Genomic DNA, 72,089 nt, shown 5'->3' on the forward strand with positions numbered 1-72,089 from the left:
TCCAGTGGATTTTGAGTAATTTAGGTTCAAAAAAATATATATATCTATGGCGCGCCCCGGTACGTGCACCGGGGAGCGCACCGGGCGCGCCACGCGACTTGCGCGCAGAAAATGATTGGCTCTCGGGTGTCTGTAAACATTCGAAACAGTCTGGAGCGGCCGCCATCTTGTGTCTCGGTAGGATCGAGACACAAGAGGTGGCAAAAACAAAGGGGGGAATTGACCATAAGGGGGCAGGGTAGACCCCCCCTGACCCCATAGTTTGATGTGGGGGCCATAAAAGGGCCCTGCGGGGTCAAAAATATATATTTTTTTCGATTTTCACGGGGGGAGCGCCCGGTACGCGCACCGGGGAGCGTACTATTGGGAAAAAAGAATCAGTTTTAAAAATTGTATGTTTAATAATTGTTCTTTTTGCTGTTTTTCTTTTTTTTATTTAAGCACCAACATGTAGGTACCAATGCAGAGTCTATTATTTAATAAACACCGTTTCCTTTGTAGATATCTTGCATGTTGTTACAAAAGTTATTGTGGTATATGGAATTCATAGCGTAGTCTGTCAGGAAAGCAGAAACAACAGGGAGGCAGGACATGATAAAGAGATGTTAAATACACATTGGAGATAATATAGTGGGAGAAAGGAAGTAAATATGAGCAAACTTTCTATGTAACACAAAAAAGTTGCACAGTATACTATAAGTCTCACTTTATATTTTAAACATTTTTGATCTACTTGATGAATTACATATAAAAATGAATAATGGCTCGAGCAATTTTTGATTATTAAATATAAATTTATTCTTCTGATTCTTTTTCATAATTTAATAAAACTTCTAATAATATATTGTCTGGAATGTCCTCATTTATATTCTGTGTTTCCATTGATTCCACACACTCAAGTAATTCAAGGTCTAGAGACTCATCCATAAAGTCAATGTTATCATTTTCTGCATTTTTTCATCATGGTTGTTGTCCAAAACAATTTCAAAAGAAATGTTCTTTTCTCCTTCCATTTTGTTGCTGTAAATTGCATAAAAAATAATTATATCAGTAGAGATAGGGCACTGTTGGGTTTAAGTTCAGACATGTAGTTTGGATTTTTTTACAGTGAAGTTATCTTTGGGCAGTGTATGGTATCAGGCTGGAATTAGAAATATAAAAAAGTGTATGTGATAAAGCCTAAGTAAATTTATAATTATACAAGAGAAGCCTAACTCAATCCATAACTATAATAGAGAAGCTTATCTCAATCTATAACTATTACAGGGGGATAGTATATAACTAACAGAATATTTTTTCTCAAGTTAACTTAAAGTGTACAACATACTTCACTTTCCAAAATAACAACTTACCTTTGAGAAAGCAGTTGAAGTTGTCAGTGTAATTTCTTTTCAAATGTACTTCAGGAAGTAGTAGTCAAAATGGCTGTGTTTCCTTCTCTTTGTTTTTTTTTATTCATGGACATAACCAATCAAATGTCAGGAAATAATCGTAAAAAATGAAAGAAACTTTTTAATTGGTTGTAAATTCTAACACTTCATATGTGTTTTGGTCATGTAATTTACCTCAGGATATTTAGACAGGCCTGTAGCCTAAATGTCTCAATGGAATTCCACCAAATTTGGGCAAATGGTAGGGACTGCTATGTAGTAGGGCCTATTCTATATTTGTTGAAAGTGTCTCCAGTGATTTTTCTGTAATTAACTTTCCCACCTTTTTTTAGGGAGTGCTTACCGGTGCGCGCACCGGTACACGCACCAGCAGCGTTACGGGAGTCCTCCATTTTGTGTTTCGGTACAATCGAGACACAAGATGGAGGACAAACAACGTTGGGAATGGGTAGAAGGGGGCACTGTAGTCACTTCCTGACCCTCTAGGTTTTCTGAGGGGGGCTTAGGATGCTCATATAGGCAAAAAATAAAAAAAATTGAAAAATTTCGAGGGGGGAGCGCTCGGTACGCGCACCGGTAAGCGTACCAGGGAGCGTACTTTGGTGAAAAATAGTGAAAAAGGTTAGAAAAAGATAAACGTTTTGAATGATCAGAGGAAGGGTAGCTCTGAAAAGAGCTTTTGGGTTCTGTGGCTGATTTAGGTACCTACAAGTAGGTTCCAATGCACAGTCTTAAATTCAGGAGGAATATTCTATTCCCCTCATCTGAGAAGTGCACACCATCTCCTCTATAGATGTCTTGCATGTTGTAACGCAAGTTATTATTGTATATTGAACCCATTCCACAGTCTCTCATGTAAGCAGAAACAGATTTATTCACATGTTTCCATGCTTTCTCAAATTGTGGACAAAATTGGTTGGACCAGTTCCATTTTTGTCTTTGGCATATATTGGAATATACCAAGGCAGTTTGTGGAAAAAGTGTCATCAATTGATCAAAGGTGTCCTTTAAAAGCATTTCCTGACCAACCCCAGTCATAGTGCCCAAATCATTTCCACCACAGTGCACTATTAAAAGGTTAGGGTTTGGCAGATGCAAAAAGGTTTTCACCAATGGTATCAATTGATGACATCTCAATCCTCTCTGGCCAATCCACTTAATTTCCACATTTGATAAATCAAGGTTGTGATAATTTCTGCTTTCTGCATACCTTTGAGCCCAGTGGATGTAGCTTTGTCGAATAATCCATACAGAATACATGATGTGAGAAGGTTCTGGTGCAGTCAGATGAAGTGTGGGAATGAAATGGCAGTTGGAACTGTAGGAGTTTACAAAAAAAATTGTGGAGTTTCCCTGCTGTTGAGTCACAAGCAATGATTGGTGGATTCAGTTAGTTGAAAACAGAAAGTTAGGGTGCATGGTTGTGTTGTGTGTAAGAAGCAATTTGAATGGTTAAGAAAAAGTTACTAAAAACAATAATGCCCTGGATATGCTGGTGTATTGAGAGGTCAAACATCCTTGCTGACTTAATTTGCAACATTGTAGAATAAACTTTTGAACCTGGGAGGTCAGTTAGGAGGGAGTTGCTATGGTAACAGATAGAAAGGTCTGAGAGGGGGAAGGGTGTTGGTTTGAAAATAGTGAGGGAAGACTTTTGATTGGTTGAAATAAGGCATATGTGTGTAAAGTTAGAGATTTTCTATGCCAGTCTTGGTTTCAGTGTATTGAGTGCACACCATTTGCTCTGCTAAAGAAAAATTGGTGTGTGTGTCTGACACTGTTCTTAATCTCCCAAAGCATTTGTAGAGGTAAGTAATGATTTATTTAATTTAGATAGAGACTTGTTTGCTCTATGGAGAATATTTGGAAGCAGATAGTTAAGTTTCAGTAGTGAAATTGTATGCTTGTACATAGGTCCTGTGTTGTGTTTCTAAAATGTTATTCAAAAAACGATTTTGGGTGCAAATCAATGGTATTTACATTTGGCCCTTATTTATGATTGCCTTGTGCAGCCGGTGCATGACCTTTAACATGGGAAATAAGTGACGCTCTTGTGGCGCAAGGCCTTCATAAATAAGGCCCTGATTTATTTTGTTGTTGGTTTGTGTTTTTGCTTTTTGTTAATACTAGCTATGAACATTTGCAAAATAGAGGATTTGTATTTTGGGAAACAGTGAGGTTTCAAAAGTGATATTGAGTGGTTGTACATTGGTTCTGCGCAGTTTTTCTAAAATGTTAATCTAAAAACGATTTTGGGTGCAAATGAATGGTATTTTCATTTGGCCTTTATTTATGATTGCCTTGTGCAGCCAGTGCATCACTTTAAACATGGGAAGAAAGTGACGCTCTTGTGGCGCAAGGCCTTCACAAATAAGGCCTTGAGTTTCTTTGCTCTTGGTTTGTGTTCTGCTTTTTGATAATGCTTGATATCAACATTTGCAAGGTAGAGGATTTGTATTTTGGGAAACAGTGATGTTTCAAAAGTGAAATTCTGTGCTTGTACATAGGTTCTGCCCTGTGTTTTTTAAATGTTAATCAAAAACGATTTTGCGGGCAAATCAATGGAATTTATATTTGGCTGTTATTTAAGATTGTCTTGTGGCATCGGCATGACACTTTTAACATGGGAAGAAAGTGACGCACTGGTGGCGCAAGGCCTTCATAAAGAAGGCCCTGAGTTTCTTTGCTTTTAGTTTGTGTTCTGCTTTTTGATAATGCTTGATAACAACATTTGCAAGGTAGAGGATTTGTATTTTGGGAAATAGTGATGTTTCATAAGTGAAATTCTGTGCTTGTACATAGGTTCTGCCCTGTGTTTTTTAAATGTTAATCAAAAAACGATTTTTGGTGCAAATCAATGGAATTTATATTTGGCTCTTATTTATGATTGTCTTGTGGCGCCGGTATGTCACTTTTAACATGGGAAGAAAGTGACGCACTGGTGGCGCAAGGCCTTCATAAATAAGGCCCTGAGTTTCTTTGCTCTTGGTTTGTGTTCTGCTTTTTGATAATGCTTGATATCAACATTTGCAAGGTAGAGGATTTGCATTTTGGGAAACAGTGAGGTTTCAAAAGTGAAATTCAGTGCTTGTACATAGGTTCTGCCCTGTGTTTTTTAAATGTTATTCAAAAAACGATTTTTGGTGCAAATCAATGGAATTTATATTTGGGTCTTATTTATGATTGTTTTGTGACGTAGGTATGTCACTTTTAACATGGGAAGAAAGTGACGCAATGGTGGCGCAAGGCTTTCATAAATAAGGCCCTGAGTTTCTTTGCTCTTGGTTTGTGTTCTGCTTTTTGATAGTGCTTGCTATCAATATTTGCAAGGTAGAGGATTTGTATTTTGGGAAAGAGTGAGGTTTCAAAAGTGAAATTCAGTGCTTGTACATAGGTTCTACCCTGTGTTTTTTAAATGTTATTCAAAAAACGATTTTTGGTGCAAATCAATGGTATTTGTATTTGGGTCTTATTTATGATTGTCTTGTGGCGTAGGTATGTCACTTTTAACATGGGAAGAAAGTGACGCACTGGTGGCGCAAGGTCTTCATAAATAAGGCCCTGAGTTTCTTTGCTCTTTGTTTGTGTTCTGCTTTTTGATAATGCTTGATATCAACATTTGCAAGGTAGAGGATTTGTATTTTGGGAAACAGTGATGTTTCAAAAGTGAAATTCAGTGCATGTACATAGGTTCTGCCCTGTGTTGTTTAAATGTTAATCAAAAAACGATTTTTGGTGCAAATTAATGGTATTTATATTTGGGTCTTATTTAAGATTGTCTTGTGGCATTGGTATGACACTTTTAACATGGGAAGAAAGTGACGCACTGGTGGCGCAAGGCCTTCATAAAGAAGGCCCTGAGTTTCTTTGCTTTTAGTTTGTGTTCTGCTTTTTGATAATGCTAGATATCAATATTTGCAAGGTAGAGGATTTGTATTTTGGGAAACAGTGATGTTTCAAAAGTGAAATTCTGTGTTTGTACATAGGTTCTGCCCTGTGTTTTTTAAATGTTAATCAAAAAACGATTTTTGGTGCAAATCAATGGAATTTATATTTGGCTTTTATTTATGATTGTCTTGTGGTGCCGGTATGTCACTTTTAACATGGGAAGAAAGTGACACACTGGTGGGGCAAGGCCTTCATAACTAAGGCCCTGAGTTTCTTTGCTCTTGGTTTGAGTTCTGCTTTTTGATAATGCTTGCTATCAACCTTTGCAAGGTAGAGGATTTGTATGTATCAATTGATGACATCTCAATCCTCTCTGGCCAATCCACTTAATTTCCACATTTGATAAATCAAGGTTGTGATAATTTCTGCTTTCTGCATACCTTTGAGCCCAGTGGATGTAGCTATGTCCAATAATCCATACAGAATACATGATGTGAGAAGGTTCTGGTGCAGTCAGATGAAGTGTGGGAATGAAATGGCAGTTGGAACTGTAGGAGTTTACAAAAAAAATTGTGGAGTTTCCTTGCTGTTGAGTCACAAGCAATGATTGGTGGATTCAGTTAGTTGAAAACAGAAAGTTAGGGTGCATGGTTGTGTTGTGTGTAAGAAGCAATTTGAATGGTTGAGAAAAAGTTACTAAAAGCAATAATGCCCTGGATATGCTAGTGTATTAAGAGGTCAAACATCCTTGCTGACTTAATTTGCAACATTGTAGAATAAAGTTTTGAACCTGAGAGTTCAATTAGGAGGGAGTTGCTATGGTAACAGATAGAAAGGTCTGAGAGGGGGAAGGGTGTTGGTTTGAAAATAGTGAGGGAAGACTTTTGATTGGTTGAAATAAGGCATATGTGTGTAAAGTTAGAGATTTTCTATGCCAGTCTTGGTTTCAGTGTATTGAGTGCACACCATTTGCTCTGCTAAAGAAAAATTGGTGTGTGTGTCTGACACTGTTCTTAATCTCCCAAAGCATTTGTAGAGGTAAGTAATGATTTATTTAATTTAGATAGAGACTTGGTTGCTCTATGGAGAATATTTGGAAGCAGATAGTTAAGTTTCAGTAGTGAAATTGTATGCTTGTACATAGGTCCTGTGTTGTGTTTCTAAAATGTTATTCAAAAAACGATTTTGGGTGCAAATCAATGGTATTTACATTTGGCCCTTATTAATGATTGCCTTGTGCAGCCAGTGCATCACCTTTAACATGGGAAATAAGTGACGCTCTTGTGGCGCAAGGCCTTCATAAATAAGGCCCTGATTTATTTTGTTGTTGGTTTGTGTTTTTGCTTTTTGTTAATACTAGCTATGAACATTTACAAAATAGAGGATTTGTATTTTGGGAAACAGTGAGGTTTCAAAAGTGATATTGAGTGGTTGTACGTTGGTTCTGCACAGTTTTTCTAAAATGTTAATCTAAAAACGATTTTGGGTGCAAATGAATGGTATTTTCATTTGGCCTTTATTTATGATTGCCTTGTGCAGCCAGTGCATCACTTTAAACATGGGAAGAAAGTGACGCTCTTGTGGCGCAAGGCCTTCACAAATAAGGCCTTGAGTTTCTTTGCTCTTGGTTTGTGTTCTGCTTTTTGATAATGCTTGATATCAACATTTGCAAGGTAGAGGATTTGTATTTTGGGAAACAGTGATGTTTCAAAAGTGAAATTCTGTGCTTGTACATAGGTTCTGCCCTGTGTTTTTTAAATGTTAATCAAAAAACGATTTTGCGGGCAAATCAATGGAATTTATATTTGGCTGTTATTTAAGATTGTCTTGTGGCATCGGCATGACACTTTTAACATGGGAAGAAAGTGACGCACTGGTGGCGCAAGGCCTTCATAAAGAAGGCCCTGAGTTTCTTTGCTTTTAGTTTGTGTTCTGCTTTTTGATAATGCTTGATAACAACATTTGCAAGGTAGAGGATTTGTATTTTGGGAAATAGTGATGTTTCAAAAGTGAAATTCTGTGCTTGTACATAGGTTCTGCCCTGTGGTTTTAAAATGTTAATCAAAAAACGATTTTTGGTGCAAATCAATGGAATTTATATTTGGCTCTTATTTATGATTGTCTTGTGGCGCCGGTATGTCACTTTTAACAGGAGAAGAAAGTGACGCACTGGTGGGGCAAGATCTTCATTAATAAGGCCCTGAGTTTCTTTGCTCTTGGTTTGTGTTCTGCTTTTTGATAATGCTTGATATCAACATTTGGAAGGTAGAGGATTTGCATTTTGGGAAACAGTGAGGTTTCAAAAGTGAAATTCAGTGCTTGTACATAGGTTCTGCCCTGTGTTTTTTAAATGTTATTCAAAAAACGATTTTTGGTGCAAATCAATGGAATTTATATTTGGGTCTTATTTATGATTGTTTTGTGACGTAGGTATGTCACTTTTAACATGGGAAGAAAGTGACGCAATGGTGGCGCAAGGCTTTCATAAATAAGGCCCTGAGTTTCTTTGCTCTTGGTTTGTGTTCTGCTTTTTGATAGTGCTTGCTATCAATATTTGCAAGGTAGAGGATTTGTATTTTGGGAAAGAGTGAGGTTTCAAAAGTGAAATTCAGTGCTTGTACATAGGTTCTGCCCTGTGTTTTTTAAATGTTATTCAAAAAACGATTTTTGGTGCAAATCAATGGTATTTGTATTTGGGTCTTATTTATGATTGTCTTGTGGCGTAGGTATGTCACTTTTAACATGGGAAGAAAGTGACGCACTGGTGGCGCAAGGTCTTCATAAATAAGGCCCTGAGTTTCTTTGCTCTTTGTTTGTGTTCTGCTTTTTGATAATGCTTGATATCAACATTTGCAAGGTAGAGGATTTGTATTTTGGGAAACAGTGATGTTTCAAAAGTGAAATTCAGTGCATGTACATAGGTTCTGCCCTGTGTTTTTTAAATGTTAATCAAAAAACGATTTTTGGTGCAAATTAATGGTATTTATATTTGGGTCTTATTTAAGATTGTCTTGTGGCATTGGTATGACACTTTTAACATGGGAAGAAAGTGACGCACTGGTGGCGCAAGGCCTTCATAAAGAAGGCCCTGAGTTTCTTTGCTTTTAGTTTGTGTTCTGCTTTTTGATAATGCTTGATATCAATATTTGCAAGGTAGAGGATTTGTATTTTGGGAAACAGTGATGTTTCAAAAGTGAAATTCTGTGTTTGTACATAGGTTCTGCCCTGTGTTTTTTAAATGTTAATCAAAGAACGATTTTTGGTGCAAATCAATGGAATTTATATTTGGCTCTTATTTATGATTGTCTTGTGGCGCCGGTATGTCACTTTTAACATGGGAAGAAAGTGACACACTGGTGGGGCAAGGCCTTCATAAATAAGGCCCTGAGTTTCTTTGCTCTTGGTTTGAGTTCTGCTTTTTGATAATGCTTGCTATCAACCTTTGCAAGGTAGAGGATTTGTATGTATCAATTGATGACATCTCAATCCTCTCTGGCCAATCCACTTAATTTCCACATTTGATAAATCAAGGTTGTGATCATTTCTGCTTTCTGCATACCTTTGAGCCCAGTGGATGTAGCTATGTCCAATAATCCATACAGAATACATGATGTGAGAAGGTTCTGGTGCAGTCAGATGAAGTGTGGGAATGAAATGGCAGTTGGAACTGTAGGAGTTTACAAAAAAAATTGTGGAGTTTCCTTGCTGTTGAGTCACAAGCAATGATTGGTGGATTCAGTTAGTTGAAAACAGAAAGTTAGGGTGCATGGTTGTGTTGTGTGTAAGAAGCAATTTGAATGGTTAAGAAAAAGTTACTAAAAGCAATAATGCCCTGGATATGCTGGTGTATTGAGAGGTCAAACATCCTTGCTGACTTAATTTGCAACATTGTAGAATAAACTTTTGAACCTGAGAGTTCAGTTAGGAGGGACTTGCTATGGTAACAGATAGAAAGGTCTGAGAGGGGGAAGGGTGTTGGTTTGAAAATAGTGAGGGAAGACTTTTGATTGGTTGAAATAAGGCATATGTGTGTAAAGTTAGAGATTTTCTATGCCAGTCTTGGTTTCAGTGTATTGAGTGCACACCATTTGCTCTGCTAAAGAAAAATTGGTGTGTGTGTCTGACACTGTTCTTAATCTCCCAAAGCATGTGTAGAGGTAAGTAATGATTTATTTAATTTAGATAGAGACTTGTTTGCTCTATGGAGAATATTTGGAAGCAGATAGTTAAGTTTCAGTAGTGAAATTGTATGCTTGTACATAGGTCCTGTGTTGTGTTTCTAAAATGTTATTCAAAAAACGATTTTGGGTGCAAATCAATGGTATTTACATTTGGCCCTTATTTATGATTGCCTTGTGCAGCCGGTGCATCACCTTTAACATGGGAAATAAGTGACGCTCTTGTGGCGCAAGGCCTTCATAAATAAGGCCCTGATTTATTTTGTTGTTGGTTTGTGTTTTTGCTTTTTGTTAATACTAGCTATGAACATTTGCAAAATAGAGGATTTGTATTTTGGGAAACAGTGAGGTTTCAAAAGTGATATTGAGTGGTTGTACATTGGTTCTGCGCAGTTTTTCTAAAATGTTAATCTAAAAACGATTTTGGGTGCAAATGAATGGTATTTTCATTTGGCGTTTATTTATGATTGCCTTGTGCAGCCAGTGCATCACTTTAAACATGGGAAGAAAGTGACGCTCTTGTGGCGCAAGGCCTTCACAAATAAGGCCTTGAGTTTCTTTGCTCTTGGTTTGTGTTCTGCTTTTTGATAATGCTTGATATCAACATTTGCAAGGTAGAGGATTTGTAGTTTGGGAAACAGTGATGTTTCAAAAGTGAAATTCTGTGCTTGTACATAGGTTTCTGCCCTGAGTTTTTTAAATGTTAATCAAAAAACGATTTTGCTGCAAATCAATGGAATTTATATTTGGCTGTTATTTAAGATTGTCTTGTGGCGTCGGCATGACACTTTTAACATGGGAAGAAAGTGACGCACTGGTGGCGCAAGGCCTTCATAAAGAAGGCCCTGAGTTTCTTTGCTTTTAGTTTGTGTTCTGCTTTTTGATAATGCTTGATAACAACATTTGCAAGGTAGAGGATTTGTATTTTGGGAAATAGTGATGTTTCAAAAGTGAAATTCTGTGCTTGTACATAGGTTCTGCCCTGTGTTTTTAAAATGTTAATCAAAAAACGATTTTTGGTGCAAATCAATGGAATTTATATTTGGCTCTTATTTATGATTGTCTTGTGGCGCCGGTATGTCACTTTTAACAGGGGAAGAAAGTGACGCACTGGTGGGGCAAGACCTTCATTAATAAGGCCCTGAGTTTCTTTGCTCTTGGTTTGTGTTCTGCTTTTTGATAATGCTTGCTATCAACCTTTGCAAGGTAGAGGATTTGTATTTTGGGAAACAGTGAGGTTTCAAAAGTGAAATTCTGTGCTTGTACATAGGTTCTGCCCTGTGTTTTTTAAATGTTAATCAAAAAACGATTTTTGGTGCAAATCAATGGAATTTATATTTGGGTCTTATTTATGATTGTCTTGTGGCACCGGTATGTCACTTTTAACATGGGAAGAAAGTGATGCACTGGTGGCGCAAGGCCTTCCTAAATAAGGCCCTGAGATTCTTTGCTCTTGGTTTGTGTTCTGCTTTTTGATAATGCTTGATATCAACATTTGCAAGGTAGAGGATTTGCATTTTGGGAAACAGTGAGGTTTCAAAAGTGAAATTCAGTGCATGTACATAGGTTCTGCCCTGTGTTTTTTAAATGTTATTCAAAAAACGATTTTTGGTGCAAATCAATGGTATTTGTATTTGGGTCTTATTTATGATTGTCTTGTGACGTAGGTATGTCACTTTTAACATGTGAAGAAAGTGACGCACTGGTGGCGCAAGGTCTTCATAAATAAGGCCCTGAGTTTCTTTCCTCTTTGTTTGTGTTCTGCTTTTTGATAATGCTTGATATCAACATTTGCAAGGTAGAGGATTTGTATTTTGGGAAACAGTGATGTTTCAAAAGTGAAATTCAGTGCATGTACATAGGTTCTGCCCTGTGTTTTTTAAATGTTAATCAAAAAACGATTTTTGGTGCAAATTAATGGTATTTATATTTGGGTCTTACTTAAGATTGTCTTGTGGCGTCGGTATGTCACTTTTAACATGGGAAGAAAGTGAGGCACTGGTGGCGCAAGGCCTTCATAAAGAAGGCCCTGAGTTTCTTTGCTTTTAGTTTGTGTTCTGCTTTTTGATAATGCTTGATATCAATATTTGCAAGGTAGAGGATTTTTATTTTGGGAAACAGTGATGTTTCAAAATTGAAATTCTGTGCTTGTACATAGGTTCTGCCCTGTGTTTTTTAAATGTTAATCAAAAAACGATTTTTGGTGCAAATCAATGGAATTTATATTTGGCTGTTATTTATGATTGTCTTGTGGCGCCGGTATGTCACTTTTAACATGGGAAGAAAGTGACACACTGGTGGGGCAAGGCCTTCATAAATAAGGCCCTGAGTTTCTTTGCTCTTGGTTTGTGTTCTGCTTTTTGATAATGCTTGCTATCAACCTTTGCAAGGTAGAGGATTTGTATTTTGGGAAACAGTGAGGTTTCAAAAGTGAAATTATGTGCTTGTACATAGGTTCTGCCCTGTGTTTTTTAAATGTTAATCTAAAAACGATTTTTGGTGCAAATCAATGGAATTTATATTTGGGTCTTATTCATGATTGGCTTGTGGCGCTGGTATGTCACTTTTAACATGGGAAGAAAGTGACGCACTGCTGGCGCACGGCCTTCATAAATAAGGCCCTGAGTGTCTTTGCTCTTGGTTTGTGCTCTGCTTTTTGATGATGCTTGATATCAACATTTGCAATGTAGAGGATTTGTATTTTGGGAAACAGTGATGTTTCAAAAGTGGAATTCTGTGCTTGTACATAGGTTCTGCCCTGTGTTTTTAAAATGTTATTCAAAAAACGATTTTTGGTGCTAATCAATGGTATTTATATTTGGGTCTTATTTATGATTGTCTTGTGGCGCCGGTATGTCTCTTTTAACATGGGATGCACTGGTGGCGCAAGGCCTTCATAAATAAGGCTTTGAGATGTTGTTGTATAAACTTAAATATGTTGCAATTTATTGTTTATATTGTTTGCTTTTTGTCATTACTTTGTTGTTTGCTAATAGTGGTCTTTAAAGTGTTTTTTTTTCAGAACAACAGATTCAAATCAACTTTTTAAAAGCAAGCAAAAATGCCTTCAAGGCAAAGAAGTATCAAAAATACCATACGTAAAAGGAGAACATCAGCAACAGAATTTATGGAATCCTCTACAACAACTACTTCAAAAAACACCAGAAAAGCTCCTGGTAAGACAATTAAGTCTTTTCTTCGCAACATATGTCGTACAAAAAGAAATGATATTGGTAATGTGAATATTCAGAAGGAGACAGCAAATCTAAAAAGGAAGGAGAGGCCCACAAAAAATTTCTCGATTGGAGTAGGAGAGAAGAGAATGGATAGCAATAGAAGGGTAAATCAATTTAGGGACATTCGTAGGCGAATGTTTCGTAATAGGGTAGTTTTAAAATTGCTAAAAAATGATAAGAAAGGTAAACAGAGAACTGCTTTTTATGAGAAGATTGTTGATCAGGCTTTTGAAGTTAAGAAAAAATTATGTATTTTAATAATCAATAGAATTAGAATACTTAATAAGGCAATTGATGTTTTCAAATCGAACAGTAGATGGAAAAGAATTATTTATCGGACACATTTTTGTGAAGTATTTTCTGGCGAATGGATGCATAGTTCAAGTTCTGAGCCATTTTTCAATGAAGAGAGTTACTTTCAGGAACATGATTTGGTGCATGCAGTTGACACCAGTGGTCGAGCATATGAGGTGAAAGATGGTTGTGTGATGGAAAAAGAGAAACTTGTGTCTAGAGATGCAGAAGAGGTGTTAGCTGATGAAGTTTTAGGGAGACTACTAAGGGTCCAGTGTACACATGGAAATGCAGTAGTATTTGTAGTGTGCGACAGGATTCAATCGATTTGCTTCGAAATTTCTTATGTACATATAGTAATAAAAGTCTCAAACAAAAAATGAAGATCTTGCAAGAGTTAGATCCTTGCAGAGTGAGAGAAAGCACAGGTTTGCATGGACATTCACTGGCTTGTCTTTCTAGAAAAGTATGTCAGAGTGTTTTTCATCATTTTAGGATGTTAGCAGTGCATCATAATAAGGTGAGAAAATTAGTGAGAAAGTTGTATTATGCAAAAAGTCCAGCACTTAAGCTTAAACAGTTAAACAGTGCTCTTTTGCATGGATCTGAAGTGGAGGTGAACACTATTTGTGAAGAAATTGAGTTTTGTTATTTTGGGGACAAAGAGGACAGTGTAGAAATGGATATAGTAATGGATGGTAATGTGGAAGACAATGGACAGATTTCAAGTACAGAAAAGTTTGACGAGGAAATTACCAAGTTTAAGGTGAAATCAAGTGAAAGGCCTAATTTAACTTGTGTGTGTTGTCGACGGACTCATTATAAGATTCAGACTAGGTTAGTTGATTTATATGCAAAATGTGAATTGAAAAATAATAGTGAATGGAAGGATTTTGTAAGTTATTTGTTGGTGGAGAATTCTTTTGATTTGAGTTTTGATCAGCGTATTTGTAATTATTGTTTGAAAAAATTAAATGAAAATAGAATGCATGCTAGAGCAGTTCATAATAATCTTCAGTTGATAGATATTCCTTATGAATTGATGGATTTAAATACTTATGAATCAATTTTGATTCAATGTGTCCATCCTTTTCAAGCTATTGTTCGCATGGAGCCTAAGATAGGGAAATTACCTCCTACAGATTTACAAAGAGGATTAAAGGGAAGAGTTGTTTATTTGCCTCTAGATGTCAAGAAAAACTATGGATACAATTGGTGTAGAAAGAGTAGAAGAGGATCCTCTAGTTATTCTAGTTAATGGGGTTCCGACAAAGAGTAAGAAAATCTGGCAAGATTTAGTGGATGTTAGGAAAGTCAAAAAGGCAACGTTGTATTTGGTCAAAAACAATGAGTACTATAAAGATGTAAGTGTTGGAGCAGAGGAAACAGCTACAGAAGAAGACAGTGATTGTTCAGTTGGCCAAATTGAAAAAGTTGATGTGTTTAGAAGTGAAGAAATATATGAACATTACAATGTTCATCCTTTGCATTCCAAAGAAGTAATGGGGAATGCAATTGACTTGTTTCAAATGAAAGCAGCAAAAGGAAGTCCCATTAGTGTATGGGAAGAAATTTTGGAAGCTTGTTGTTTTCCACAGTTATTTCCAACAGGTCGTGGTGGACGATATGACGATCGACCAGTTCATATTCCTGCAGCTGAATACCGGACTTTAAGATTATATGCTGAAGATTCAAGGTTTCGGCAATGCATACCGTATTTGTTTCATCTACTGTATGAAAGTGATTTGTCTGGTCTTTCTTATGCAGTTAATCATATATTAAAAAGTGGAGCTCATCTGCAAAATGTTTCTGCAAGGGACTTTATGGAGAAAGTCAATCTGCAAGATAGCATTTTGGAATCTCAGCTAATCAATCTCATGGCATGTCAGCGTGGAACCAATGAGTATTGGTTCCGTCGTCATGGAGAATTGAAATGTATGCTAAGAAACTTAGGAACTCCTACATGGTTCCTCACTCTTAGCTGTGCTGAGTATGCATGGGACGACTTACTTCAATTTCTACGAGAGGCAAATGGAAACATACAAAATATAGAATTGAAAACACCTGGAGAACTGTGTTCTTTGGATCCAGTGAATGTTTGCAGATATTTTAATCATAGATTTGAAGCTATGATGTCTTTTATTACCAACAAAAAAAATCCTCCCCTTGGAGAGGTTTTAGATTTCTTTTGGAGGAAGGAATATCAAGCGAGAGGTGCTCCTCATATACATATGTTGTTATCGATTAAAAATGCACCCAAATTTGGTTCAGATTCGGATGAAATAGTAATGAGTTTCATTGAAGAGTATTCAACATGTGCTGTTCCAAAAACTACTGAAGAAAACCGTTTAAGGCAACAAGTTTTACGTTTTCAATCTCATCGTTGTGCAAAGTACTGTCGTTGAAAATTTAAAAACAAGGAAAAGTACTACACGAAATGTCGTTTTGCGTTTCCACGACTAGTGATCTCTAAGGGAAGAGTAAATAATTTGATGTCATCTCTACGACATACTGTGATGAGGAAATCTCCAAAAATACATACAATTTAAAAAGAAACGAAGAGTCTAAGTACATCAATGATTACAACCCAGTGATTTTGTCCATGTGGAATGCTAACATGGATATTCAGTTCGTTGCTGACAACTCTATTGCTGTGGCTCGATATGTGACATCTTACATCACAAAAAAAGAAAAGACAGAACTGAAGGAAATGTGGGAGGACATTTCACATGAAAAGAGTCTAAGCAAGAAATTATACAGTTTCAGTCTGAAGATGTTGTCGCATCGAGAAATTGGAGCATATGAATGTTCTGATCGGTTATCATCAGCAAGTCTCTATGCCAAATCAAGAACAATCATTTGGGTGAGTCTAGGTCTTGCTGCAACACGAAACCGAGTTTTGAAATCTGTACAAGAAATTGAATATTTGGCGGAGAAAGAACCAAACAGTACAGATATTTTGAAGACAAATATGTTGGATACATACTATCCAAATAGAAGTACTCACCTTGAGAACACTTGTTTGTATGAAGTTCTGCATAACTACAGTTATAAGAGGAACATCACAGAAGATATCAATAATGGAAAATATGCAGTCATTGGCTATGAAGGATGTCTAGTGAAGCAGAAAAAAGGCCATTTGATTAATTATCGAAAATTGAGTTGCGAAGCTCCAGACAAAAGAGAATTTTACTATTTAGCTCTTTTGCAACTCTTTAAGCCATGGCGTACAGAAGAGGAACTACTTGGAGATTTTCTCTGTTATAAAGACTCTTTTAATGCAACTAAGGATACCATAGAATGTCCTATTTTTCTAAATTATCTGCAAATGTTGAACGAAGAAATAGAGCAAGAAACCACAATTGCTGAAGAGATTGCTAGAGACAGTTCTCAAGACAGTCAGAGTTCTACTTCATTGAGTCAGGATCAGCTAGGAGGACCTATTATCCAAAATGAAGCTGCCACTGCCATGGATGAGGTGCAAAGAGCTATGGAACAAGCTCAAGAGGATGGAGTTAACTTAGAAGATTTGGTAAAGCAACTAAACGTTGAGCAGAAAAAGATATATGATGAAGTCACAGAACAGATTCAACATGGATTCAGACATGAGAAAAAAGTGTGCTCATGTACATCATTTAAGCCTGTTCGACTGTATGTAAGTGGAGAAGCCGGAACAGGAAAAAGTTTTCTGATTAAAGCCATTGCAACTTATCTGCAGAAAAGGACTGATTCACCGCTGTCTTGTGTTGTAACTGCTCCAACTGGTCTGGCAGCACATAACATTAAAGGTATTACTCTACATCGTTTACTGATGTTGCCAGTTGAGCATGATAATAAATTGCATTACAACAAGTTATCTGGAGATGCGTGTTCTGAAGTTTCAAGAGTCTTGAAGAAAATGAAACTTCTTATCATTGATGAAGTAAGCATGGTCTCAAATCTAATGCTTGCTTTTGTGCATTTGAGAATGCAAGAAATTCTTAGAACAGAGTATGATGTGTTATTTGGAGGAAAACACATTATTGTTTTTGGAGATCTATTGCAGTTGACTCCAGTAAAAGGACAACCAGTGTTTAAAATGCTCACACATGAAGATACTAGGAAGTCCCTTGGAAGCATTGGAAACGTTAATATATGGTTAAATTTTAAATATGCTGAACTGCTTCAAAATATGCGACAGGCAAAGGATGAAGATCATAAAAATATTCTACAAGATGTAAGAATTGGAAAACTAAGCGTGCTTGGGAAAGAAGCTTTACATGCTCGATTAATTACAAATTTGTATCCAAATGAAAACATTCTTCCTGAGAATATTTTTTACAAAATTACTGAGAAGAAATCTGGGATATGTTTGATGCCAACTCTGCAAGAATGTTCCATCTTCAACAACAAAATGTTAGAGTTAGAAAATGAAGAGATTGTGAAACTGGAAGCAATAGAAAAAATAGAGCATATGGGTACAACAATTTATTTGTCCGTAAATTTGAAAACCAAATTGGATTCATTAGAGAAAACTATATCTAAAACAGCTGGTTTTGAAAAGACTCTGAATGTGTGTTTAAATTGTCGTATCATTTTGAGAAGGAACTTAAATGTTGAAAGAGGTCTGGTAAATGGAGCAATGGGTTATGTTGTTGATTTTTTGAATTATAGAAATAGAGATGGAATTGAATTTTTAAAAATAAAATTTGATGGCATTGAGCAAATACAACAAATCAGTCGTTGTTCTGCTAGATTTTTACTTGTAAAAGACTTATATGTTCGCCGAAAACAGTTTCCTATTTGTTTGGCATATGCAGTAACAATTCATAAATCTCAAGGTTTAAGTGTAGATAATGCTTTAGTGAACATTGGAAGATCTGTGTTTAAAGAGGGTATGGCATATGTGGCATTATCCCGAGTCAGAACTTTATCAGGATTGTACTTGATTGCGTGTGATGAGACAAAGATTTGTGCAGATCTAGATTGTGTTAAAGAATACAATAGGTTAAGAAGAGAGTATGCTCCACATTTGCCTCAATATCCTCTGTTTGAAAAATGTGTGGTAGGCCGAAAAAGAAGAAATGAGAGTAATTGCAGTGAGGTAGTAGCAAAAAGACAAAAAGTAGATGAAACTGTAATTCAAAACAGAAAGAAAAAGGATTGTGAAGAAAATGTTGTTGGATTTCAGTTTGAAAATAGTTCTGGTGTCAACTGCTAATGTAGTGGTTAATGTTGTTTTTTTTCTTCAAACTTTACAAGAACAGATTGTTGAAAATCGGGATCAAAGATTGTGTGGTTTATTGAATTCTGTGTTTGAGAAATGTAGCAGTGATAGAGCAAAAATAGAAAGTGTAACAGAAATTCGAAATATTTTAGATATGTGTTCTGGTCAAGATAAATTTTCACAGAACATTCAGCAGGATTGTCAGGAATTTTTAATGTATATGTTTGGTGTTTTGGAAGATGTAAGGTGGAAGGAAGATGGAAGGTGTAGATGTAGATAATCTTTTCAGCCTTTCTTATCAATGGCAGCCTGCCTGCCCCAATTGTAGTTCATCAAGTAATACTAGAATAGATACTGAAAGATTTATATATTTGACTTTACCTGACTGTAAATCAGTGTCATTTAAAAATCTAGTTAAAGCAGCTGATCATAATATGGTGTGTACCCAATGTAACTGTCCAATGCTATCCACATTATTTATACAAAGTTATGGTCAGTATATCATTTTAGTTTTCCAACAATGTAGACCTGATGGAACTAAATTGTCAACTTGTATCAAACATTTTGTGGCTTCTCAGTTATCAATTGCAGGAAGAACCTTTACAATTGAAGCTATTATTTATCATAACGGTCCTTCGACAACTTCAGGACATTATACATGCTACTTAAAATGTGAAAAAGGTTGGAGTTACTGCAATGATTCTCATTTGACTTATAAACAACGTTTGCCTTATGACTCTAAAAATTCTTACCTAGTGTTTTTAAAACCAAAGTTTTAGTAAAGGGAAATGGCCTTTGAAGACGGGAATAGAAAATAAAAGATAGTTAGTTAGTTAGTTAATCTAATGTTTTAAATTATTTATCTCATATAGGTACTGTAAGTGGATCTCAAAGTAAAAAATACTCATATATCAGACACGATTTGGCCGTAAGGAAAGAGTAAGGTATGATGTTCTTAGATTTTTTTTCATTGGAAGTCGATGAAATGGAAGTTATAGAGAACAGCAGACTTTTTTTCCACCAAAAGGACCTTCACTATCTTCTATTTGGCCTCACGGAAAAGTAAGTGAATTAAAGATTAGTGTACTTATATGAGTTGTAAGTGTTTATGGTTTTTTTTAAACACAATCTTTGTGTTTTTTTTCCCCGCTGTTATATGATGAAGAGTTTGAACTCACTAATTTAAGTGAAATTCAATATATTCTGAGAACAGCAAAAACTCATTTTCCTTTTTCCACCCTTATTTAGCTCCCTTTACTCACTCACACTGCCTTTCTTTCACTTTGATTCATCACTGTTCCTTTACTCCACTTCATTCACAACTCCTCAATCCAATTTCAACTGTCTGCATTTCCTCTCTCCCTTCCACCACTTTTCATCTTTCTCACATTCTCTCAGTACCACTGCTTTAGTTCTCTTCCCCTCTATTTCCTTATTTTGCTCCTTTACTCTTTTTGCAATCTTCACTCATTGTGCTGCAGTTCACTCAGTCCTTCTCTTTGTCTTTCTGTCCACGTACTTCCTCGCTCCTTTTTCCTCTATCGTTCTATATTAACCTCATTCCTTACATCCCTTCACTCTGTGACTCCCCTTCACTCACTCTCAGTCATCTTCCATTCCACTTTCTTATAAATAGTTCCTCATTTAGACTCCTCTCCTTTTCACTCATTTTCCTTTTACTTTCTTCTCTTTCCTGATTTCGTTTTGGTATCTCGCATTCTTTTAGTATCTTAATTATCTTCAGTAATTTGCTCTCTTTCTATTTCTTTTCCCCTCTTTTTTCTCTTTCTACATTACTTTATTTCTGTTTTTGTATCCTTCACTTTTGCTTTATTTCTTAGTACACTTTTTTGATTTTTTACCTCTTGACCTGTTTTTCTATTTTAAAAAATATATTTTACTAATTATAACTTGTTTTTTCTTTTGTCTTTCACAGATACAAAGTGTAGTTTAAAGATGCAAGTAAGTTTTCATTAATTATATGGTAAGTGTGAGTACAAAATGTAGTTTATCATCACCCTTTGTTTTAACCTCACTACTTTTCTCTCACCCTACCTCACCTCTGTTTTCTTACTCTGCTTCCCTCACTTATTCTTATCCTCCATATGTACTTCTCTTTTCCTTACTTTCCTACCACATTCAACTTCTTTCAGTGCCCCTGCTCACCCACACTCCCTCTCTTTTCTTTTTTTCTGCTTCACTTAGTCCCTTTCTGACACTTCTTCCTTTACTCTCTCTGTTCTTTCTCTCTGTCACTCCCCATGTCTTACCCTTATTCACTTTTATCCACCCTCTTTCACTTCTTTTTACTTACACTCACTGATTTTTTTTTTCCCTCCGTCACCACTGTTCCTTTTCTCTGGTTCCGTCACTACCTTTCATTCCTCATCCTTTACTCTCCTTCCTTTTACTCTCATCACCCATTCACATTCTCCCAGAATATCTGCTTTAGTCTTCTTCCTCTTTCTTCTCTTCTTTTGCTCCCTTATTCATTTTCCTTTTCTCAGTTACTTCCTCTTATACCTTTTCTCTGTTTTACTATCTATTACACAGTTCCTCTGTGTTCCTTCCTCTAGCTATCTTTCTCTTTACACCACTCTCTTTATCCCCTTTCCTCATGCTCACTCCTTCAATATTTTTTTTCTCTTTTTTTTTGTTGGTGAGCTGACGGGACGCGCCCCGGTACGCGTACCGGGAGCGCTCCAGAATGAAATATAAAAAAAAAGAATATACTTTTAAAAAACAAAATATTATATTAATATACAACATAGGATTCATTTTTAGAAAAACATACCTTTTTAAGCTATAGATATTTGCGAAAAAAACACTTAGAAATTCACTAAAAAAGACATAGGTATGAGACCCTATAAAAAGTTAAGAATTAGCAGATAAAAAACCTATGAAATTCACTGAAAAAACCATAGGTTTCACACCAGTTATAGTTAGGAATTATCATTTAAAAAACCTATGAAATTCACTGAAAAAACCATAGGTTTCACACCAGTTATAGTTAGGAATTAGCATTTAAAAAACCTATTAATGGATTCAGAAAACGTACAAGCTGCTGAGCATGTACATTTGGTCTTAATGCGACTCATTACTCTACATCATTCAGTACACGTGAGGTGCCCATTAGAGGTGACTTCAACTGCAAAACAGAATTTGCAGTGTACGTTCTCACATGCACCTGTGGCTTGAATTATGTTGGAAGCACCAAGCTACAAGTGCATGTGAGAATATTAGCACATTTAAGCGCTATACTGCATAGTGATCCGGCTTATCCAGTGGCCCAGGATTTTAAAAATGTTCATAACAACGATGTGGCCTGTTTAAAATACTATTTTGTTAGAGCCATTTATAAACTAAAAAGAGGAGATAATCGTGAGCGCTTATTAAGACAACTTGAGACCAAAAAGATTTTAGAATTCGATAGCAAATGGCCAAATTGACTAAATAATACATAAGAAATGCATAGCTTCTTGTAATGTTTTGATCTGTGCAATTCCAATATCTTAACATAGTCTGCATCAATCCACTTATATAATTTTATCTTTATCTAGATTTAGCCTACTATTTGCAAAATCTATGTGCATAATTATATCTTAACAAAATAAATTCCCAATATATAGGTTCCCTAATATTGAGGCTTAATAATATGTATATATGACACGCAAGTAGCAGGTAAGTATGGGCGTAAAATCCGTTTTGCAGATTTTTGGCAATTTTGGGATCCGCAAATCGCGCAAATTTTCTCAAAAATCCGCAAATTTGCAAGCTACGAATTATTTAGCTTGGTTTTGCTTGAAAAATACAATATCGCGCGTGCGGCGTTGACTTACCGTGATTCTGAGTCCGCCGAGTTGTTGTTCTCCCTGGTTTGCGTGTGCTGCACCATTTTCAATCTTGCTGCGTGATCGCGCGAGAGTTTTTCGAACCCAATTACGTTATCGCGGCTTGCCATCTTGCACAGCGAGAGTTTGACAACGCGAGTACGTCATAAAGGCCCGCGATCACGCATTGCGGGAGTAAACAATGCCGAACACGTAGATGCGGCGTGCAGCTGACTTCCGGTGGGAGATTTGAACAGCTCGCGTTCCCGAAATTGCAAAAATTGCAATTCTGCACAAGAAATCCACCGCAGGAAGCATAAACCTTGTGAAAATTATGATTTTGATCAGAATAACTGCTCAGATTGACATTTGGCTGCTTTTTTTGGTGCAGGAGTCCATTTTTTGGGGTGGGGTGGGAGAAAGGAAGTGCCCCAGAGTCTCCAACTTCCTGTTCCTGTCCAGCAGGCTCCTCCCAGTGCTTTGTCTATGTCCTGGTCACTTTCATTTGGATCTGGAGCTGGAAGGATTACTTTTTGTGGCTGCTGCTGGATATTTGTATTTGAGGACGTTTTGGACTTTGGATCACTTTTGGACTTGAGATTTTACAAGTAAGTTGGTGTTGTTTGTTTGGGGCATTGCAGTTGAGGCAACTACAGTTCTAAAACTTTTTTCACAATTTTAACAAAATATATATTGTGGGTAGCCACAGTATCCAGTAGGGCAAAGGTTAGTCATGTGGGCATGATACAAATGTTTCTGTGATATTTTTTTTCAACTAATTCTTATTTATGTCATGGAATTTTAGCTCACTGTTATATGTAGATTTTTTATTTATTTTTTATTTTGGGGTGCCTGTAAAGCCTCACTAGCCAGTAGGCCCATGTAGTGGGTGGTGCATGGGCCTAGTCTTTCTGTGGGGTGCCTTGAATTTAAACATCATTTAGGGAATGGATGGCATTGGATTGTGGTGATTTTTGAGTGTTTTTCGACTTTTCGGGGTGTTGTTGGGGCCTGGCCATGTGGGTGGGGCCCTTTTGAGGGCTGGGACAGGAAGGGCCTGGCCATGTGGTGGGGGTCAAGGGGCCATTTTGAAGCCAGGCAGTGTGCTCAGGCCTGCTCCCAGTTTGCCTTGCTTTCAACCATTATGCCCAGGGGTACTCAGTGGTTCATGGGCCTAGTCTTTCTGTGGGGTGTCTTGAATTTAAACATCATTGAGGGCATGGATGGCAGTGGATTGTGGTGATTTTCCGAGTGTTTTGTGTTTTTTTGGGGTGTATAACTGATGTTCCTCTGGTTTCCATTGCCTTTAGGTGCACAAGAGAACCAACAGTGCCAGGAAGAAGTCCTGCAGCGGTGTGTGCAGCACAACGTCACGTGATGTCACGTGTGGCCACAGACAAGACAACTCTGCAATTCTGCAACTCGTGCAACTGCAGCCTGCTGTTATGACATCTCAAGAAGATGGCCCCAAAGAAAGTTGGCCATAGAGCCTCAGCAAAAAAAATTGCCAGTGCCACTGCCAGTAAGAAGGAGCAGAAGAAGCAAGTGGCACCACCTACCAAGGAGACTGGTGTGCCCACCGGCACCTCTTTTGGGGAAAAAAACTACGCCTGCAGCAGCAGCGGTGTCCGCCGGGGACCAAGCTGGAAGCAGCACCTCTGCTTCCTTGGGCTCAGTGCCACCACGCCAAGTTAGGTCCAAGAACAAGAGTGCTGCTGTGGCAGCCACTTTGCTTGTTCAATCACCATTGACCAGTGATCTTGGCTCATCACAAAAAAGTACCATCCAATCAACGCTGGGTGTAACTCAGCTGACGAGTGTTCAACAACCACAACTAGTACAAGCGCAAGTACATGGGCAAGGAGAGGCGCAAGGAGAGGCGCAAGGAGAGGCGCAAAGAGAGGCGCATGGAGAGGCGCATGGAGAGGCGCATGGAGATGCGCAAGGAGAGGCGCAAGGAGAGGCGCAAGGAGAGGCGCAAGGAGAGGCGCAAGGAGAGGCGCATGGAGAGGTGCATGGAGAGGTGCAACTAGAGGTTCATGAAGCGGCACAACTGCCAACAAGGCTTGTTCCTCCAGAAGTAGGGGCACATCAGGAAATTGATATTCAAGAGGAGGTATCATTTGAGGAAGCCACTCCTACTGATGATGATCCATTGTCTTCCAGATCCCCAGCAAGAAAAAGGTCAAAGAGGGATACTACTACTACTACAAGTTCTTCTTCATGCCCCCTTCATTCTGATGACCTTGATCGTGATTGGAACCCAGGAATGTAGTCTGAGAGTGAGTCACGCCATGAGCCGACAAAGGTAGCAAAGCCTAAAAGGAAGGCTCCCGCAATGCTTCGACTTATGGGTGATGACGACGAACAAGAAGTGGTGTCTTCTGCTGCTGATGAACAGTCTGACGACAACCCAGTCATCACAGTCGTCACTCCAGACCCAGCAGGCATGCAGCAGACAAACATTTTGAACCTATCCCGAATGGCTGCTGAGCGGGATATGGGCAGCATGGCAGTGGTACCACCACCGTTAACGACAACACCAACCTGACCTACAGCTCCCATCTTTTTTAGTCAGAAGGGCCGGCATGGACCTCCATCCAGCTCAACCTCAAGCAGTGGTGCTGTAAGTGAACAACAGAAACAAAATTCAGCCACGTCCATCCTCCACTTCATCTGGCATTGAAAGTCAAAGTAGCACCTCCACCACAAGCAGACATCACCAGTCCCCAGTTTGGGACTTCTTTACTGTTAGCGCAAAGGGGAAAACATGGTTGTTTGTTCAATTTGTAAAGTATCCGTTAGTCGGGGTAAGCTTGGTACCAACTATAGTACTGGAGGCCAGAGAGGTCATCTCAAAAAACACCACCCTATCCAGTGGTATATGCACCTAAGTAAGATTGAGGAAGCCCAACGAAGTAGAACTGATCCAAATGTATCCATTCACATTGCATCTGATGCTGACGAGGGGCTGATTGTGCAGAGGGGAAGTCAAGAATCGAGCAACATTTTTTCTGGTACACCCAGTACCCCTTGGCAGCAGCACTGCAGTGGTAGCGCCCACACCCTCTACCCCTGCAACATGTATGAGGCACACTAAGAGTCTGGGAGAGACACCAATGCGAAAAACTACATCACTGGGCCTATCTGGTTTGAAGACGTCATCATCATCATCATCACATAAAATTATCCAGCCCACCATTTGCGGAATGTTATGGTCGGCGGCGCCATTTGAACGCAACCACCCAACGGTACGTCTGGCTAAAATGCTAGCGCTGGACCTTCTCCCTTTTTCTTTCGTGGAAGGTGTGGGGTTTCTAGAATTAGTGGCAACAGTCTGCCCTAAATGGAAGGTTCCTGGCCGGTCCTATTTTGCCAGAGTTGCGGTTCCAGCACTACATCAAGATGTGCTGGAGGTGATTGGGGCAGCTTTGCAGAAGAGTGCTGTTCACACTATCCACTTGACAACAGACATGTGGACCAGTTGCCAAGCCCTTGATTACATGTGCATCACTGCTCACTGGGTCTCTTTTGCAGGGTCTTTTGCAGGGGTTAGAGACAAGTCAAGTGCAGTTGTTGACCTGGACACAGTTTTTCAAGCTACTCGGAAACATGCATTAGCCATGTTTGCCATGGAGAAAACTCATACTGCAAAAAACATTTTAGAGGAGTTTAACAGTAAGGTCTCTGAATGGCTGCAACCAAGAAATCTTATAGTTGGTTATGTTTCCATGGATAATGGCAGTAATATAGTTAAGGCCATGCAGCAAGGTGACTATTTCAGAGTGGGATGTTTGGCGCACTGTATAAACCTGGTTGTGCAAGATTTCTTGAAAAATGAAAACACAGTCAGGAAGTTACTAACCACCTGCCGAAGAATCTGCACACATTTTAGCCATTCTTTTAAGGCCCGGAAGGAGCTGAGGAGCATTGAACATGAACGTAAAGTGCCACTCAAAGGACTCATACATGATGTGGCAACACGTTGGAACTCAACCTTTTTCATGATGGAGCGTCTGTCTGAGCAGTGCATGGTACTCAATGAGTATGTTTTTCAACTAGGTTCTACTATGAAAGACATGAGGCTAGAGTTGGAGGAATGGAAGCTAGTTAAAAGCCTGACAGGCATGCTTCGTTCTTTTGAGGTCTTCATGCGTGAAGTCAGCAGGGAGGACTGTTCTTTGGGCAAAGTTATCCCATTGTTGGTCGTGCTAGAGCACCAACTGAAGGCGGTGTCTTCAATGTTCAGAGATGATGTTGAAAAGCAAGACGCATATCCGTTGGCGGAGAGGTTATCAAGCCGCCTAGTTGCCAATGAAAGGCTTAAAAACATACATATAGAACAACATTACATTTTTGCCACTATTCTGGATCCACGGTACAAAAAAGCAGTGGCCAGGAAAGCATGTATTCCATTTGATGAAGCAGATGTTTCAAAGTACAAACATTGGCTAGCTGTGTCAGCCACTCGGTTCGAAAAAGATCGGCAGAAAATTCAAGGAGCCGGCAGAAGTCCAACTGAATCAGCAGGCCATCCAGCGTCAAGTTCCACTTCTGAATCTGTGGGCGAAGGGAGTCACTTTCCCTCACAGCCGTTAACGACACCAGCAGCAACCGTATCATCATCCGCACCTGCACCAGGCCCAGCCATAATATTGTCGGAAGCAGATTGGCGAACTCATCAAGGGTCTGCTCGTTCCAGTGCTGCAAAGGCCACAGATGGTACGCAAAGTGGGACAACCATGGAGAACCTTGAGTCGATGGTGCAGGCCTATCTGGATGACCCAACAGAGGTCTTTGTAAATAAGAACCCATTGCTGTATTGGTACAGGTATATGGCTCTATGGCCACGGATCACCAACCTGGCTCTAAATTATTTGTCTTGCCCACTCGCAAGCGTGTCTTCTGAACGTGTTTTCAGGGCTGCTGGTGCCATTGTAACTTCAAAAAGGACCCGCCTCTCGGCAAAAAATGTGGAGAGGTGAACACTGATCAAGATGAATCAGCACTTCATACCACCAGATTACAAAGTGTGTGAATGCACGCAGGAAGAAGAGGACACCGACTTAGGTGACAGAAGTTCTTCTCTGTTACCTGACCTACTTCCATCTCAATGCTCTACTTCCCTGACACCAAGCCCTGAAAATGACTTCCTTTTTTTGTCCTTATTCACTTTTATTCCTGTGTGTCTTTCTTTGTTTTGCAACTTTTACCACAACAAAACTCTAATCACCTAATCACAACAAGCCCATCAGCAGCACTGTCTTCATCTTATATTCCTTATTGATTTGAAGGTGCCGCAGTCTGCATTAATGAGGTTCACAAGTTCACAACTCAATCATGCTCCTTTATACTCCTCCTCCAGACTCCCCCTATCCATTTCCCTCAAGGGAGATGGATGGATTACGACGAGTCCCCTCAAGTGGGACTGAAATTACTTACTGACTACATGCTTGCTGATTGATGACAGAGTTACTTCTGATATTGACAGGAGAGGCTGCCCTGTGGGCCCTCACTTTCCGAAGAAGATGCGGACAAAAAGTAGAACAGGTAATGAATAATTGAGAAGACGGCATGCAGTGGACAGCAATGGCTGTCTGGCTCTGATGAAACCAATTGCTGTTTGTTTTTTGTGCATGAAATGATGATTCATATGTCTTGTCTTAGTTATTATTTAATCTTTTACACAGTAATTGTAACTCATGTCAACAACTCTGTTTTTTTACATTGTTTAATTAAAATTGTACTTCAAATTCAGGGGCCACTATATTGCATTTCACAATATGCAAAATGTCCTTGGAGCGGACTCACTTACCAATATACCATGATGATTGATTAAATAATATATCTTTTTTCTTTACAGTCACTCACTGGGATGGATGGATCATCAGCGTCGGTTTACGGAAGAACTATGGCCAATTCTTGAGTGGCAAACATGTAAACCAGTCTACAACAACTACTACAGCAGAACTACATGTCTGTCTATTCGTGGTATGTAGTGGTCGAGGGCGAGGCAGTGTACTGTTGTTGTTATGCCAGGCAGAGTCCACTCCAGACAGCAGTTCATGTAAAATTGGGGCTATGTGGCTTGCTGCATACAATTAGATATGCTTTGTCTGTCTGACAAAGAGCCTAGGCATGCTACATCAGGTTGCTTCACTCAGTGGTGTCTGACTTTATCCTGTGCATGGCACTGCCTCATGCTTGGGCCAAACATCTGTTATGTTTGCAAAATTTCGGGGTTTTCGGTATTTCGCAAATCTCGCGAAATTACCGAAAAATCGCAAATTCTTGAGCGGAACGGATTTTTGGCCCATGCTTGCGGCAGGGCCATGCAGACGGTCCAGGCAGGCACCACTGAGTGAAGCATCCTCCTGATGTAGCATACCTAGGCTCTTTGACACAGACAGACAAAGCATATCTAGGATTTAGGGTTCAGTGCGAATTACTAGGGTTTTTGGGTTTAAGTTGGTATGGTTCACGCTGATTCTAGGGCTCGGGCCCAATGCAAGCTCGTTCATAATGACTTCGACAAGGTTTTAGGGGGGTTTGGTGTTCTTTGGTCCAGAATTGGCAGAATTTTGGCCTTTTGCGGGCGCGTGTGTTTGGGTGAAAACTAAGTGAAAACTAGTCGTAAACCTTCTTCTTCTTCTTCTTCTTCATCAAAGAGCGCAGTGGTTCGATTTTGTTCTGCCTTGCTGAGATTCTTGTGAATCGCTGGAACAAGTGACTGTCCAGGTAAGTTTCAAGAGGATCGAAGTAGTGGAAGTGCTGAAAACAGCAATGTTTTGTGAACAGCGCAATTTGCTATGTTTTGAATATACCAGTATTGCATGTTTTTGGGGGGCTGTTTGGGGGTGTTTTAAATTTGTGGGGGAGGGTCTGTGGGTCTGGGAGCACTGCTGGGATACCATAATTTTGATTGCAAGTGATTTGAAGAAAATCCATGGAGGGAAAGAGGAGTTAGGGCCTAGCTGCAGAGCGAGTTTGGACCGATGTTGACTGGTTGGCTGAAACTTTTCTAAGTATGAGTTTTTGCATTTTTGCTTTTTGCCTGTTTAGGGGTGTTCTGCTTTTTTGCGGGTGGCTGCAGGGGTCGGGGGGCATAACTTGGAAGGTCTAATATCGGAATCAAGTGTTTTGGATCAAATCCATGGGGAAAAAGGTTTTCCGTTTTAGCTCACTTGCCTGTTTTTGGGGTGCTGTTTGGGGGGCTTCTAGGTTATTGGGGGTGGGTTTTGGGGTCTGTGAGCACTGCTGGCACAGTCTAATTTTGATTGCATTTGTTTTTCAGAAAAGCCATGGTGGAAAAGGGGAGTTAGGTCCTAGCTGCAGAGCGTATTTGAACAGAATTGAAGGTAGGCCCATTTTTGCTTTTTGCCTGTTTGGGGGTGTTCTGCTTTTTTGCTGGTGGCTGCAGGGGTCTGGGGGCATTGCTGGGAAGGTCTAATACCGGATAAAAGTGTTTTGGAGAAAATCCATAGTGGAAAAGTTTTTCACTTTCCAGAGTTTTCTCTCACTTTTGTGTTTTCGGGGGCCTGCTTGGTGGGGGGGTCCTGGTGTTTGGGTGGATTTGGGGGGTCTTGGAGCAACACTGGGTATGGATAGTTTTGATTGCAAGTGGTTTGGAGAAAATCCATGGTGGCAAAGGGGAGTTAGGGCCTAGCTGCAGAGCCCGCACATTGTGATTTGGGTTTGAGGGCTAAATTATTCTATCTCACTTTTTACGGTTTTGCTTTTTGGCTGTTTGGGGTTGTTAAACTAGTTTTCACCTGGGTTGACGGGTCTGGGGAATTGCTGGGAAGGTCTAATACCGAATAAAAGTGGTTTGGAGAAAATCGGAGGTGAAAAGCATTTTGGCACTATTTTTAACTTAGGGCTTGTTAGGGTTAGCAGTATTGCATGTGTTTGGGGGTGTTCTAGATTTTTGCAACTGGGTTCTGGGGTCTTAGAGCACTCGTGGGAATATGTAATTTTGGTTGCAAGTGGTTTCAAGAAAATCCATGGTGGGGAAGGTGGGATTTGGCCTAGTTGCAGAAAGCGTTTGGCACTATTCTTAACTTAGCAAAACACACAAGATGACGGACGGAATGTTGCACAATGGCAAAACATTCACCCCCAGTCACAGATCTGGGTTTAATCCATCGTTATTTTGCTCACTAAGCCACCCCAGTTCAGACATGGCCTTATGCAAATCAGTCTTGACCCTGTGCCTCATGGGAACAGTCCAGCCCGAAATGCCAAGCCATGTCTTTCCTGGACTGGAAGCAAGCATCTTAGAACCAGTTTCTGGCTATCAGCTATCTTCAGGCAGGATAGCTTGACTCCAGTGGCTTAGTAAGCAAGGGACCCATGTCTGGGCATACCCTTCCCACATAGGGTGAACAGCAAAACACACAAGATGATGGACAGAATGTTGCACAATGGCAAAACATTCACCCTCAGTCACAGATCTGGGTTTAATCCATTGTTATTTTGCTCACCAAGCCACCCCAGTTCAGACATGGCCATATGCAAATCAGTCTTGACCCTGTGCCTCATGGGAACAGTCCAGCCCGAACTGCCAAGCCATGTCTTTCCTGGACCGGAATCAAACATCCTAGAACCGGTTTCTGGCTATCAGCCGTCTTTAGCCAGGATAGCTTGACTCCAGTGGCTTAGTGAGCAAGGGACCCACGTCTGGGCATACCCTTCCCACAAAATGATGGATTTAGGCCCAGATATCTGTACTGGGGTGAATGTATGACATTGTTCTGCATTCAGCCCATCATTTGTTGTTTTTGCATCTATTCTTAACTTAGGGCTTGTTAGGGTTAGCAGTATTTTATTGCATGTGTTTGGGGGTGTTCTAGATTTTTACGACTGGGTGGGGTCTTGGAACACTTGTGGGAATGTTTAACTTTGATTGCAAGTGGTTTGAAGAAAATCCATGGTGGGAAAGGGGGGTTTTGGGCATACTTTCTGAGTGCGTTTTGACACGATTTGAAATTAGGCCTCTGCGAGGTAGCAGCAGTATTCTGCACGTTTTTGGGAGGGTAATGTGGGGTGTATTAGATTTTGGGGATTGTCATCTCTGAAAGTGTAATTTTTGCACTACACAGCGTACCTTATATATTTTTCCTCCAAGGTGTATTTATCACTTACTGTTGTGTTTTTTCCCATCAACAATTACAGGCAGGCCTTTTACCCTGTGCCATCGATGTACTACTCAGGCTTACAATTAGCGATCCGCAATTCCGCATCAGGCAGGCAGTGGACAGTGTGTCTGGTCACCAAGATTGATCGACGGAGTATCTGATGGAATGAAGGAGTACCGCGAATAAGAGGAATGGCTGGATGCATCAACTTCACAAATTCAACGGGACAACTACAAAAAACAGTTACAGTATCCAAAATTCGCCTTATCATTTAAATGATATTCTTGTGAACTTGAACTTACTTCTACGAGTGTGACTCTGTGCGTTTGTTTGATCTCTGCTTCAAATTCATCCCTCCAGATATTTGATACGTCTTTGCTATGTTTAACAGTAATTTAATGTTCTAAGTGTTTATTCTCTCTCAGGGCAGAGAGGCAAGTGAAATTGCGTAATGACTGCAGCCCTGTACTGTCAACTTGTTTCTTCATAGTTACTAGTAAGTTGCAGTAAGTAGTAGCACTACTTTGCAGTAACCTAACCATTCATTTAGTAAAAGACTTCTGGCATGCAGTAGTGCACTTCCTTTATGTCCCTTTAAAGATTTATCAATATCTTCAAATCCAAATATTTGTTTCTCTGCATTTGTTGTTTGACTGTCCATGCTGTGTTTTTTTTCCTCTCTACCAAACTTTCCCAAAAAAACCCATTCCCATCCAATTTTCAAACCCTAACCCTCTTCCCCCAGGCTGTGTGGTATTTCATTGTGGTGTGACTGACAACAACAATAAATTCCACACACTTGCTGGGGAGGATAAGGTCAAAGCAACCAAAATCATTACAATCAGAAGTTCATGTGCGCCATCGTAGATTGATAAGATCATCTTCCTCCTACACAATGTGAACAATCAAATGCCTAATGCTTACGTTACATTGATGATGTGTCCTTTGCCTTAATTTCTTATAGCAGTCAAACTCCATGCAACTACTACCTATATTTATATTAATTTAGCACTGCTTAGACTACAATTTAGGGCACTGTTCTCTACCGTACTATGTATTCTACTGTTTCTAATGCTACGCTCAGGCCACTCAATGTTTCATTTCCTTTTTTTTCATATGGTGATACTGCCAGTGTGTACCACTACTGCTACCAGCACAACAATGATATTGCATCCGTTGAGGATTCAAGTCAAAAACCAACCTTAATCACCATTTGCAATGCAGGCAGCCCTGGGGCTACCCCGATTCTCAAACACAAATCACAAGTAAGATAAGCATATTGGAGAGGTAGTAAAATAATGGGCTAGGACTAAGTTGGGAGGAGAGCAGAGACAGACAGTACTACTAGTAAAGTACAGTAGTAGGGCTACTGAATTGACTAACTCGGTTACTTGTATTTTGGTACATTTCAGGACTAGATGTTTCATTCATGCTTGTAAGTTTGAAGAAAACAAACGTCCAGTAACCACCGCCAACCCCCACACAAAATAATATATGAACACGTATAATGTGTTTAGTAAGAAAAATAATTATTAAGAAATATATATTCATGTTGTTATCAGCACAAAAATAAAATAAATTACCCCAACTCACCCACCCTCCCTAACCCAACCAATGTCCATAAGTCCCCTTTCCCAAACACCCAATTCCCACCCCCCCAACAGCCTTTAAAAAAGGGGCAAGGGACAGTCACTTCCTCCGGTGGCGTAGTTCGGACAGCTGGTGCTGCACGTCCCACAGCTCTTTGCGGAGGTCCCGGAGCTGGCGCTGATGTTTTTTGCCCAACCGCTCCAGGTAGTCCACACTCTTATACGTAGCCGGCGCACACGAACCATCCAGGATCTGGGGGGGGGGCGCTGATTTTGTTGCTGCTGTGCGGTGGCGGCAGGAGGCTGTCGGGCCACGGCTCCCTTTGGCTGGAGGCTTCTGGCTGGTGGACCCGGGGGCAGTGGAGGAGGATGTACTGGTTGATGTCTTCTCATGCTCCCGAGCCCACAACCGCCGATACTCAGCACAAAAAGCCTCCAGCTTATGGGCCCTGGCCCGGACAGCCATCTCCTTGCGGGTGAGCTTTTTTGGAGTAGCATCTATGAAGAAAGAAAGAATAAAATTGTAGTCAATAGTCTTTAACATAAAGTCAAAATAATTCAACGGAAATTGACACTCAGTAAAATCAGCAAGTAGCAAACACAGTATAACATTTTGGCATGTATCTTTCCGCCGTCTTTGTAAGCCTGTGACATTACTGGGAATTTCAGGAATTCCACTAGCAGCACTATGGGTGGACTCACTATTACATGCATTGTCAGAGAGTACTAAAAAAAGGCCTTTTTTACTTTTTTTCTTTTGTTTTGCAAAAGAAATTACTGGTATGTGAACTTGTGGTAGCCGCCATTATGGCAGCTCATTCAGCTTTCACCCAAGAAATACAGACACAGGCCATAATGATGCAGACTCGCAGTACTTTAAGCAGTACATGCAGGTGGGGATAGGAATGTCTTACTTTTTTATAGTGGTGGCACTGCCACCGGCCATACTTCATCCACTCAGCGTCTGCTCTACTACATCAAACACCTCTGCTTTTGATGAGATAAAGAAGATAACATCCAGGCTTCCAAAGTACGTCTATGAATCTTCTTGATGTCTCAAATGTACCAAAATGTCTTTTTGTCAACAACCAACTAACACCCGTTTCATTATATTTTGGAAACCGCTGTCTTCTTATCTTGAATTGCATTCAACAAAACCATTCTTTACAGTCATAACTATTAAGACTCGCTCGTCCTTCGTTTCACCCTTCTTTAACTTTTCGTTCTTCACATCCCTAAACTACATCTGATATGACTTGGCTTCACAATAAAAATTTGCCAGCTGAGTTGAAGTGAAATAGATGGGGGCCATTGGTTACCCGAGAAGTACCGCCGCTAATGCTATTACAAGTCAAGGTTGACTGTCTTCTCTGTGATAGCCCAAAAAGTAGTTCTAAATTAGTAACTGTTCTTAACAGTACAGTCTACTTATACTAGTGTACTGTGAACTACTGTACAGTACATCATACACCCCTTTGAGAGCCTACTCAAAAACATTTCAATGACTAAGGAGTATAATAACTTACCACCTATTTTCTGCCGCTGAGTCTTCCCCCCCAGCTCCTCCTGTTGGCGCTGCCGCATCCAGAGTGGACCTCTCCGCACTGCTGGCCCCGGCACTGGTGGTCATCTGTGCCGCATCAGATGTTGTAACGTCTAGGAAAAACATGTCATATTTTCAGATGCCATACACAACCCCCTATTTTGTCTCGTAATGGAAGAACATGTTACATAACACATTTTTTATTACTGGGATTGAAAAAAAGTAACGGTTTTGGGGAGGAAGTGTTAACCTTTTATATGCTTAATCCATTAAATGCTACACTTCTTATGACAACTGATGAATGCTTGCTTAACATGCACCATTTTTCTCATTACAGAAAGAAGATTCCATTGCCCTTCTGCCAGACAATTCACCAACTTCTAGTAAGTCATCACCAGCAGTACTTTAAGTACTTTAAAGAAGGTGGGGGCTCCTGCACATTTATTCTAATAATTTCATGTGTCTGTTAGCTATTATTAAGTTTGAGTCATAGTAATTTCATTCATGGGAATGTTGTTTAAACTTTAACGTCATCTTCATCCATCACCATTGCTCGCTCCGAATACTACGCTATTAAAAATAAAGAAATAATATTTTCATTTCTTAATTGAAAATAAAACTTTAAAAGTAACAAACACTGTGTGGTTTTTGTTCACAAGTAAATGAGCGGAAGGGTTTGAAGTACTGCACTTGGCAGTCATGTTTAAGTGATTCAGATAGGCCGGGACTCGGTGGTAGTCTTCTTCTGTTCTTCTGGGTCATAAAATCATTGGTCAGACACACTAGATAGTCGGTCAGGGGATTGGAGGTTCAACTTCTGTTTGGACTGAGCTATGTCGAAAGTCGAACTGTACCTATCATCAACAATGTCCTATTTCTCTTGTCCATACTTCTTTGTGTGCAGAATAGTCCCTAAAACACTAGCGGTATGGGATGTGCTCCTCTCAAATCAAAAAGGCAACTGCTACCTTTTACTTGGTGTAAACAATGACATTTTGTTGCTGGAAATTGTCAAAGCACTTACATTAAGAAGACTGGAATAGACAGCAAGGGCAACCCAGAGGACTGCACTCAGTGCCTAGAGCTATTGCTGGATCAGAGTTTTGTTTCACACGTTTGCTGACTGGGCAAGCTTAGCCACATACACAGACCGACTCATAATCGTAAATAGTAGTAGCACAGTGATGGTAGAGGCAGGATAAGAATGTAGAAAGTAGCCTACATTAGTCTACATTAGAAGAAGATCAAAAAGATCAAAGACTATTTTGTAAAACATAGAATTATTAGGAAACAGTTTGTAATGAATAGGAGCTGTAAAAGTTAGGGAAGTATAAGTATTAATATAACAATAGAACAACTTACTGGGGCCAGCAGAAGAGCCTGCAAGGGACTGATCCTGTCCACCTTCTTTCACCGGAGTCTCAGTCGCCGCCGGCGCCTTGCCCCTGGGAGTTGCTGGTGAACATGAAATAAAGAAACACAACATGGATGATTGTTTTTTTGGAAATATTTGATTTCTTTGAACACAATCTAAAATTTTGTCGGGGAAACAAATTAACAACAATTGCATCTGATCTGGTCAACTAGGAGGATAGTATAGTAGTACAGTATTGCAGGATTCCCAGACCGTCTAATAGGAAAGTTATGTAATTCACTAACTACACCAACAACAAAAAGGTTCTACTACGACTGCCATCACTCAGCAGCACGAGACGTTGCGTGACAGACACAGTCCGTCATCATGATTGCAGACCACTAACAAATGTCCTATAACAAGTAATAAATAATATACTCAACCTATCAATCCACCACTATCTCTTCAAAGTGGCAGCAGCAGGAGTACAAAGAAGGACTAGACTTGAGTCTACTGTCTCTAGCATTACGCAGTAATGCTCTCAAATGAGTAAAAAGTTGCAAACAAGTAAGCATAATAGCAACGCCAATAACCAGGCGAGCACCTGCAGTGACAGAAGCTATTTAAAGATTAATTTACCTGCAATGTAATCGAATCAGCAGCATTCGTACTCTTCAGGAAAAAATTAGATTAGCAATATAACATTATATTAAATATAATTAAATATTAATAAATAGCTACTTACCAAGGCCAGGGATCTCCAATCATAGCAGGTCGAGCATGTCATGCTCCCGGTCCAGGATGTCAGTCCACTGGTGCGTCGCTTGCTGGTAGGTGCGCCGGACCCCAGACTCCTTACACATGCCCCAGCACACCTTCTCCCACAGCTGGAGACGCTCCCGGAGGCCGAAACCGGAAGCAATCCGCCCACCTGCTGCCACAGTCTTAGGGAGGTGGACTTGAACAAAAAATATCAAGGCGGCCACCTCCACCGCAGAGAATATCTCACTTGGCCTGGACTTCCTCCTCCCTCAAACGCCCGCAAGGGAGCCAGGTACGTGGTGCTGGGCCCTTCTCCTTGCCCTTGTCGGCTTCCTTAGCCTTGGTCCTGGGTACAAGAAGAAGGAAAGAAGAATAGGTGTGAAAAAAATAAGAGAGAGAGCGAAAGAAATAAAGTAGGTAACAAAGTAACAAAAAGTAAAAAAAAACCCACAAAATATAAATGTAGGAAATTGTAGAGATAGATAATAAGCAATAAAAACAAAAATAAAGTTGAGAAAAACATAGGATTACAAAGATGTAAGATGGATAGAAAGGTAGCATGCCCAAAAACCATAGCAATGAATGAAAAACAAGATGGCCGCGCCCATAGAGGACCGCGTGGGTAAGTTTGCTCGATATTTTCCCCGCGAGCACGAAAAAACACACAAGAAGTCGTAATAGCGCACCGCACACAACGCGAGATTGCCAATAGCGCCCGGAACCGGAAATATGCAATTCACACAAGATGGCCGCGCCCATGTACGATCGCATGGGTAACTTTGCGGTCGTTGCACTGCAAGCGGCCCGCGAAGATGCAAAAAACCCTGCGAACACGCAAAAAACGAATCCGCTAATTTGAACCAATTCGCGGATTGCTAGTTCGATTTTGCGTGAATTCGCGCCCCGCAAATCTCGCGAAATTGCAGAAAAACGAATTTTGCAAAACTGAAAGCACTTAGCAGGTGTAAAAGTTCAAGCTAATTTGTAACCATTTCCTGTAGTGCTTCCTGAGGGGCCCCTTCAGAATTCCGTTGCCTACTTGCAACTATTCTCTGACCCTGCTCTGACTCTCAAAGCAGGATCAGAGAATAGTTACAAGTATGGCACAATGCTCCTGTAAAAAAAATTAAACTGCAACAGGAAGCACTTACAGCTAAGGAAGCAGGTGCCAGACTTGAAGCTCAAATTCAGTGACACATTAACCAGCCCCAAATTTATTCATCTCAGTTGAGGCTGGGCAGCTGTGCTTTCCCTCCATAATCTACAGTGGTGAACCAGAGGGTGCAGTGATGAACCAGAGGGTGGCAGTGCTGAACCAGAGGGTGGCAGTGATGAACCAGAGGGTGGCAGTGGTGAATCAGAGGGTGCTGTGATGAACCAGAGGGTGGCAGTGGTGAACCACAGGGTGGCAGTGGTGAACCAGAGGGTGACAGTGCTGAACCAGAGGGTGGCAGGGGTGAACCAGAGGATGGCAGTAGTGAACCAGAGAGTGCTGTGATGAACCAGAGTGTGGCAGTGGTGAACCAGAGGGTGGCAGGGGTGAACCAGAGGGTGGCAGTGGTGAATCAGAGAGTGCTGTGATGAACCAGAGGGTGGAAGGGGTGAACTAGAGGGTGACAGGGGTGAACCAGAGGATGGCCGCGATGAACCACAGGGTCGCAAACAGGCTGGACACATAGAAACAACATGGTCATGACTATTGCGACCACACAAGTAAGTTCGCGTTCCCGAACTTGTAAAAAACCCTCGCGAACTGACAAAAACCCTTGCGAACACATACATTTTTTTTTCGCTAATTCACACGAATTTGTGGATTTTGCGGATTGCGAGTTCTAATTCGCGTGAATTTACGGGACCACAAATTCGCAAATTACGCCCATACTTAGTAGCAGGAGAGTTTACGCAAGATTATCAGTCCGACTTTTATAGCTTATCAATTTTAATATATTCATATACTGTGCCTTTGTAAATATAATGTCTTTTTGATAACAACTTGTATATAGTATGAAATTATCTTTTATATAAAACTTTTTGTATGTATTTATTGTCCCAATTTATAATATTATCCAATTTTAGCAGTAATACTACTGTTTTGATGAATTTTAGAAGGTTATTTATATGATTTTAACAAATCCATTTCAGGGCACTGATTTGGACTAGTGTTATAAATATTGATACGCTTCTTGAATCAAACAGTTTTTTGCACTTTATATGTGCTTCTTCTTTGCACAAAATCTGCACAGTTTTCTGCACTTTAAATTGGTTGCTGCTTTGCTAAGTTTTGCACTACTTTGATCATACAATATTATGTATATATGCCACATTTTTTATCTTTGTATAAAATAATCAAGGATATTAAGATGTGTACAAATGAGTTATACATATATATATATATATATATATATATATATATATATATATATATATTGCTTCATTAAATGTATTTATACAGACAGAATGAAATTGAAACATACTGTAAATAATGTTCGAGATATAATATCATGAATAGATACAATGTTGAATTACACTGGACTATATATACTCTTTGCATTGATGCATGAAGATATAAAACTTTTGTGATATGATAACGTAAGTGAAAATACAAAATGTAGTATGTTTTTACTTTTTATGATCACGTGATTAATGATGTCACTAATGAGGGTGAGCACAACTATGCATATAAAAAAGCTAAAAAACTTTACTAACTTGCTGTGTGAACAAGGGCTCGTGTAGCCTGAAACGCGTAGCTGTTTCTGTTGTGAAAGAATAATTCATCACCCCTGAGCCTGTGGTCCGTCTCCTTTTTCGCCGGCGTTGCTGAGCTGCTTGCCGGAGGTTATGTGGAGTAATCATTGCTATATATATATATATATATATATATATATATATATATATATAAAACCTACAGGTGGCCGCCAGTAGGTAGTTATAGTTAGGACCTAGTTTCCATAAGAAATCTGTCTCATTCTATTTGGAATAACTTCGGCGCCGGTTGACAAATCTTCGCAAAATTTTCCAAGAAGATGGGGAGCTCTGCTCCGTTCCTATCCTAAAAGTTCTGGGGTAATCCATTAAGCTGGGCTGAGACAAAAGGGGCATCCAAAATGTGTTATCCCCATTCAATTTTCCATAGGGACATTAAGCCGCGGCTACAGCCCGAACTGCTGAACGGAATTACACCAAATTTGGCAAAAAGGTTGAGTTTGGTTCACAGTTCAAGCTATTTGTTAAATGGTGTAAATCTGTTTAGTAGTTCCTGAGAAAATCAAATCATAGATATATCTAAGAACGAAGTAGAGTACGCGTATCCTCCCCAGCACGAGCTTCATGCTAATTGGCTGTCAACACTCCAAACCAGGAAGTGTTGGCAGCCATCTTGTGCCTCTGTAGAACCGAGGCACAAGAAAACAGAAAAAGAAATGCAAAAAACAAGAAAAAAGGGGCGGGGTAGAAACCCCCTAATCCCCTAGGTCCGCTCAGGGGGTCCCACAAGGACCCCCAAGGCCAAAAATTGTTTTTATTTTTTTTAAATCACGGGATACGAAGCCTGAAAAATGTGTAATTAGCCTCTGGGAGGGCCAGGTCCTGGGGGCAATGTGGATAATTAAAATGGGGGGCCCAGATGGGCCATCCAGCCCTGTGGACCGCCTCCCCCCGGTCTTCAATGTTATGAATGTGCGGGGGCTCATGGCCCAACCGCAGCCCGGGGACCGCCACCCCCCAGGGCTTCTTTTTTATTATAATAATGGGGGCCCAGAGCAGCCCCCCAGCCCTGGGGACCGCAACCCCCTGGGGCTTCTATATATTGGGAGGGGGCAGCGCAGCCACCCTCCTGGAGCCTTGTGGTGGCCCTGGGGACTGCCACTCCCAGGCCAGCCGGCTCCTGCAGTGTCCCGTGGTGCCTACCCCGGGACACTGTAGTTTGCTATGGTAGGGCGGGAGCTTCGCGGCTCCCACCCTACCATCACAAACTGCTTTGGTTTTTGGAAGGGAGAGCAGGAAACCTGCTCTCTCTTCCAAAAGCCAAAGATGATTGCTTTTCTACATGGGGAGCAGCATGTTAGCTGCTCCCCTGCAGAACAGTAATGCCGGCTCCCGCAGGATGCGGGGAGCCGGCTGGGACCGTGGGGGGATTAGGGACCTGGATTACTGGAGGTACCTGGTAGGCCAACTAGCCTACCAGGTACCTCCAGTAAGCGCCACGGAGCAGCGTTGCAGAGTGTTGTAAAAAGGGGGCGTGGCCTCTGAACACATCTCTGCAAGGCAGCTCCCTGGCGCATACTGGAGGTACCTGGTGGGCTAGTTGGCCCACAGGGGACTTCAGGATTGAAGAGGAATTAATTCTCCAACTTAAAACGTTCCACAGGGCGTGCTTGCACACATGTAACCTCAGGCCCCGCCCCCTTCCTTCACCACTGTGCAAACGTGCCCTGTAGCACATTTTAAGTTGGGGGATTAAGTACCCCCCAGCCCCAGGGACCACCACCTCCTGGGTCTTTCAAAGAGGTGGGAGGGGGGCAGTGCGGCCCCACTCCTGGAGCCCTTGAGTTTGTCTGCATTTGGATAAGCATTGTGATAAAAGCATTTGATAAGATAATCTGTTTGGTGAGTCAGCTTTGTAAAGTGCAGTACTAAAACATTTAGAATGTGCGCAGTCACTTTTCCAGTTCTAGAGTAGTTAATATTGTTGCTTGTTTAGAATTTGACTTGTGTTTCAAATCTATAATTTTCCACTCAGTATACATACACTACTGCAAACTTTCTGGGGCAGATTTACAAGCCCCTTGCGCCTCTTTGAGCTGCCATTGTGTCACTTTTTTGACACAATGTTGGCGCAAATAATGCGGCAATTCCTTATGTATTTGCAAAATGAGTCCGGGTTGGTCACTGAAATGTAGTAGTTATATACACAGAATGTGTGCATTCAAGTTAACATTTGTAGACTAGTAAATGTGTTTTGGTAAAATACACGGTCTAATATTTTTTGTCTAGAATCACACTGTGAGTCTGTGTGCATTTAGGAATAATTCTGAGAGAAGTATTTTTGTACGTTTTGTGTTTGCAGACACATAACTGCTTAAAAACCTATCCTTTTTGTAAGTTTTGATAGAATTAGAAACCAGTTATTGCTTTTGTATTTGAAAAATGACTCATGGTTGTACACTAAAATGCAGTATTTATATTTCTGGAATGTGTGCAGTCATATTAGCCCTTCAAGAGTAATTAATATTTTTGCTTGTCTAGAATTAGATTTGTGTTGCAAATCTACAATTTCTCAGTCAGTATACATACACTGTTGCATACACTCTGGGGCAGATTTACAAGCTCCTTGCACCTCTTTGTTGTTCTATTGTGTTGCTTTTTTTATGTAATGTTGGCATCAATAATGCAGCAAATCGCTTATGTTTTTACAAAATGAGTCAGGAGTGTATAGTAAATTGCAGCATTCATATATGTAGAATGTGTTTAGTCACCTTACCGTTTCTAGACTAGTAAATGTGTTTTTGTAAAATGCAAGGTGTCATATTTTTTGTCTAGAATCACATTGTGAGTCTGTGTGCATTTAGGAATCATTCTGAGAGAAGGAGTTTTGCAATATGCAAGTAGTAGTGTAACCAAATTCACACTTTTGTTTCAGGCCTACATTTCCCCAGTCAGTATCAATGCACTCCATTTATAAGAAATACTGTTATTTGTTTAGAATCACACTGTGTCAGCGTCCATTGGGGAAAACTGAGAATGATTTGGTTAGTTGATGTGTTTGCAGATATATAAGTACATGTACTGTTGCAGTGAGCCAGTCTTTAGGGCACGCACTGCTTAAAACCTGTATGCACTATTTAAGTAGTAGTGTAACCAAATTCACAATTGTGTTTCGGGCCTACATTTTCCCGGTCAATATCTATACACTCCATTAATAGGATATACCGTTATTTGTCTATAATCAAATTGTTAGTCAGTTTCCATTTGAGAAATTTGAGAGAGAATGATTTGGTTGGTTGAAGTGTTTGCCGACATATAAGTACATGTGCTGTTGCAGTGAGCCAGGCTTTAGGGCATGCATTATTTGAAACGATGTACTAATATATTTACTGCACTAAAACTTAAGCACTTATATATTCACTTAGACACTCTCCTTGCAGTACTCTAATCATTCAGTCAGTACCCAAGTACTGCGAAGTAGGTCTTAGGACATGGAGTGCTTCAAACCTCTATGCACTATACATGCAGTCTTCTATCCACTTGCACACTTACCTTTTACATCTTCAAATCTTCACTCTGTATCTTTACACTTCCACCAAACACTCTGTCACTGCTGTTGCACTATTGTAGTGACCTATTCAGCAATATGTGCTAATGCAGTCACTGCACTAAAACTAAAGGAATTATAAATGCAGTCAGGTACTGTCCTTGCAGAACTGTAATGTTTCAGTCAGTGCCCAAGTACTCATGCAGCAAAGTAGGCTTTATAACATGGACTGCTTCAAACCCCTAAACACTATGCATGCAGTCGTCTATCCACCTCCACACATGTCTTTCACATCTTCAATTCCCCAGTCTGTATCCTTACACTTTCAGCAAACAGTCTGTCATCGCCCTAGCACTGTTGTAGTGACCCATTCAGCGGTATGTACTGATCATTCAGTGCGCTAAAACTCAAACACTTATAGAATCACTCAGACACTCTCCTTACAGTACTGTAATGATTCAGTCAGTATAGAAGTACTCATGCAGCGAAGAGGGCCTTAGGACATGGACTGCTTCAAACCCCTATGCACTCTCCATGCAGTCCTCTATAGTCCTGCACACATGTCTTTCACATCTTCAATTCTACACTCTGTATCCTCACACTTCCACCAAACCCTCTGTTACTGCTGTTGCACTATTGTAGTGACCTAATCAGCAGTATGTGCTAATGCAGTCACTGAGCTAAAACTCAAGCACATATACATTCAGTCAGGCACTGTGCTTGCAGAACTGTAATCATTCAATCAGTACCCAAGTCTCATACAGTGAAGTAAGACTTAGAACCTGGACTGCTTCAAACCCCTATACACTATGCAAACAGTGTTCTATCCACCTCCATACTTGTCTTTCACATCTTCAATTCCCCAGTCTGTATCTTTACACTTCTAGCAAACACTCTGTCATTGCCCTTGTAATGTTGTAGTGACCCATTCAGCAAAATGTACTAATCATTCAGTGTGCTAAAACTCAAGCACTTATAGATTCACTCAGACACTCTCCTTACAGTAGTGTAATCATTCACTCAATACCCAAGTACTCAAGTGGCGAAGTAGGCCTTAGGACAAGGACTGCTTCAAACCCGTATGTTGTATGCATACAGTCTTCTATCCACCTGCACACTTGTCTTTCACATCTTCAATTCTCCACTCTGTATCCTTACACTTCCACCAAACCCTCTGTCACTGCTATTGCACTAATGTAGTGACCTATTCAGCAGTATGTGCTAATGCAGTCACTGCGCTAAAATTCAAGCACTTATAAATTCACTCAGGACCTGTACTTGCAGAACTATAATTATTTAGTCAGTACCCAAGTACTCATTGAGCGAAGTAGGCCTTAGAACATGAACTGCTTCAAACCCTTATACACTATACATGTAGTCTTCTGTCCACCTGCATACTTGTCTTTCACATGTTCAATTCCCCAGTCTGTATCCTTATAGTTCCACCAAATACTCTGTCATTGCCCTTGAACTGTTGTAGTGACTCATTCAGCGGTATGTACTAATCTATTTACTCCACTAAAACTCAAGCATATATTCTCCTAAACACTCTCCTTACAGTACTCTAATCATTCATTCAGTCCCCAAGTACTCATGCAGTGAAGTAGGCCTTAGGACATGCACTGTCTCAAACTCCTATGCACTATACATGCAGTGTTCTATCCACCTGCACACTTGTCTTCCACATATTCAATTCTCCACTCTGTATCCTTACACTTCCACCAAACAGTCTGTCACTGCTGTTGCACTATTGTAGAGACCCATTCATCAGTATGTGCTTATCCATTCACTGCGCTAAAACTCAAGCACTTATGAATTCAGTCAGGCACTGTCCTTGCAGAACTGTAATCATTCAGTCAGTACCCAAGTAGTCAGACAGCGAAGTAGGCCTTAGAACATGGACTGCTTCACACCCCTATACACTATGTATACAGTGTTCTATCCACCTGCACACTTGTCTTTCACATCTTCAATTCCCCAGTATGTATCCTTACACTTTCAGCAAACACTTTGTCATTCACTTGCACTGTTGTAGTGACCCATTCATGGGAATGTACTGATCATTCAGTGCGCTAAAACTCAACACTTATAGATTCACTCAGACACTCTCCTTACAGTACTGTAATCATTCACTCAGTACCCAAGTACTCATGCAGCGAAGTAGGCCTTAGAACATAGACTGCTTCAAACCTGTCTGCTGCATGCATGCAGTGTTCTATCCACGTGCACACTTGTCTTTCACATCTTCAATTCTGCACTCTGTAACCTTACAATTCCACCAAACACTCTGTCAGTGCTGCAGCACTATTGTAGTGACCCATTCAGTAGTATGTGCCAATCCATTCACTGTGCTAAAACTCAAGCACTTATAAGTTCAGTGAGGCACTGTCTTCGCAGAACTGTAATCATTCAGTCAGTACCCAAGTACTCGTAGAACGAAGTAGGCCTTAGAATATGAACTGCTTCAAACCCTTGTGCACTATACATATAGTCTTCTATCCACATGCATACTTGTCTTTCACATTTTAATTCCCCAGTCTGTATCCTCACACTTCCAGCAAACACTATGTTATTGCCCTTGTACTGTTATAGTGACTCATTCAGCGGTATGTACTAATCATTCAGTGTGCTAACACTCAAGCATTTATAGATTCACTCAGACACTCTCCTTACAGTAGTGTAATCATTCACTCAGTACCCAAGTACTCATGTAGTGAAGTAGGCCTGAGGACAAGGACTGCTTCAAACCTGTATGCTGTATGCATGCAGTGTTCTATCTATGTGCAAACTTGTCTTTCACATCTTCAATTCTCCACTCTGTATCCTTACACTTCCACCAAACAGTCTGTCACTGCTGTTGCACTATTGTCGTGACCCATTCAGCAGTATGTGCTTATCCATTCACTGCGCTAAAACTCAAGAATGTATAATTTCAGTCAGCCACTGTGCTTGCAGAACTGTAATCATTCAGTCAGTACGCAAGTACTCATGCAGCAAAGTAGGCCTTAGGACAAGGACTGCTTTAAACCCCTATGCACTATGCATGCAGTCTTGTATCCACCTGCTCACTTGTCTTTCACACCTTCAATTCCCCAGTCTGTATCCTTACACTTTCACCAAGCACTCTGTCACTGCAGTTGCACTGTTGTAGTGACCCATTCATCAGTATGTACTAATCCATTCACTGCATTAAAACACAAACACTTATAAATTCACCCAGGCAGTTTCACCTGCAGTGCAGAGGGAAGCATAGACTTGTTACATTCATGTGCTTTGGAAGTACTACAGTATACTGCAAGTAAACACCTTATAGAGTTATGATGTAGCACCTCCTTATAGTTCTGCACTTTCACATTCACCATACACTACCAATGTGTTCTTTCATTCAATTATGCACTACACATTCATTCAAAAAAACTTTTACAGACTATCATACTAATATAGCTCTTTTTTGACCAGTGAAGTTAGTTCTTAAAAGAACTTTTTTTTGTATTTTTTGTTGTTTTGTATTTTTTTGGGATTTTTGACAATTTTAAAAAGATAAAAAGGGAACTGTTCAAACAAAACAGTCTTGAACTGGAACAAATAAACAAAAAAATATTAACGGTGGGAGCAACGGTGGTCTTGTTTCCGCCTGCAAATTAAATCTATGAATTATTCTCCATAAAATAGAGTTTCTTTACAAAATGTACATAAAATATCAAATCAGCTAAATCAGGTCGATTATCTGGATGAGGACTTAATGGTCCTGCGGAAGTGCTGGCTACAGCTGGTGGAGGGTCTTGACGAAGCCTGTCGCATGCAGCGCTCGCATAATTGTGGGGATGTTGTGTCTTCACATGCTTTACCATGCTGGCAGTTCCAAAAGAATATTTCTTATTAGGATTGCCTCTGGAAAGCACTGTTCGACACACCTTACAGGTTACCTTTGCTACATTTACTTTTTTTTCTCTGTCAGGAATCGAAAAAATCTTCCATATCAGAGTTTCCTTCCTTTTGGGGACTGGATCCTCAGCAACAAATTCTTCTTCTGAAGAGTGTTCAGACAAATTTTCATCCTGGTGTTGAGCCATACTGAAGATGTCTTGAAAAACACAGCAACTTCACAAAAGGATGTTTCTTCAGTGAAGGTCAAAGAAGAATTATTAAAATGGGTGGGGTCCTTCAACAGTTAGAATAGGAAGTATTATGAACCAATCGAATCTGTTGTTTTGAAGTCACATGGGGTGCGTGTAGGCTGCTCTTACAGTGCTTATTAAAACTAAATGAATAGTATTTTCATGATTGCCTCAGATAATGTTTTGCCTTAAAATGTACATTAAATACATAGATATATCTTTTTAAACATAATTTTTTTTTACAGGGTACACGTACCGTATGCCGTACAAATGTACATGACGTCACGCGGAAGCGCCAATGCGACGCGTAACGTCAAAAAGTATTTGAGACGTATGCTCGGGTATGCTTACAGTACGATTACAGATGTGCAGGAGTGTGCGAGGACTGTACGCATACTCTACGTTTACCACAAAAAAATGCAAAACAAATATATAGAAATTAATTTTAATATATTGAAAAAATATTTAAAATAAAAAAAAGCATTTTTTTTTTTTTTATTATTTTACATTAAAATATGTAATGCAATTTAAAAAATAAAATAGCTAAAAATAATTATTATACAAAATGTAGTAAATTAGTAGCAAAGAAATAAATATAACAATTAATACATTTAAAAATTGGCATTTACAAAACCTATGAAATTCATTAAAAAAACAATAGGTTTTAGGCCAGTTATAGTTAGGAATTAGCATTTAAAAAACTTTGCAAATTCACTAAAACAAACATAGGTTTTAGTTAGCTGGACATTTCACTCATGCAAAACCATTGAAATTCCCTCGTGATAGTTAGTTCAGCTAACTATAACTCGCGCACCCGCAATCCACTGCTGATGATGTCACTCATGAAATCACTGATGACATCTCAAATGACATCACTGATGACATCACTGATGACATCATCATTATGAAAGAGTGGCAGACCTCCACTCACCCTAATATAACCTTTGATACACATAAATTGAAAAATAGAAACTAACATTTTCAAAACAATGGAGATACTAATTCCAGTTAGAACGACCTATTCAGTAATTCCAAAATCTACATACACATCCACTCATTCACCATCAGTTCTATATAGTCACTCATACGTGTGCTCACTCATCATATGTACTCATACACCTATACATCCTGTTACACACCTACACTCATACATAGAGTTACTCACACACATACTCACACATGCAAATAAACTATCAAACATCCATTTACTTGCATATACAGCTATACACACAACCAGTACATTTACTTCTACAGAAACGTACACTTACTAACTCTCTTAAACAATCACATATAGAAAAACATACCTATTTATACATGAAATCTTCCAATCTCTCACTCTCATATATACTCACTTATATACATCAATACTCACATATACTAGTTTAAAACATATGTACTTACTTATAAAGACACTATTGAGACAGTCATTCACTCACTAACACACACTCCACCCATACAGACCTGCACACATGCTGTCTTCAAACCACATACAAACAGCGAGTCACTCATTCATGCATCTATGCGCTAAGTAATATCCCCCACCGAACCATACAGACACTCATACTGATACTCCAAAAACCAACTAATAACGCATATACACACTCATGTAGCTACGCACCAACCCATGCAGCCACTTATACACAAGGTGAGACACTGATACAGATATTAAAATATTTAAACATTACTCGCTAATATATGTATTCACTAAGATACACTTAATAAGTCAGTTATACAATCAATTTTACAAAAAAATATCCATTTAGACACTTATTTACCCATTTATTCTTCCACCGACCTTTAGATAGACATATACAAAAAATAGTTATTTTTCAGAAAGACACACATTCAGTGGATGATGTCATGAGTGATGTCATGAGTGATGTAATTTGAGATGTCATGAGTGATGTCACTGACCATGTCATGAGTGATGTAATATGTGACATCATCAGCAGTGGATGGCAGGCGCGCAAGTTATAGTTAGCTGAACTAACTATAACGGGGGAATTGCAATGGTTTGGTATGAGTGAAATGTCCAACTAACTATAACATTTGTGAAACCTATGGTTTTTTCAGTGAATTTCCTAAGGTTTTTTAAATGCTAATTCCTAACTGTAACATGGCTGAAAGAAGGTTTTTTCAGTGAATATATATATATATATATTCACAAAAAAAACCATAGGTTTCACATCAGTTATAGTTAGCTGGAAATTTTACTGACATAAAACCATTGAAATTCCACGTTATAGTTAGTTGGACTCACTATAACTTGCGCGTGTAATGCACTGCTGATGACGTCACATATTACATCACTCATGACATGGTCAGTGACATCACTCATGACATCACTGATGACACCATCCAGTGAATGTGTGCCTTTCTGAAAAATAAATATGTTTTATATATGTATATGTAAAGGTCGATGGAAGAATAAATGTTTAAATAAGTGTGTAAATGGATGTTTTTTTTAAAAAAATGATTGGTTAACTGGCTTAATAAGTGTATCTTAGTGAATACATATATTAACGAGTAATGTTTAAATATTTAAATATATGTATCAGTGTTTCACTTTGTGTATAAATGGCTGCATGGGTTGGTGAGTAGCTACATGTGTGTGTATATGGGTTATTAGATGTTTTTTTAGTATCAGTATGAGTGTCTGTATGGTTTGGTGGGAGTGTTACTTAGCACATAGATGCATCAATGACTGACTCACTGTTTGTATGTGTTTTGAAGACGGCATATGTGCAGGACTGTATGGGTGGATGAGTGTGTATATGCGTGTGTTAGTGAGTGAATGACTGTCTCATTAGTGTCTTTATCAGTAACTACATATGTTTTAATCTAGTATATGTGAGTATTGATGTATATGAGTGAGTATATGTGAGAGAAAGAGATTGAAAGAGTTCTTGTCTAAATAAGTATGTGTTTCTATAAGTGATTGTTTAAGAGAGTAAGTATGTGTAAGTTTCCTTAGAAGTAAGGTGGTAGTGTGTGTATAGCTGTATATGCAAATAAATGGATGTTCAATAGTTTATTTGCATGTGTGAGTATGTGTGTGAGTAACTTTTGGATGACTGTCGGTGTGTAACAGGATGTATAGGTGTATCACTACATATGATGAGTGTATATATGTATGAGTGACTATATAGAACTGTTGGTGAATGAGTGAATGTGTATATAGATGGTGGAATTATTGAATTGGTTGTTGTAACTGGTATGGGTATCTCCATTTTTAAAAAAAAAATAATTTATATTTTTCAATATGTGTTTCATGGGTTACATTACAGTGAAAGGAGGTCTGTCACTCTGTCACAAGGATGATGTCATGAGTGATGTCATGAGTGATGTCACTGACCATGTCATGAGTGATGTAATATGTGACGTCATCAGCAGTGCATTACACGCGCAAGTTATAGTGAGTCCAACTAACTATAACGTGGAATTTCAATGGTTTTATGTCAGTAAAATTTCCAGCTAACTATAACTGATGTGAAACCTATGGTTTTTTTAGTGAATTTAATAGGTTTTTTAAATGCTAATTCCTAACTATAACTGGTGTGAAACCTATGTTTTTTTCAGTGAATTTCATAGGTTTTTTAAATGCTAATTCCTAACTATAACTGGTCTGAAACCTATGGTTTTTTCAGTGAATTTCATAGGTTTTTTTAAATGCTAATTCCTAACTATAAGTCTCACTTTCTAAGTAAGACTGTTAGCGCTCTAGTTGTTTAGAACACTCTGGTACATTCTGTCATTGGGCTACAGTTGGGCTACAGTTGGGCTATATTTGAGCTATATTTTTTTTTGTCTCTGGAGGCCATCTTTGGGCTACATTGGGCTACATTGGGCTACATTTGGGCTACATTTTGGCTCTAACATATATATAGCCCAATGTAGCACAATACATATTTTTTCAAAGTTAATTTTCGTAAAAACCACTTAAGAATAGGGCTACCAGTCCCTACAATTTTCCCATTTTTTTATTTTTTATTTTATTTTATTTTTTATTTTATTTTTTATTTTTGGAGCGCTCCCGGTGCGCACCCCGGGGAGCACCCCGAAAAGCGTACTTCTATAAAGCGCCCCGGGGCGCGCTCCGGGGAGCATCCCGTAAGCGCCAATATCGCGAACGAAAACATGATCGTGACGTATCGCGTAGACGCGTCCGCGTGATACGCACGGCGTAAGCACACCCGGAAGTACTCGAGCGAATACGATCGCGCAACGTAAACATCCGACGCGCTTACGCGACGCGACCCGGGGCGTAAGCGCGTCGGGTCATGTGACCTGAAAATAACACTTTTCATTGGTTCATAACAGTTTTGGTTTCATAATGATGAAGCCCCTGGTCTTGTGACCTGAAAATAACACTTCTCATTGGTTCAGGACAGTTTTTTTTCCAAATGATGAAAGACCCCATCTTTTTTCCTTATTCTGACTTTGTCCTTTGACTGAGGAAGATCTGTTTGTACCTCTCTGTACCTTTTTGATCTTTATAATGGCTTCAGTAGCAGCAGCAGCTGGTGCATCTGCCCCACCACCACCACCACAACAACCAAGAGGACCAGCTCAAGATTACATTGGTGGTCAACAAGAGGAGGAGGAGGAAGAGGAAGAGAAGGATGGTGGAAGATGGCTGCCTGAACAAAATACCCCATACAAGCCCAAGTCACACATTGTATGGGAGTTTTTTTCACTCCCAGAGGGCAAGAAAAAAGTGAATGCGGCCAAGGTAACGTGCCTAATCTGTAAGGAAGAACTCTCAAGGGGCAACCCAAACAAAAAATATTCCTTTGGTAACAATACCATGATTCGACATATGACCCGTAAGCACCCTAACAACTATTCTCGTGCAGAGCTCATGGTACTGGCCAGTAACCTCCCCCAGTCTTCAAAGACCACCTCCCAAAGAAACAAACCCACTTCATCGGGACCAGAAACATCAGAGATGATGCCTTGTATTCAGCCACGATTTGCTGATTTTAAAATCACTTGTACTGCATGTGGCAAGCTTATCGCCTATGGTGAAAAGAGCGTAAAGCTCATCGTCCTTGCAGGTGACAATCACAAGTGCCCCAAAAAGAAGTAATTTTTTGGGTTTTTTGTTTTTTTGCTCCAGTTGAGCCAGTTTCAATTCCCTTTTTTTTGTTTCTCCCCCTAAAAAAATACAAAAAAAAATATAAAACTGTTTTGAAAAGCCAAAAAAAGTACAAAATGTTCAAAAAACACAAAAAAATATAAAACAACAAAAAGAAGAAAAAAAAAAGTTCTTTTTAGAACTACCTCCAATTTCTAAAAAAAGGCTTCATTTTTTTAAAACTCTGTCATTCTTTTTTCCTCATAGTATGCTCCCCGGTCCGCTCCCCGGTGCGCGTATCGGGCGCTCCCCCGCGCAAAACGAAAAGAAAAAAAAATATTTTAAATGCCCCGCGGGGCCCTTTTATAGCCCCCACATCAAACCTAGGGGGTCAGAGGGGGTCTATCCCTGACACCTTATGGTCATTTCCCCCTTTGTTTTAGCCACCTCTTGTGTCTCGATTTTACCGAGACACAAGATGGCGGCCGCTCCGGACTGTTTCGAATGTTTACAGACACCCGAGAGCCAATCAGCTTTCCGTGCTCACCTCGCGTGGCGCGCCCGGAGCGCTCCCCAGGGCGCGTACCGGGGCGCTGCCATAGATATATATATTTTTTTGAACCTAAATTACTCAAAATCCACTGGAGCACATATCTTGAGACATAGCAAAGGCACATCGGGCTACCAGTCCCTACAATTTTGCCAAATTTGGTGGAAATCCATTCAGCCGTTCGGGCTAAAAGTGAAATCGACCGCCCTATGGAAATTAACATGGGGAAAACACGTTTTGGGACCCCCCTTTTATCTCGGCCCCCACTTGACGAATCCCCCCCAAACTTTCAGGGAAGTACCGGAACGCCGCGAGGCCATTTTGAGGAAATTGTCAGGCATATTCGTCAACCGGCGCCAAAGTTATTCCAAATAGAATTTTGAGATTTAACATTGAAAAAAATCCTAACTATAACTACCTACTGGCGACCGCCAGTAGGTAATATATATATATATATATATATATATATATATATATATATATATATATATATATATATATATATATAAATGACAGTAAACTCCTCCCAAAGAAAGAAGTAGCGACCCATGTGGAGAATACAAAGAAGCACTTTATTGAAGAAATGTCTCTCAGCGAATGCATTTCGGCGTGTCGGCCTTCATCTGCGCTCCTCTCCAACTGCTTCATGTGCTGTGGCGTAGGCAACCCTGCCTTGGTGGAGATTTAAACACCTTGCTCCGCCCCCTGATCTAATAGGGCTCTCCTGTGTAGTCCTGTGAACACGGACTACAAGTCCCATGATGCCACAATATGGTGCATCCCGGGGAAGGAGAAGCTGCGCGGGGTGACACTGACGGAGTGGTCATCAAAGCAGGCACAGCGTCAAAGTAAGTTGGGAGGTGAGGCAGTTCAACAGTCCAGTGCCCCCTCGAATTCCCCGCATATACCGCTGCAACCCTTTTGCCTGGAGCCTTTCACGGGGGTTGGCGCAGGAAACCCGGTCACCCAAAGAGGGAGTATGTATACCTCCTCATCGCTGTGTCCTCCGGGCGTCGTGGTCGGTTCAGGACGAGATTGCGACCACAATCCAAATGTAAAAATGCTCGAACGAGCCTGCCAAAGTGTCCTGACCTCTTGTGCTGCGTGGGTTCACTTGAATGCGACTTGGCTGTTCGCATGGGTATATGACAGTAAACTCCTCCCAAAGAAATAAGGAGCGACCCATGTGGAGAATACAAACAAGCACTTTATTGGAGAATATATATATATATGCAAGCTCACTTTTCACCCAAACTGCCGAACTCCTGGACGGGTGCTTTTTTCCGCCAGCGTGAGGGCGAAATCACGATAAAATTCAAAGATAGCAGGTGCCGAACACTCACTGGACAGTAGGTTTTTATTAAACAAGCAAATGCCTTTCGGCACACAGTCTTTTTCAGTGCTTTTATCTCGTGGTATAAAACACGGCACTTGTTTAAATTATGTCCAATTTGATTTCATTGGAGCCCACAGAGACATAGACAGCAATTAACGATTTGCAATCTTCTTTGTCTAAATACCAGTTTCACTGGCTGCCATGTCAGTGTGTGTCTTTCCTGCTTTTAACCTTAATGCACATTTCAATTTTCATTTGTTCACTTTGTTTTTAAAGTCTCTCATTGAGAATACATAATTTCATTTTGTATTGAGAAAAAAAAGTGCTTTATGTCACTTACATTAAAAAAGTGCAATGTTCGCCACTTCTTTGTCCCTCGCCCTTGCCTTTGTGCAGATTTCAGTGTTTCCCACAGGTTAAAGCCTGTATGGCTCCATGCCTCCAATTCAATACTGGATGACCTTCTGGATGATGGGAAAACATTTTATCTTTTCAGCTTTGGTTCTGGCAGTAACTTAATCCAAGCTCACTTTCACCCAAACTGCCAAACTCCTGGACTGGCGCTTGCTGCTCACCAGGGACCCCACTGGAAACTTTAACATCCACAGTGCCGTGCTTTTCCCAGGAGGGAGAGGCCTGGAGATGCACATTTAAGCACCACAGCTTCACTGTGGGACACGTGCAGGCCAACCCTGGTGAAACCCAGACCAAGGGCGGGCCCGTCCTTGCCCGTCTTTGCCAGGAAGAATCAGGGCAGGGCCACCCCCTTTCACCCGGTATATGGACTAAGGACATTGTGAGTGGCAAACTTATTCCTGCGAAGGTACTGTGACTGTGCTTTGCTCATCTTTCTTTTTTCACACAACCTGTGCACGTTTAGTGCCTAAGTTGGAATCAGTTTCAGCTTTTACTTAAAGTCATCACGTTAAGTTGGGGTGTTATCTTTGTTTGATATCAATTTAGCATTGTATAACCCAGAATTACACAGTTGAGCTTTAGTGGGTGGGCCTGGTCTCTTGATTTGTCATCTGTCAAACGCGTAGGAAGATGGTGAAAATAAAATGTATGGAGGGTAGCGGGAGCAGTGGGGGAAGTCTTGATGGTCGGCCTGACAAAAGTAAAAAGTCTCAGAAACACCCAGGTAATAATTGTGACTTGGACCGCATAGACTCCCTTATTAGTGAATGTGATAACCTACTTGAGGCTGATCCATCTAGGCACTCTGGCCCTGATAAAACTTCCCACCAGCCCCCCTCTCCACCAAGCCTAAAGCTAGCAGCTGCTCTATTATTCCTGTAATATTTCAAAAATCACTTAGAAAAGGGGGCCCTGCATCTAGCACTAAGACCACCCCAGATGAAGAGGGAGCTTGTCATCCCTCCCTCGCTTTCCCAGGTGTTGATACCCAACAGACGGGTGCAGTAATTCCTTGCACAAATAGGTTCTCACCTTTGTCGGACCTGCATGATGCTTACAGGAAAGATATGATCTAGCTACTCCCGAAGTTGACCCCTGGTAGAGGGATAGGCCTTGGGCCAAGCTTAGAATCTCAGGAAACACACCACCTTATAGACTCCCTTAGACTCGAAATAGGGGCTCGAAATTGATGATCGAGGGCCTTACCTCTGTGGTTAATCGCCTAGTTCAAAAGGATCCCTCATGGTCCAGGGCACTGAGCTCAAATTTGACAACATACCACACACAACAGCCCCGACAAGTTGATCATATTGGATGCGAGGTAGCCCCACTCAGCATAAATACCCACCCCAATGGCCTTAACCTACCTTCAACTGTGGCTTCACCTATAAAGTAGCCCCTTCCTGTTAGGCAAAGGCTCAATCAACCATAGTTCCATTCATATAAATACCCATCACAACATGCCATTAACTCAGGGCCAACTACCATGCCCCAGGCATACTTCCTCACTTCACGAACAACATCCCTTTCATAATGCCCAACATAGGCCGTCACAGTCAATCACCCCTAGTCTGGTCAAAGGTCTCAAAATCTATATGGTCAATATGCTTAAGCTTGATCCTAGAAATGGATTTGAAAATGCAGATTCCCTGATTAAAAAAGCCACTCATTGGATCCGCAAAGTTCGGGTTTCTCATTCGGTTATATGAAACAACATTATCAGGGCCATAGAAATTAAGAAAAACTAGGGCACATTTTGACTTCTGAAATCCTCTTCTATTTCATAAAAAAATTCTTACATGCAGACTGAAACATGCACTTTGAATACTAGCAGCAGACTTTCCTGGTGAGCAGTAGCTTTACTACAGTGATCTAATGAGCAACTACAGTGCTAACATTCAGAATTGAAGGCAAATGTGTGACATATCTGAATGCCTTCTTGATGGAGCCATAGTAAAAAACTGAAAGCATTTCCTACTGAGGAGACAGCAGTAAAGGAGGAAATTAGAAACTTTCATAACAAATAAATCTCCCAAGATGGCCACCAGAGACAAAGGAGCCCAAATGTAGCACAAATATCACCCAGATGTAGTCCACATGTAGACCAATGACAGAACTGTGCAAAACACTTTTTATTTTTTGTGGTTTTGCAATTTTATATAGTGCAGATTTGTCAGGTATTGGAATTCTTTACATGAGCATTAGTTACATCACACAAGAACATATTAATTTTGGTTTTAGACATGGGGAGATTAAGTGATTTGACCAGAATCACAGAATGTCGAGCTGAAGCAGAAACTCCAACCTGGTTCCCCAGTTGCAAAGTCTGCAGCTCTGGAAGTAACACCACATCCTCTCCCCTAAGTGCAACATTTAATCAAGTGGGCAACTGGATAAAAAGACATAAAGATAACAAATAATTTAAAAGTGCTTTGTCGCCATTTGAAAACTCAGAAAATATGTCCTCATTTTAGTTTGTTAGAGCACTATCCATAATTTTGATGCAAATAAGACCCTCTCATATATGTAATTTCTAAAGAAAATGCTCTACGTATTACAGATTTGATTTCATCAAGATGACGTCAGGCGTTCCACACTTTTGTAATAAATATAGAATGTTAGCAATCTAGTTGTTTATTAGGATACTGTTGAGAGGCAGAGGCCAGGGGTACGTGCTCTGAAAATTAAAGGCAGGTAGGAGGGTGCAGAGGCAACAATGTGACCACACTGGGCAGGCAGGAAGGGCAGTGGCAGCAAAACAGACTATGGAGGGCAGTGGAAAAGGAAGGCAGGGGCAACAAACCAAGAATACAGGACTGGCAAGAGAGGTTTTGGCAATAATAGACCATTGTGGGCAGGAGGAAGAGGCAGTGGTAGTACAACCATACATGCCAACAGACCTTATTCAGCCATGAATCGTCCAATATTTTTAAGCCCAAATGGGCTTTATTTGATCTGTCTCCTCTTCTACAATCTCCTCTTTTTCAATGTAAGTCAAAGGGGAAATTCAATACCCCAGTTTTTTTCAAAATCTCCCTCTTAGCAAGTTCAAAATGTTAGCAAGTATGGTTCATTGGATCATGGAAGGCAGGAGGAATTGGGGTAGGGACATGGACTCCGATAACAGAGGACAAGAGGGACATGGAGAGGTGCACCAAACTGACCCTACAGGGCAGGCATCAGGGTTTGAAGCAAAATACACCACACAGACCATGCGGGACAGCAGTACAGCACAACAATCCATAGAAAGCAATAGGGAGGGGACAGGACCATGCACATGGACAACAGAGAACAGAGGGGAAAGAGGCAGTGGTAGCTAGCTGACCATAATTGACAAACAGGAGAGAAAGCTGCAGCATAACGGACCATAAATGGCTGGATGGACGGATCAGGGGCATTACAATGGAACAGACAAGGCAGGAGGGAGGGAATATGGGTCTGAACATTGAAACAGAGGTCTGGGGCAAGGGGGCAGGGCAGCAAGATGACCATGGAGGTCAGTCAAGATGGGCACTAGAAGCAAGACACACAGTGAGACTATAATGGCATACATACAAACTAAGGAGGGAAGGTGGGAGGGGGTCAGGGCCAGCTAGCTGACCACACAGGGAAGGTGGGAGGGCCTGTGGCAGCACCGAAGACCATGCATGGCAAGCGGGAGGGTTAGTGGCAGCACAATGGCTATGATGGGCAGGAAGGAGGGAACAGGCGCATGCACACAGGACCATGGAGGATAGAAGGTAGGGTCAGGACCTAGGCACCGACAAGAGACTTCAGGGGAAGGTGCCTCACAACAGACCCCACGGGGCAGGCAGGAGGAGCAGTTGCAGAACAACTGACCAGGGAGGGCAGAAGTGTGTGGCAGTAAAATGGAGCATGGGGGACATGAAGAAGAGGATAGGGCCATGGAATGTGAACAAGCAGGATAGAGGTGGCAGGGACAGGTTACGGTCATCTGACAATGCTAGACAGGTGGGAGGGGAGTGTCAGCTCAACAGAACACTCGGATTAGATAGGAGTGGCAGGTCCATGGAACATGGTGGGCAAAAAGGATGGAACAGGGGCATGCACACAAACATCGGAGGGAAGGGGAAAGGAGAATAGAGGCAGCAAGCTAAGCACAGAGGCTAAGCAGGAGGTCAATGATGGGGCATAGAATTGGGCAATGGAGGGCAGGAGGAGTGGACTGGTACATCATGCTAAATGGAGGGCAGTGGCAGCACATCAGACCATGCATTGCAGGAGGAAGGAGGCTAGTCCTTGGATTCAGACAACAGATGATAGGGAGGAGGTGGATGGGGCAGCAAGCTAACTGTTCAGAGAAGGCGCGAAGGCCAGTGGCAGAACAACAGCCACACAGGGCTGTAATAAGGGAGCAGGGGCATGGACTTGGACAATGGATGGCTAGGAGGAGGGAAGGCAGTAGCAGCAAGCTTGGTTTGGGGCAGCGCAATGCCAGGCCCTGCTTCCAATCCCTCACCATCCATTATGATCTGCATCTAACTTAACGCAAAGAAAACTAGAAATTTGCTGGAAAAAAACAAAGATTACAGGGACGGTATAGTTAGACTCAGATTTCACTCATACACAACCAGTGAAATTCAGCAGTTATAGTTACCTGAGCTAACTATAACTTATGCCCCCACATTGTACTGCTAATGACCTCAGACACTACATCATTCATGACATGGTCAGTTACATCACTCATGACATCACTCATGACATCTCAAATGAGCTGTGAATGGAATGGAACTAAAATCGCTAGATCTTTATTTAGGTATAGTTGTCACAATCGCACTCCAGCCAGAACTACAACTCCCGACCACGCCCGAGCCGGAACTACTACTCCCATGATCCTCCGCGAGTCGCGTTAGACATCGCGGGAGGAAGCATAAAAGCGGAAGCAATGTCCGGGCTCAGCGTCGGGGATTCCTTCTCCGTTCCCTCCGAGTCTACAGTCTTCTTCTGACAACTTCTGATGGTGGCGGTAAGGGTGCTCTGCACCAGTCTTGTTTATCAGCAAAGGCGCCGATCTTTGTTTGTCTTACAATTTTGCAAGGTTGAGGGGCGCGCAATTTTTCAGTCGGTATTTTCACCCGACGGGGCAATGGATGTTTTGAGATCCATGAGATTCCCCAATCATTTTGTTTTCTTCTGAGGAATAACTATTTGTTGCCTCTGTTCCCCCCCTGAGATGTTTTCAGGAATCTAGAGGAATATGAGAGAGTGACTTTGGCCTCAGTCTGTTTATTTACCTTGGATAACAAACCATATTCAAGCTATTAAGCATTATACTCGGATCAGGAGCATCCAGTACAAAGAGTGTTTATTTGATAAGAGGAATATCATTAGCCTACCTCCTGTTTAACAGTAGTTGGAATGGAAAGAAAGGCCAGTAACGTGTGTGTGTATGATTGATGGTGCATTAACCTTTATGTCTCTGGCTTCCTTTGTTAACCGGGCTTTTCCATGAGTGGCAGAGGGCTACGCTCTACCCCTGTGATTCGCAAAGGAGTCTAGACAAGGGTGCATTCTATTGCTCAATAACCCGCTGAGTGGTCTCATATGTACCTTGAGGATTGTGTCTCTATGTTATATTTGTTTTGTATTTATGCAGTGATACCACAATACGGTCCTCTGCACTGACAAGCACTACTGCCTATATCCAGAACTCGTATTTTGCTTTTCAGGTATTTCGAGCAATAGGGGTTCATATCACAAGTATATATGTATTTGCTAAATATAGAGAAATAGCTCTAGTTTACTTATCATTGTACGTTTCTTTGTGTTTTACAGATCTCCCTCCCATCTGTCCCCTTCCTTTCCCTCCCTTCTCCCCACTGTCCCTCACTTGATCCTTCCGATGTTCTGTGCCATCACGGCTATCCAGGCATTGGTTAGATCTAGAGGTGGACCATTCTAACATCAAACTAATACTGAGGACCGTCTACGTGACAATAGTGTGTGTATATTAACACCCCTTTTTTTCTTGTCTTTCGTGTAAGAACCATTATAATACGCAATGTGCCCAAATTAATATGGCCGATAGCCTTTCACTTTAAAGTAATGTGTAGTTCATTGTTTATGTTGATGCTTGCAATTCTAAGTATGTATATTATGAATAAGTCATGTTGACGAACATGCAGGTATGGCAGTCATGGGAGAAGATAAGCTGAAATTACATTGAGTGCATATTATCGCTTGTTTTCCTTTATTGTATCAATTCCTGAATTTTCACATCGTGACCAGGCCAATATGGCCGCCAGGTTTTTGGATTGAAGTAATATGTAATCCTTTGTTAATGTTGGTAATTTTAGGCATTTGTACATTTAAATAAGTATGCTAAAATGACGTTGTGTATCATTATCAAGGTTCAGACAAGCCGAAATGCGTGGATCACGTTCTTTGCAGATTAAATACTTCCAAAACTACAACCTGAGTGCTGATTCCTTCCTTGTAAGAGTGAGAGGAGAATAAATACATATATATATATATATAAAATTCACTGAAAAAACCACAAGTTTCAGGGACATTATAGTTAGAAATTAGCATTTAAAAAACCTCAGAAATTCACTGAAAAAAACACAGGTTTCATGGACGTCATAGTTAGTTGGACATTTCACTTGTATAAAACAAGAGAAATTTGGCCGTTATAGTTAGTTGTGCTAACTATAACGTGCGCCCCCGCCATGCACTGCTGATGACGTCACATACTACATCACTAATGACATGGTCAGTGACATCACTGATGACATCTTAAATGACATCACCGATGACATCATCGACATGATCATCTGATGCACCTCCTCACACCCTAAAATACAGACTATCATTCTCGAATCCAAAAACACACCAATACTAGTAAAGCCACAATATTCTGTGCACTATGCATGCAGACTTCTAACCAGCTACATACTAATGATACGCTTGTCTAAATACCCAGCTAGTACCTATACAGTCTAAGAACTCTTCTGTCTGTCCCGTGCAGTTCTCCATAAACCCATCCAGCACTATCTACATATCCTATCACTCCACCAATACCTAAGCACTTATAAATTCAGCACGCACTTTCTTTGCAACACTGAAATTACTCCAGTTATTAGTCATATAATTAAGGAATGGCGTGGTCACTAACACAAGTGTAGGTGCAATATTTTGTACACTATGCATGCAAACCTCTAACCAGCTACAAACTATTGATATGCTCTTCTAAATACCCAGTTCGTACCTATGCAGTGTAGGAATCCTCCTGCCTGTCCCATGCATTTCTCCAATCACCCATCCAGCAGTATGTACTTATCCTATTACTCCACCAATACCTAAGCACTTATAAATTCACTATACACTCTATTTGTAATACTGTAAATATTCTAGTTACTAGTCATGAACTTATGGAATGACCTAGCTACTAACACAAGTACAACTATAATATTTTGTGCACTATCCAAGCAGAAATCTAACTAGCTAAATACAATTGATACACTCACCTAAATACCCAATTAGTACTCATGCAGTGTAGGAATCGTCTAGTCTGTCCCATGCACTTCTTTAACCACTTCTAAAGACTATCTACTTATCCTTTCACTCCACCAATACATAAGCACTTATAAATTAAGTGTTCACTCTGTTTGCAGCACTGTCTTCATTCCAGTTACTAGTGGTATTCTTATAAAATGACCTAGGCACCAACACAAGAACACATTAAATAGTCTGCTATATAATCCCTACAAATCTCTAAGCAGATACATACTATTGGTCCACCCCATTAAATACTGAATTAGTACCCATGCAGCATAGGATACATCCTGTTAGTCTCATGCAATTCTTTAATCACCCATCCAGCACTATCTTCTTATTGTATCAGTCTGCCAATACCTAAGCACTTATGGGGCAGATTTACAAGCAACCTGCGCCACCAGTACGTCACTTTTTGTAACGTAGTGATGGCGCCAGGCACTCCTTCATATCTACTAGGAGAGGAAAAACCACCCTGCATTGTTTTTCCTCTCCTTGTAAATAGGACCACTTCATACACAGAACTTTGCAATCAAGGCGCGTTCCATAGGTATTGCTGTGGGTGTTCATAAGCAACACCCATAGAACAAGACACATCTCTAGATTTATTAGAAATCGTATATCTGGAGATTTTTGTGAATGCTGTGCTATCCTAGAGTTGGTGTAGCAAGGCACAAGAAGGAAAATTGTTTTCATTTCTCCTCATTTTTTCCTCTTTAAATACATGCTGCATTCCACAGCGTACATTGAAAGAGGAAAATACCTTTAATTATTGTTTTTGTTCAGGAAGGTGTACCTTCCTGCACAAAAACAATCTCCGCACAACACAGACATCCTTGCGCCATGGTGAAAGGATGCCTGTGTCATTGCATGGCTGCAGTTTGTGCAGCAATGCAGAGGGAAGCACAGAGTTGCAACATATTCATGTTCATATGTCACATCCCTGTGCTTCGGAAGTGCCACAGTGCAGTGCAGCTAAAGAGCTTGCAGTGCCATGCTGCAGTACTTCTTCATAAATCTTCATCTATAAAATCACAATACCCTACTAATTCATTCTTTCAGTCAATCATGCTGTCTACATATATTCAACCAAACTTTCACCCATTACCTTGCAATTAAAGGGGCATATTATCAAGAACTGCGATAAAATTAGCATCGCTTTAGCGGCAGGAAACTGCCGCTAAAACTGCGATAATGGGCTTGATAATATGCCCTTGTGAATTAACATAGAAGCCCAGGTTAACACCAGAACCTGGGCTGCTATGGGAATTCACAAGGACATATTATCAAGCCCGTTCTCGCCATTTCTGGGCACTAGAAGCAAGACACACAGTGAGACTATAATGGCATACACACAAACTAAGGAGGGAAGGTGGGAGGGGGTCAGGGCCAGCTAGCTGACCACACAAGGAAGGTGGGAGGGCCTGTGGCAGCACCGAAGACCATGCATGGCAAGCGGGAGGGTTAGTGGCAGCACAATGGCTATGATGGGCAAGAAGGAGGGAACAGGCGCATGCACACAGGACCATGGAGGATAGAAGGTAGGGTCAGGACCTAGGCACCGACAAGAGACTTCAGGGGAAGGTGCCTCACAACAGACCACACGGGGCAGGCAGGAGGAGCAGTTGCAGAACAACTGACCAGGGAGGGCAGAAGTGTGTGGCAGTAAAATGGAGCACGGGGGACATGAAGAAGAGGATAGGGCCATGGAATGTGAACAGGCAGGATAGAGGTGGCAGGGACAGGTTACGGTCATCTGACAATGCTAGACAGGTGGGAGGGGAGTTTCAGCTCAACAGAACACTCGGATTAGATAGGAGTGGCAGGTCCATGGAACATGGTGGGCAAAAAGGATGGAACAGGGGCATGCACACAAACATCGGAGGGAAGGGGAAAGGAGAATAGAGGCAGCAAGCTAAGCACAGAGGCTAAGCAGGAGGTCAATGATGGGGCATAGAATTGGGCAATGGAGGGCAGGAGGAGTGGACTGGTACATCATGCTAAATGGAGGGCAGTGGCAGCACATCAGACCATGCATTGCAGGAGGAAGGAGACTAGTCCTTGGATTCAGACAACAGATGATAGGGAGGAGGTGGATGGGGCAGCAAGCTAACTGTTCAGAGAAGGCGCGAAGGCCAGTGGCAGAACAACAGCCACACAGGGCTGTAATAAGGGAGCAGGGGCATGGACTTGGACAATGGATGGCTAGGAGGAGGGAAGGCAGTAGCAGCAAGCTTGGTTTGGGGCAGCGCAATGCCAGGCCCTGCTTCCAATCCCTCACCATCCATTATGATCTGCATCTAACTTAACGCAAAAAAAACTAGAAATTTGCTGGAAAAAAACAAAGATTACAGGGACGGTATAGTTAGACTCAGATTTCATTCATACACAACCAGTGAAATTCAGCAGTTATAGTTACCTGAGCTAACTATACCTTATGCCCCCACATTGTACTGCTAATGACCTCAGACACTACATCATTCATGACATGGTCAGTTACATCACTCATGACATCACTCATGACATCTCGAATGAGCTGTGAATGGAATGGAACTAAAATCGCTAGATCTTTATTTAGGTATAGTTGTCACAATCGCACTCCAGCCAGAACTACAACTCCCGACCACGCCCGAGCCGGAACTACTACTCCCATGATCCTCTGCGAGTCGCGTTAGACATCGCGGGAGGAAGCATAAAAGCGGAAGCAATGTCCGGGCTCAGCGTCGGGGATTCCTTCTCCGTTCCCTCCGAGTCTACAGTCTTCTTCTGACAACTTCTGATGGTGGCGGTAAGGGTGCTCTGCACCAGTCTTGTTTATTAGCAAAGGCGCTGATCTTTGTTTGTCTTACAATTTTGCAAGGTTGAGGGGCGCGCAATTTTTCAGTCGGTATTTTCACCCGATGGGGCAATGGATGTTTTGAGATCCACGAGATTCCCCAATCATTTTGTTTTCTTCTGAGGAATAACTATTTGCTGCCTCTGTTCCCCCCCTGTGATGTTTTCAGGAATCTAGAGGAATATGAGAGAGTGACTTTGGCCTCAGTCTGTTTATTTACCTTGGATAACAAACCATATTCAAGCTATTAAGCATTATACTCGGATCAGGAGCATCCAGTACAAAGAGTGTTTATTTGATAAGAGGAATATCATTAGCCTACCTCCTGATTAACAGTAGTTCGAATGGAAAGAAAGGCCAGTAACGTGTGTGTGTATGATTGATGGTGCATTAACCTTTATGTCTCTGGCTTCCTTTGTTAACCGGGCTTTACCATGAGTGGTAGAGGGCTACGCTCTACCCCTGTGATTCGCAAAGGTGTCTAGACAAGGGTGCATTCTATTGCTCAATAACCCGCTGAGTGATCTCATATGTACCTTGTGGATTGTGTCTCTATGTTATATTTGTTTTGTATTTATGCAGTGATACCACAATACGGTCCTCTGCACTGACAAGCACTTCTGCCTATATCCAGAACTCGTATTTTGCTTTTCAGGTATTTCGAGCAATAGGGGTTCATATCACAAGTATATATGTATTTGCTAAATATAGAGAAATAGCTCTAGTTTACTTATCATTGTATGTTTCTATGTGTTTTTTTTTACAGATCTCCCTCCCATCTGTCCCCTTCCTTTCCCTCCCTTCTCCCCACTGTCCCTCACTTGATCCTTCCGATGTCCTGTGCCATCACGGCTATCCAGGCATTGGTTAGATCTAGAGGTGGACCATTCTAACATCAAACTAATACTGAGGACCGTCTACGTGACAATAGTGTGTGTATATTAACACCCCTTTTTTTCTTGTCTTTCGTGTAAGAACCATTATAATACGCAATGTGCCCAAATTAATATGGCCGATAGCCTTTCACTTTAAAGTAATTTGTAGTTCATTGTTTATGTTGATGCTTGCAATTCTAAGTATGTATATTATGAATAAGTCATGTTGACGAACATGCAGGTATGGCAGTCATGGGAGAAGATAAGCTGAAATTACATTGAGTGCATATTATCGCTTGTTTTCCTTTATTGTATCAAATTCTGAATTTTCACATCGTGACCAGGCCAATATGGCCGCCAGGTTTTTGGATTGAAGTAATATGTAATCCTTTGTTAATGTTGGTAATTTTAGGCATTTGTACATTTAAATAAGTATGCTAAAATGACGTTGTGTATCATTATCAAGGTTCAGACAAGCCGAAATGCGTGGATCACGTTCTTTGCAGATTAAATACTTCCAAAACTACAACCTGAGTGCTGATTTCTTCCTTGTAAGAGTGAGAGGAGAATAAATACATATATATAAAATTCACTGAAAAAAATACAAGTTTCAGGGACATTATAGTTAGAAATTAGCATTTAAAAAACCTCAGAAATTCACTTAAAAAAACCACAGGTTTCATGGACGTCATAGTTAGTTGGACATTTCACTTGTATAAAACAAGAGAAATTTGGCCGTTATAGTTAGTTGTGCTAACTATAACGTGCGCCCCCGCCATGCACTGCTGATGACGTCACATACTACATCACTAATGACATGGTCAGTGACATCACTGATGACATCTTAAATGACATCACCGATGACATCATCGACATGATCATCTGATGCACCTCCTCACACCCTAAAATACAGACTATCATTCTCGAATCCAAAAACACACCAATACTAGTATAGCCACAATATTCTGTGCACTATGCATGCAGACTTCTAACCAGCTACATACTAATGATACGCTCGTCTAAATACCCAGCTAGTACCTATACAGGCTAAGAATTCTTCTGTCTGTCCCGTGCAGTTCTCCATTCACCCATCCAGCACTATCTACATATCCTATCACTCCACCAATACCTAAGCACTTATAAATTCAGCACGCACTTTCTTTGCAACACTGAAATTACTCCAGTTATTAGTCATATAATTAAGGAATGGCGTGGTCACTAACACAAGTGTAGGTGCAATATTTTGTACACTATGCATGCAAACCTCTAACCAGCTACAAACTATTGATATGCTCTTCTAAATACCCAGTTCGTACCTATGCAGTGTAGGAATCCTCCTGTCTGTCCCATGCATTTCTCCAATCACCCATCCAGCAGTATGTACTTATCCTATTACTCCACCAATACCTAAGCACTTATAAGTTCACTATACACTCTATTTGTAATACTGTAAATATTCTAGTTACTAGTCACGAACTTATGGAATGACCTAGCTACTAACACAAGTACAACTATAATATTTTGTGCACTATCCAAGCAGAAATCTAACTAGCTAAATACAATTGATACACTCACCTAAATACCCAATTAGTACTCATGCAGTGTAGGAATCGTCTAGTCTGTCCCATGCACTTCTTTAACCACTTCTAAAGACTATCTACTTATCCTTTCACTCCACCAATACATAAGCACTTATAAATTAAGTGTTCACTCTGTTTGCAGCACTGTCATCATTCCAGTTACTAGTGGTATTCTTATAAAATGACCTAGGCACCAACACAAGAACACATTAAATATTCTGCTATATAATCCCTACAAATCTCTAAGCAGATACATACTATTGGTCCACCCCATTAAATACTGAATTAGTACCCATGCAGCATAGGATACATCCTGTTAGTCTCATGCAATTCTTTAATCACCCATCCAGCACTATCTTCTTACTGTATCAGTCTGCCAATACCTAAGCACTTATGGGGCAGATTTACAAGCAACCTGCGCCACCAGTACGTCACTTTTTGTAACGTAGTGATGGCACCAGGCACTCCTTCATATCTACAAGGAGAGGAAAAACCACCCTGCATTGTTTTTCCTCTCCTTGTAAATACGACCACTTCATACACAGAACTTTGCACTCAAGGCGCGTTCCATAGGTATTGCTGTGGGTGTTCATAAGCAACACCCATAGAACAAGACACATCTCTAGATTTATTAGAAATCGTAAATCTGGAGATTTTTGTGAATGCTGTGCTATCCTAGAGTTGGTGTAGCAAGGCACAAGAAGGAAAATTGTTTTCATTTCTCCTCATTTTTTCCTCTTTAAATACATGCTGCATTCCACAGCATACATTGAAAGAGGAAAATACATTTAATGATTGTTTTTGTTCAGGAAGGTGTACCTTCCTGCACAAAAACAATCTCCGCACAACACAGACATCCTTGCGCCATGGTGAAAGGATGCCTGTGTCATCGCATGGCTGCAGTTTGTGCAGCAATCCAGAGGGAAGCACAGAGTTGCAACATATTCATGTACATATGTCACATCCCTGTGTTTCGGAAGTGCCACAGTGCAGTGCAGCTAAAGAGCTTGCAGTGCCATGCTGCAGTACTTCTTCATAAATCTTCATCTATAAATTCACAATACCCTACTAATGCATTCTTTCAGTCAATCATGCTGTCTACATATATTCAACCAAACTTTCACCCATTACCTTGCAATTAAAGGGGTATATTATCAAGAACTGCGATAAAATTAGCATCGCTTTAGCGGCAGGAAACTGCCGCTAAAACAGCGATAATGGGCTTGATAATATGCCCTTGTGAATTAACATAGAAGCCCAGGTTAACACCAGAACCTGGGCTGCTATGGGAATTCACAAGGACATATTATCAAGCCCCTTCTCGCCGTTTTAGCAGCAGTTTCCTGCCGCTAAAGCGGCGATAATTTTATCGCCATTCTTGATAATATGCCCCATAGTTCTTTCTTTGACCAGACAAGGTAGTTCTGATGAGAACTTTTTTTTTCCTATTTTTTCTTTTGTATTTTTTTGGGTGTTTTTTAAAAAAATGAACAAAAAAAGAATGAATTAAACAGGAACATTTTGGAATTACTTATCATTCCAAAAACAAAACAAAAAAATTAACAACAATGGTTGCGTTGCACAGCACAAACTACATCCACCGAAGCATAGTTTCTTACACTTCACGCAGTGTTGCTCGAGAAAGGCGAATTCTGGCCTAATGTCCATTGCAGGTGTTCCTGAGGACGATCCAGACGTACTTGCCACAGCAGGTGAGGGGTTCAAAGCAGCTCGCCTTGTTTCCTCCCGAGCAAGATTGAGTGGATATGTGGTCCGGAGATGCTTGTACATAGAAGCAGTGCCACAAGATTATTTTTTTTTACTGCCTCTTGACAGGACTCAGTCACAAAATTTTGCACGTCACCTTTCTGACATTTACTTTTTTTCTCTCCAGGTGGAAAAGTGAAGAATTTCCACACAAAAAATTCTGCCTCTGTGGGTGTGGTGCCTCAAATAATTCTTCAGAAGATACTTCCTCCTGCTGCTGCTGTTGTCCAGATGCCATTTTGTTTTATGTTTTTCGAAAAACACCAACAAAAACAAGCAAAAAGTGTTCTTGTAGGAAAAGAGATGTCTCTCTAAAGATGCTCCAACAAGAATGATTAAAATTGGTGGGGTCCTTCAATAGTTACAGTGGTATACGTTATGAACCAATTAAATATTTATTTCGAGGTCACATGGGATCCTCGGCACTCTGCGCTCACTTAGCAGGCACCCGACGCAACTTCACAAAAATTTATTTTTAAATAATATTTGTTTATTATAAGTACACATATATTATTTTTATGAAAATCTTAGATAATCTCTTGCCCTAATAGTTATATTAAAGACACAAACATATTTTTTAATTTAAATATGTATTATATATATACCAATCTGTATTGAAGATTGAGTGGTAAAATAACTATCTGGATGGTGGATTTAGTAGCGGTCTGACTGTCTGTTTAAGAGATATTTAAAATTGCCTCACTTAATAAATGGATTAGTAACTAAACTATGTGAATGTGTGCATCACTGTCTCTGTTGTTGTATAACATGCTACATCAGTTGGTCACTAACTACAACAGTGTGTATATTAGTTATTGATTAGTTGGGTGAGTATTTGTATGGGACATTGAGTTTATGTGTGGTTGGATGGGGTGTGTGTGACTCTATGCATAGATGTGTGAATGGTTGATTGACTAGGTGTATCAGTTTAACAGTACATGTGGAAACAGTTGTTTGGGTGACTGAGTGTATTTATTTGTGTGTTGGTGAGCAAATATATGAGTTAGTTGTACATCTCCAAAAAAGTTAAAAAAATAAAAGGCATTGTATGTGAAAGTTGGTGTATATAAATACTTATATGTAAGAGTCAGTGATTGTGAGAGTAGCTATATGAATGAGTGTATAATTGTAATGGTGATTTTTTAACATATTAACTATGAGTTACTATGTGTTTGAATAAATGAGGTGTTGTGTGTATAATTGTGTAAGTGAGTAAATGTAAATGTGATTAATTTCTTTCATGAGTGAGTAGGATGACTGCATAACCAACTTAAATGACTGCTGATGTGTCAATGTCTATATATGTGTAGAAGTGCATTTGATAGTGTTCTACTAATTAGTGACTGCATGTATAAGTGATTCTGTTGTTGAATGGGTAGTTTTGTGTGTAGACTAATGAATCAGTTAGTGGGTGTGTAGTAACTGGTATTGGTGTGTCAATGGTTTCAAATATGGTACTCTGTATTTTACAGTGAGTGATGAAAGGTTATACTAGTGTATGATGAGGTGTATCAGATTGTCACCTTGATGATGCCATCAGTGATGTCATCATTGATGCCATTTGAGATGTCATCAGTAATGTCATCAGTGATGTCACTGACCATGTCATGAATGATGTAATATTTGACATAATCAGCAGTGCATTGCGGGTGCGCGAGTTATAGTTAGCAGAACTAACTATGACGGAGGAATTTCTATGGTTTTGTACGAGTGAAATGTACAGCTATCTATAACACCCCTGAAACCTATGTTTTTTCTGTGAATTTCTAAGGTTTTTTAAATGCTAATTTCTAACTATAACGTCTCTGAGACCTATGTTTTTTTCAGTGAATTTCATGGCTTTTTTAAATGCTAATTTCTAACTATAACGTCTCTGAAACCCATGTTTTTTTCAGTGAATATATATATGTATTATACTTAATATATATATATATATTCGACATTCGACCTCACATTGGGCTCGGTTGATTTACAACCGAGTCCCCGTCTACAGTGCTCCCAGTGACAGCAGGGTGAAGCGGTTGGGGACAGAAGGAGACAGCGTGTTCCATGAACATGGGACAAGGAAGGTTTTCCACAGCTAATAAGTGTATCCGCCCCACGCAACACCTTCCAGACACAAACATGAACATTGCATGCTGGGACTGGTAGGCGTCGATCCACTTACGACCTACCAGGGCTATATGCGTTAGGATATACCTTTAAGGAGCGGGACACTGTTCAACCTATCGGGAAGGGCCAGACACTTCATCTGAGAAATACGAACCTTCCTGATTTATTCACACCCCTGGCGCTGAGGAAGGCAGACAATACGCCAAAATGCATTCGCCTAGTGCGGGTGTTGTGGGACTAATACTTGCTTATGCGTTGGAATAAAGCTGTTTCCAATGGTTCCCCTGCTGTGGTCTCTTCACTTGATCTTCGGAAAAGGTGCGGAATCTTAATATTTCAGCACGTGTTCCAGTAACGCGCCAAGAGACCCCCGCTTCGCTAAGTAGGCTCTGGACATCTGGATTCTGCTACGGTGGAGGATATTATCCGGGTTACCGGAATTACCAGAGTCCCCCTGTGTGTTTCTGGGATGAGGTGCGGCGGTGTTGGGGCCATTCGACCTCACATTGGGCTCGGTTGATTTACAACCGAGTCCCCGTCTACAGTGCTCCCGGTGACAGCAGGGTGAAGCGGTTGGGGACAGAAGGAGACAGCGTGTTCCATGAACATGGGACAAGGAAGGTTTTCCACAGCTAATAAGTGTATCCGCCCCACGCAACACCTTCCAGACACAAACATGAACATTGCATGCTGGGACTGGTAGGCGTCGATCCACTTACGACCTACCAGGGCTGTATGCGTTAGGATATACCTTTAAGGAGCGGGACACTGTTCAACCTATCGGGAAGGGCCAGACACTTCATCTGAGAAATACGAACCTTCCTGATTTATTCACACCCCTGGCGCTGAGGAAGGCAGACAATTCGCCGAAATGCATTCGCCTAATGCGGGTGTTGTGGGACTAATACTTGCTTATGCGTTGGGATAAAGCTGTTTCCGATGGTTCCCCTGCTGTGGTCTCTTCACTTGATCTTCGGAAAAGGTGCGGAATCTTGATATATATATATATATATATATATATATATATATATATAATATATATTTCTCTCCTCCAGAGCCGGTTTGTGCACCTTGGGCTGTCACGGAACGGTCCCGGATAGGCCACCGACAGGCCTTAAATTTTACCCCAAATACCTCCTCTTTCCAGAAGTAAGCCAGGACACCCGGGGTTTGTTTGCAGAATTTTTTTCGGCAGAGTGAAAAAGTGCGACGCGTTGCACTTTTTCACTCTGCCGAATAAATTCTGCA

Source organism: Lissotriton vulgaris, chromosome 4_1 (assembly GCF_964263255.1).
Source record: "Lissotriton vulgaris chromosome 4_1, aLisVul1.2, whole genome shotgun sequence".
In the NCBI taxonomy this organism is placed as follows: domain Eukaryota; kingdom Metazoa; phylum Chordata; class Amphibia; order Caudata; family Salamandridae; genus Lissotriton; species Lissotriton vulgaris.